This window comes from Lepisma saccharinum, chromosome 7 (assembly GCF_977018435.1).
Source record: "Lepisma saccharinum chromosome 7, izLepSacc3.1, whole genome shotgun sequence".
Classification (NCBI taxonomy): Eukaryota; Metazoa; Arthropoda; class Insecta; order Zygentoma; family Lepismatidae; genus Lepisma; species Lepisma saccharinum.
The window spans coordinates 81529549-81601637 of NC_139235.1; the positions used below are offsets into that span (position 1 = coordinate 81529549).

General features: G+C 37.6%; 1 protein-coding gene across 2 annotated transcripts; it reads right to left on the reverse strand.

The window, feature by feature from the left end:
- Nucleotides 1–10111: 10111 nt before the first annotated feature.
- On the reverse strand, nt 10112–60042 carry LOC145990297 (pickpocket protein 28-like). 2 transcript variants are annotated; one of them, XM_083125987.1, is made up of 11 exons: nt 59911–60042; nt 54276–54514; nt 48496–48732; nt 47714–47810; nt 43038–43192; nt 41141–41357; nt 38281–38551; nt 36134–36196; nt 12884–13067; nt 11096–11187; nt 10112–10731 (listed from the first exon to the last, which is right to left on the reverse strand). In XM_083125987.1, exons 2-11 carry the CDS (start codon nt 54485–54487, stop codon nt 10553–10555), a joined length of 1707 nt encoding a protein of 568 aa, XP_082982113.1. In that variant the 5' UTR covers nt 54488–54514; nt 59911–60042; the 3' UTR covers nt 10112–10552. The 2 variants fall into 2 exon arrangements, with proteins under 2 accessions (XP_082982113.1, XP_082982114.1); XM_083125988.1 differs by lacking the exon at nt 59911–60042 and adding an exon at nt 57547–57673.
- Between the last annotated feature and the right edge of the window lie 12047 nt (nt 60043–72089).

Consider the following 72089-nt stretch of genomic DNA (forward strand, 5'->3'; position numbering starts at 1 on the left):
ACCCAGCTTCAAGAGATTGTGCAACAATACAAAAAACTTATTGTGGACATAAAAATCAAGCCAGGCCATGATGATGATGTTAGGACCATCAATGAGCATCTTGAATCTGTAACAAGCAGATTGCTTACAGCAGAAAAAGAAATAACAGGCATAATTGAGAATCCAAAACATACAGTAATTCTTGAATTGTACAGCATCCCCAACAAAGAATATGATTCTCCATTTACACCAGGTGGCAAAATATATATGCTGTCCCCTGCACAATTTTATTACCAGTTTTTTGTTGGGGGCACATTGAGACCAATCAAGATCAAATATTGGCTACAACCACAGGCACACCACTACCCCACCTTATCAATAACAAATGCTGACAACAAAGTAAAAATCACCAGTGTAGAATTAGAGGATTTTACAGATCCCAATACATTAGAAACATCTTATGCTGAAGATGATGGCTCTCTGGAATTTAAAATACAAATAGGGGACAAATTATATTTAGAAAATCCTGTAGTATCAGCTGCTGAACACCCCATAGTTGCAATATTCTTGTTTTCATATTATGTCTAGACAAATTATTGTTGATGAATTACACAGACAAGCCAGACATAATTTTAAGAGATTGCCCGTAGTTACAAAAGGCATAGATGATTTATGGCAGAGCGACTTGATTGAGTTGGCAAGTGGAGAGCTGAAAAACTTAGACAAAATCAACAAGGGCCACAAGTATCTACTCACTGTAATAGACACATTTTCAAAATTTGCCTGGGCTGTGCCACTCAAATCCAAGACTGGAAAATGTGTTACAGAAGCCATCAGGACAATCATCAATCAGAGTGGAAGATCACCGCGCTATTTGCAAACAGATAATGGCAAAGAATTTTATAATTCTGTGTTCCAACAATTTATTAAAAGCCAGTCAATAAAACATTATTCGAGTTACAGTGATCTCAAAGCCTCAATTGTAGAGAGATTCAACAAAACCCTAAAAAATCTTATGTATAAACAATTCACCCTCCAAGGTAATAATAAATGGATTAATATTCTTCCAGAACTTCTACATAAATATAACAACTCGGTCCATTCCACAATCAACATGAAACCCTCTGAAGTAACTTCATCTGATGAGCAAAAATTGATCAGGACTGTTTATTATCCTAGATACCAGCCAACAACAAGAAAGGCCAAATACAGGGTGGGTGATCAAGTAAGAATCAGCAAATATAGGCACTTATTCAAAAGAGGCTTTACAAGAAACTGGAGCACTGAATTATTTACAGTGGTTCAAGTTAAACCTGGGACCCTTAACACATATATAATAAAAGATCACAGAGGAGAAATTCTCAAAGGCAGGTTCTATGAAGAAGAACTCACCAAAACTAAACAGCCTGACACATATCTCATAGAAAAAATCATCCGCAGAAAAGGCAACAAGTTACTTGTCAAATGGCTAGGACTTCCAGAACACAGCTGGATCGATGCAAACAAAGTGATAATATGAACACCTGGGATGTTATAAAAAGGCTGCCAGAACCTGAACAGCAGAATAAGAGAAATGGAAAATTGCTGCCTGATAATATTAGATGTCTTATTGTTGGGCCATCTGCTTGTGGTAAAACTACACTAATAGTTGATAATTTTTTATTGGCACCCAACTGGTTAGACTGGAAAAACAGGCACTTGTATGTTTTCTCTAAGAGCTTGGAACAATTAAAATATCAGCAGCTGATGAAACTATATGATGGACTGGATATAGCTACTTTTGAATCAGATGTTAAGCCACTCCATGACTGTCTTGATAACTCTGTTGTTGTGTTTGATGACATTATACTGGATAATCAAAACAAGGTTAGAAATTTCTTTACACAGGGTCGACACAAAAACATTGATTGCTTCTACCTGGCACAGACTTTTCAAAAATACCGAAGCAGCTGATCCGAGACAACAGCAATTTTATATGTGTGTTTCATCAAGATCATACCAACCTCAAACACATACATGATGAATATGTAGGTGGGGACTTGAGCTACAATGATTTTTCCAAGTTTTGCAGTAGGTGCTGGAACCAGGACAGTTATGGGTTTGTCACAATTGATATGACAAGAACACCCAATAGTGGCAAATATAGAAATAAAATCAACAATTTTCTAGACATTGAAATATAAATAAATAAACATGAAAAGGCCAATCATTGATGATCTTAAATTAAGAGATTATCTTGTAAAAAGATTTAAGGGATGGAAATCACAGAACCGAGGAATTTATGAACAACACAAACAAACAGAACAGCCTATTATTGATGCTATTAGTGAATTAGGTAAAAATATCAAAACTGTTACAGAGCAAAATCAAAATTTGATCACAGAGCTTGTACCTGTAGCTGCAAGGAACATATTAGATTATCCAATCACCCCACTTTCCAGTATTCATACACATAGTCCTGTTGCTCCTCGAAGAATTGAAGCTACTCAGGATCCTATTGAATTGGGTCTTCTTGCTCAAAAATATTTAAGCACACCTAAAGACAACAAAGATGAGGTCTTTGGCTTATATGCTGACACAGAGCGTGATGGTAGCATCATACATAGAATTGGCAATTTCAGAGTAACATTTATGGGAGATGATATAATTGTTTATTCAGAATCTCATCTTGGACAAAGAGGTGGTTTTGTTAAATATCCCGGCACACCTGGATTGTGGGAACTGATGACTCGGAAAAGGCCTGGCAGCTATACAGATCAAGATTATGAGCACTACAAAGAAATATTAATAAAATCAGATGCTCTATACCAGAACAATGATCCCACACAAAAAAGAGTCAAGTCTAGCAGTGGGGCAAAATACAATAATTTAATCAAGCCCATATGGTCACAGATTAAGACTGGCAGTGGAATCAAACAATACAACACCCTGCCTAAAGAATTTGTGTGGGTTGATGATGTCAGGAAACTTGTAGATAGGTTATTGGTGATAGCTGGGGAGGAAAATGCTGGCAACAACAATTTTTACAATGAAAAGGTTGGAATTATGGACATGATAAGCACAAAATTGTCTAATTTTATAGTGAATGACACTAAGGGGATTGGATATCTTATAAAAATTATTAATACTCTACCACCTAAATTTTGGAATATTTCTGAGGGTCGGGGCCTGGTTAATGACATTATAAACAAGCTGCCATTTGAACTACACATTCCAGGCTATCAGTATTGTGGTCCGGGCACAAAATTGGACCATAGATTAAACAGAGGTGATCCTGGTGTTAATCCCCTAGATGCTGCTTTTAGAGACCATGACATAGCATACAACACACATTCTGATCTTGACAAGAGACATGTTGCAGACAAGAAATTAGAAGAGGCTGCATTTGGTAGATTTGTAAGCAAAGATGCTTCTTTGAGTGAGAGAATAGCAGCATTGGGGACCACCATAGCTATGAACACCAAACAAAAACTGGGGTGGGGGTTGTGAATATGTATATAATAAACCTACAATGAAGGCCAAGGGTGTTATGTATCAAATACCTTATGCAGGTCTTAAATCTCTTAAAACTATTGATAGTCTTTTAACCAAAAAGCAGCGGAAGAAAAAAATTCTTGTATTGCCAAGGGCCATGGTATGAAATTGTTGCTTAGTACCCCCAATTAAAAAAATTACAACAATCCAGAAAAAAATCACATGTGGGGGGTTTCATATTTACTATCCCGGCCATCTTAGCAGCTCTCGGGGCTGTTGGGAGCTTGGCTGTGGGATCAGCTGCCATAGCAAAAACAGTAATAGATGCCAAGAAAAATAGGGCAGAATTAGATGAATTGAATCGCCATAACCTGGCCATGGAGAAAAAAGGCAAAGGTGTTAAGAGAGCCATGAATAAGTTTAAAAAAAACAAGAGCCGCTTACAAACCAAGATATTGAAGCTTTAATCAAGCCACTGGGCATCAAAAATTTTAGAGGTGTGTACATGTCTGATTCTTTACCAGAGCAACCACTCAACAAAGAGTGTGGCATTGTTAATTTGGATAAGTACAAAAATCAGGGCACTCACTGGATTTGTTATCTTAAATATTTAAACAATGAGGCATTTGTGTTTGATTCATTTGGAGGTGTTCCACCTGAAAATTTAATAAAATATCTAAATTCAGATAATCTTTATTACAATAATGCCCGTGTTCAAAATTTCAAAGATGTTAATTGTGGACATTTGTGTTTATCTGTTCTTAGATATATGTCTCAAATAAATAAACCATCAATTGAAAATTTTCAAAAGGCCCTGTGGTATTTAAAACATCATGGGGGTATTCCATCTCACCAGCCAAAATTCAATATTGAAACTCAAATTACATGATGACATAGTGTATCCCAAAACAATAGCTCTCAGAGCATTTTATGGCATGTACTTGATCCCTAATATTACACACCACAACAACAAAATTGCAGTAGGGGATCAAAAAATTGTCATCACTCCAGGGCAATATAATCTATCCACTCTAAATGCTCAATTACCCAGAGGTGTAGTGTTAAGTCAAAATTCTGTCACTCACAGAGTAGAGATTGTATCTGCTACAGAAACAGTGGATCTGGGTACTATAGGAGAGCTGTTAGGCTTTGAGAACAACACAAAACTTGAACCGGCCATCAAACACACTGCTATTAATATACCTAAATTCTTAGCCATAGAGACTCTGAATATTCACTGTAATGTGGCTGAGGGTATGATCACCAAATCAAATGGGATAGGCACTCACAAACAAACTGGCATCATTGCAACATTCAAACCTAATTCTGAATTTATGGAGCCAATCATCTACACTCCATCCCCAACATTATATTTTCCTGTGTGCCATAATAGAATAGATAATATTGAATTGATGGTCACTAATGAAAAAGAAGAATTAGTTGATTTTGCTGGAGCCACAACAACTGCAATCATAGAGATTAATATTTAAATAAAAATATATACAAAAAAAATGGAGAATATTGAGAGTTATGAGCTACAATCATTCCCCCCAAACAGGAGGACATTTGCAAATTTAAATCAACCCAACACAGAGATTGAGGTTGATCTTGATGTAGGGGATGGCTTTATACACCCCCACAGAGCAGATCTATACATCAAATTTGATGTTGTAAAGCTCGATGGAACAGATTATCCGGCAAATTCAAATATAAGATTGGTGGACAATTTTGTGCCCCATCTGTTCTCTGAAATTGAGATCAGAAAGCATGGTGTTGTTATAAACAAAGTGGATTATCCCGGCATTACCTCCACAGCTTTGGCCACACTAAAATTATCCAAAACCGAGGCTTCTTACTACAAAATAGGTGGATTTGAGGCTGGTGATAAAATTATATCTAAGAGCCACACAGTGCTGTTTCCTATGCGCCTGTTGCCAGGATTCTTCTCAGATTACAAAGATATTATGTGGAAGGGTGGTTTAAGAATCACATTTAGAAGAGCTGCAAATGAAAATGCTTTGATGAGGTACAGCACATTAAACTCTACAGGGGAAGCTCTGCCCAATACCCTACCTGATGAAGGCAAATGCATTATTCAGACTATGGAGCTAAGAATCCCAGTTGTTGAATATGAGGCCAGTTATGCTCTTAAATACAAAGCAGATATAATAAAAAATCCACAAGTACCTTTACAATTTTATACATATCAATGTGTACAGAAGCCTGCAACTGGTACTTATTATGAGTTTGATGCTACAAATTCATTCTCCAGTATACAATATGACATGCCGGATTTTGTGGTGGTATTGTTTCAGAATGGAAGACACAATAATCAGGAAAAAAATTCAAGTAGATTTGATAACTGCAACATCAAGAACATATATCTTAAAAATGGCAGAAATGAGGTATTTCCTAGAGAAAATTATAATTTAGACATTTCCAAGGATGATTTCCTTAAATTATATGAAGCATTTACAGCATACAAAAGGTTCACTACTGGCAATACTGACATGTATTACACACCAGATGAATTCAAAACACAGAGACCCATGTTTGTCATCAATGCTTCAAAAAGGAAACAAGTTGTGGTGAATGACAGGACAAACATTAAAATTATCATGAGGCATTACCTGATGACACCATATGTAGTGTTATTCTCATAGGGGAAAAATCATATGTTTATGATGTAAGAAATGAGAGAGTCACAGAACAATTCTAGAGGGCCGATTCAAACACAGAATCCCCTTGATTACAAAGCAATAATACCAACATTTTGCCGTCAGGGAGGCTCAGACACTCTGCCAGGTTTCGAACCTGTGGCCTTTTGATTATAGAACATATAGGCCAAGGAATTATGTCTACACCACATCTGCATATTGCAGAGAAGCTCAAATAACACAGTACTTCTGAATATTCTGCAGAAAAGCTAAAATACAATTCAAAATGGGATTTTGATATGTGCAGTAAATATTCAGAGTCCCTCTCAGGTACATACTAGGTCGTTCAAGTCAATCGGGGACTTTTTTTTAAAAAAAATAGAAGAACAAATTTCAAAGTGTGGTAACTGGATTTATTTTTCCACATAACCTCCTCTTACAGTTATACACTTATCCCAGCGTTTAACTAACGCCTGGAATGCTTCCGCATAGAAGGATTTATCATTACGGCGGAACCATTGTAGGACAGCATTCTTCACTTCATCATCAGTGTTGAAATGTTTTCCTCCAAGGAATTCCTTCAGGGGTCCAAATAGGTGAAAATCACTTGGCGCTAAGTCAGGACTATAGGGGTGTGTGGTAATATCTCCCAGCCGATTTCCTGGAATGTTTGGAATGTGTGTTGAGCGGTATGCGGTCGTGCATTGTCTTGCAAAAAGAGAACACCCTTTGTGATGAAACCCGGACGTTTCTTCCGTAAACTCTTATGCACATCACGCAGAACACGGCAGTAATACTCACTGTTGATAGTGACACCATGGGGTAAAAAATCAACGTGAATAATCCCCTGTTTATCCCAAAAGACACTTGCCATCACTTTACCAGCAGACGCAACTGTTCGAAATTTCTTGGGAGGTGGTGATTCCGTATGCTTCCACTGCATCGATGCTCTTTTGGATTCTGGAGTGAAATGGTGAACCCATGTTTCATCACATGTCATGATGCGATTCAGAAAATCCTGGCCTTCCATGTCATAGCGGTCCTTGAGTTCTCTGCAGACTTCAACTCTTCTGTGTCGGTCAAAAGCGGACAGCTGCTTTGGGACCCACCGTGCACTCACTTTTCGGAACAACAAATGATCATGAATTATTGTGTTCACTGTTCCTAACGACAGATTACACACCCTTGCAATTTCACGACAGTTTATGCGACGATTGTCCAGGATCAGCTGCTCCACGCGCTGAATGTTTCCAGGAATGATTGCCGTGGGCTGTGATCCACCACGACCGGGATCGTCAGTAATAGAGATACGGCCATCTTTGAAGCGCTTATACCATTCAAATGTCTTACTGCGACAGAGTGTCTCATCACCGTACTGAGCCTGAAGTCTTCTGTAAATTTCTGCAGGTTTTCTGTCCTCGTTCACTAAAAACTTCATCACAACACGCTGTTCCATGTAGACATTCACACTGTTGTCCGCCATCTTGAATAACGATCTATGCAGAAACGCGGGAAATGAGCGCCGCCTACCAGTAACAGCACACAGTTGCCAGTTCCTACTGCATACAAAACCTCCAGCCTAGGCGTCTATTTAAACCTGGAAAAAGAAAAAGTCCCCGATTGACTTGAACGGCCCACGTATTAACACAACTGAATTCTTTCAGGCAAACATGCAAGCGGGCAACTAAGAATTCACCTTGGAGTTAATGACACTGATGGAAGGCATGCAAGAGATATAATCTACACTGTGTCCTTTCAGGGAAAATTATATGTCAGCAGATATAATCTCCCAGGCGTGCAATTAATTGCCTGGCCGGGACATGTGACTGATCAAAAGATTAGAAGAACATGCAGGCACCTGCACATGTCTTATTGTATTGATCGGGATGTTTTGCCATGAGAATATAAGTATTTGGCTGAGCTGGTGCTTTTATACCCAGTTCAACAGCAGTAACTTGACCCTGGTGATCCCCAATATAAAATAATTTTGCTTTTTATGCTGTTGTATAACACTTTTTACCAGGTTTTCAGATCTGGGAGCTATCAATTATATATCAACTAACAATAATTATTCTCAAAATCTCACGTGTGGAGATATTATTTTGCCACATGTATTTCAATCTTACACATTTTGTCAGGACTCAAACCCGAGCCTCTTGTTTACAAGGCAACAATATTAACATTTTGCCATCAGGGGAGGCTTCACATTTTATCAGGCCTCAAACCCGAGCCTCTTGTTTACAAGGCAATAAAAACCATGGGGCTATGCGCCATTCTCTACTGGGTCTCAGAACCCAGGAGCTATGAGCTTTATATTAATATACACATGGCAGAATCAATCTGAGGGGGGCCTCACCATTTCTACACTAGAATTCAAAATCCCAGGAATTTTGACAGAAAAACACACTGTAAACAATAAGATCATATGGAACTTAGCATAGTCTTAAGTGTAGGCAAATCTATCTGTTGAGGCTTCTTCCTTTCTACACTAGAATTCAAAATTTTTAAAAATTCAGAGCATATCACACCTGAAGAATTGGGGTATAAGCCCCTCTTGCCATTGTTTTAAGTATAGGCAAATCGGATTGTTCAATCAAATAGCCTCTTCTTTTCTACACTTGTAAGTGGTGCTTGTTATAGCATCAACCCCACTACTGTGCCGGGTTCGAATCCCGGACTGGCCACGGTTTTCTTTGTGAGTGTCCCTTCATCAATTCCATCATATCGTCATTCATTCTCATCTTCGCGATTAGCCAAAAGTGACAGGAAAGCGAAGTAAAGTAAATTAAATCACGCAATCGTTGCCTTGTAATGAAGGAGTCCCGAGTTCGATACTCAGTGGAGCCATGCAGTAGTTCGGATCTCTTTTTAAAGTGTAGGTCCAGTCCCAATGAGCCTTTCTGTACATAAAATGGACTTAAAAACAAACTGAACAGTAGTATTGAATTTATTGCAATAGTATATATAAAGTGAAAGTATATATGGATCTTTTTATGCGAAAGAAAACTAGAAAATCAACAAACAAAAGACAAAACGGTTAACAAATCATCTTCATTCAACTTCTGAATAGAAATAACAACATACTGATTCAATTTCCATCAAAATCGGTCAAGTATTAAAAACCAATATATGAGCAGTTTTGTGATCCAGTGGCCTCCATCTTTGTTGACGTCATAGCGGGAAAATGTTCCTGGTGGCAGATGTCCACCCAAGTCAAAAATACTTCCTTAGACACCAACGAAGCATTGGTGAAAAAAAAATTGTCTATACTCAAACTTTCCTACAATACCATAGCTAGGTCTTGAACTACGTATATAATGGGAGAATTGGAATCCGTGAGGTGGGTAATTAGTGATACAGGGAATGGAACACCATGACGGTGCACACCATTATATAGTTTGTCTTGTTCTCAATCAAAATCTGGACATTGTAGAAAGAGATGTGTGACATCTTGATTAATTTCCGCACATGTGCAGGCTTGTTTTGATGTTATGTGTAAACGTGCTAGGTGATCATTAGTGCGAACAGGGCCCGTTATAAAGATTATAACTGATCTTGGTAAATTATATGAGTAGAACGAAAGTTTAATTTGTGAATGTTCTGCATCCCATTTATATGCATTACCCTGGTATTTACCAGTGAATCCTTGGTGTGAACGCCACTGTATAACTACATCACGGTAGATACCCAATCTCCCTGTACGGCTTAGTTATGGGACTTTCCTGTACGTTATTGCTACACTGAGCATTCTCGGGACGTGCAATCAGAAAAAAATAAGTAGTTTCTTGCCATTGTACAAGTTTAATAAAATCTTTTCACTTTAAACATTCACTGGTAAATAACACAACTATACTTACAAATACAGTCACATTACAAGAAGCTGCGGGTTTTCCTTTAAAAAGAGCGTTTTCGCACAATTCACATTATCTCCTGAATCGAACAACATTTAATCTTCCGACATTTTGTTGTTTTGGCAACGGATTCAATAAAAGATGAGAAAGTTGTACAAATGTCTAGAAACCGGAAATGAATCCCGCTTCCCTTATCACTTTTAATCACGCATAAGTCCGGAAACTATAAATTTGATAACACAATACAGCAAATAAATCAATCAAACAGATTTCTGTGAAATTAACAAATAAATAAAACATGCACACGGTAAAAATAAACAAGGCCTATGAATCCGTGGATTGAAATTGGAACACCAATGTTTATTTTGAAGTTTATTTTTAAATCTTTGGAGTAGGTCCGTATAAGGAAAATAATGGGTATACGTTTTGGTTTAAATTTCAAATAGTGCTTACTTCTTTTAGGAGATTGTGAATACGTCTCCAACGCAAGAATTCACAAATAATACAGAGTGATACACTGGGAAGAATGGATAGACATCTACACATTACTAGAAACGACAATGTTAATCTCACTCGTTTAAGTAAGTCTCATTAAAACTTTGAGGATGCAATAGTCTCCTTAGTGTCAGACTGAACATTAAAATCCTTTCTGCCGGAACACACTTTTCGGATCTCTTTCGTCGCAAGGCGTATCGTCAAGAAGTACAGGATCTCAATTAAGCTTAGGACGCTGAATCCCAAACACAGCCCCAGGATACCACCACAATTGGCTGAAAAGAAACGAGAAATGTTGAGTGAGAGCAGTGCAACTAACGTATGCGTACTGAAGCATATACAAAGAAAGAAATATGGTACGTTCATAAAATAGGAACAGCATACCCACTAGATTACATAGATAAGATATCTTTACATGGGAATAGAGTAAGGAATACATGTGTGAGAAGTGGCTCTCGGGACACAAGTGTTGTGGTTTGAATCCCACATTAAACTGTAGGCCCAATCCTGATTAGTCTTTTTGATCTTAAAATGGACTCAAAACGTTTGATGCACGCACACTCTTCACTGAACAGTTAGGTAAATCTTCAAGAAAAGAAAGTTTGGAATTGACTAATGGAACTTTGTGTACTGTCTTACCTAAGAAATCAGTCCAGCCATAGAGTTCGCTCCTGTGTCGACTAATGAACTGCATATCCTTGAAGAACATGGCCACCCTTGTAACCGAGCGACTGTGAACAGAAATAAGGTACATTTCAAAATGCGAAAATCCTAGACGCACCACTGGCTGCAGATAAAGTTGATATTTGCTATCCTGAAGGAATTTGTCCAAAACAACTTCATTCAGTACGTTTAAAAATTTATAATCAACGAGTAATTAATTTACTTGTTTATGTTTGGTTAGGCAGTAAAAGAAATTCCAACTTGTTTGGTTTCAGTAGTATTCATTACCCAAAACGTTCATCTCAAATTTATATTCAGGGTTGCAGATGTTTGTTGAAACCAATGCTGAATGAAAGAACAACTCGGTTTTTTCCTGACAACGAGAACAGTGAAATTCGGTAACATTCTGAGCTAGGCACAGTTGTTCAAACGTTAAGAAATAACTGTCAGTCAACAATATCTGATTCCTCGTGAAATGAGAGCTATTATACAAATAATTAATGACACGATGTTGATCCAAATATTAAAGTAGGAAGTTTAGTACTAAATTAGCGAAAGCTACCAGAAGATACTATTTATTCTTTTGTATCAGTGCAGTTGGAACGGAAAATGCTTTCTGCACAGACTTAAACTCCAGTTTATCTATACGAAACGAGACATTCGCCTTTCTGTCAATAAAATAATACAATTTGTGATTTACCCAGCCTTAACATTTACAAAATTTGCACAACATCACATGGAGCTATATTTACTTTTACTATATAAAAAATAGAACATGAAGAATATGAAACCTCACTTCTCCCTTAGCAAATGGAACTAGAAGTAATCTGCATAAATATCCATGTGTACAATGGTAGACAGATACATCTTGCTTTACTTTTCTCAGCATGTTGCAACAACCACTAGACCACGGATTCTGTATATCTTTGAATAACATAAGATAAGGAGGACATCAGATAATTGTAATTTCCAGTAGAAGGGGGTTAAAATAGGGACATCACTCCTAGAGGCTTCAATCAATTTTGTCAATTACCGATGTGGTTCCAGTTAAATTATAGTGGTGTGAAAAATTTCACCCCATGTCTAACCAGTACAATTATGATGGTGTAAAAAATATCACCTCTGTGGAAGTAGCGAAAAATATCACCCATGTGAAAGGAGCACAGTTATGGTGCTGTGAAAAATTTCGTCCATTTAGAAGCAGTACAATTATGGTGCTTTTAGAAAATTCATTCATGAGGGAAGAGTACTATTATGGTGGTGTGAAAAGTTACACCTATTGAGAAGCAGTGCAATTATGGTCCTGTGAAAATGCACTAATGTGGAAGCAGTACAATTATGGTAGTGTGAAAAATTACACCCATGTGAAAGCAGTACAATTATAGTGCTGTTAGAAAAGTATGTTAAATCATGTGGAAGCAGTAAGGGGTGCCGTTAAAAAATTCATCCATGAGGAAACTACAATTATAGTGGTGTGAAAATAAATCACCCATGTGGAAACTGCACAATTGTGGAGGTGGGAATAATATTTATTCACTATTTGGCCTGATACAAACTAGAAGTTTGTCACTTCGTTCTTCATAAATTAGTATTTGGTGTTAAATGAGGTATACTTTGGTGATTGGGTACTGAACTTAGGTAACTTAAGATTGAATCTTTTTGGGGCCTAAATATCATGTTACAGTTTTCAAAACATATGTGGAATCCTGCATTTTATGCTTGTATTCTAGAAAATGATGTATATTCTTGAGATTTAATCTTTACCTGTCTCCAAAATAAGAGGACAAGGCCGACATATCAAAGCTTGAGTGCGAGGTTTGGATGTCATATTGGATCTCTGTGCAAGCTGGGAGGCACCTGTTGCATTCATTTAGCTGCGCTATTATGATAGGCGAAAGTTCTTCATCTGATTCGTCCACGTTTTCGAAGAGTCTTCTCATCCTGGAGACTGCAACGAAAGAATAGCCAAGAATAAACTGGCAGGACACCAAAGTTGGGTTAGGTTGAGAACATTTTTTTGTCTGTGGTTTCCGGCAAAAATAAAATGGTGGGACACTTGGTACTATGTAGATGTATTTCGTGTGGATTTATTCCCGATTCAGGATTTTCCAACTCAGGAACTATAGAACTTCCAATGAAAACAGTGCCATTTCAGGAACTGATCTATACCAGTTGGATATTTCAGTGAAATGTCTTTCCAACTAAGGAAGTCCTACTAAACGCCTCGGGGGAGGATGAATTGCCGTTTGAAATAGTTGACCTTACGCACACCTATGCAACTGCTAACCTAACCTACAAGCAAAAGATCTGCAGTATACTCAAAATATATTAGAGGAAAGGAGAAACACAGTACATTTTCTGCAAATGGATCTCGTATATGTACGTTGTATTTCTGGGTAACGTGCAGTAGCGATGGAAACCTCTCAAAAAACGGCCCTTACCTCTTCCACTTTCCTCCCGAGGCAATTAGCAGCGGTTCCTGAGTTAGTCTATGGGCCAAGTGGCCAAAATCAAGAATTCGGTATAATTTGGGGTACTAATTTTCCTTTATACCACAGTTACATGGTTATGAATGGATGCCAAAAAAACATGATTGCCATCTCAAAGTGGTAGTTAAAATGGCGGCCAATCCAAGATGGGGGATGTTGACATTTGAAAAAATGACTATATCTCTGAAACTAACAGCCCAATCTCAACGAACATTTTTTAAATGAAAGCTTGATATATGTTCTATATTTAATGTTATCTTTAGTTTTTCGATAAAAGCAACCGTTAAGTAGTTAATCACGGATTAGTAAAAAAATCGTATTTTTTATTATTAATTTTATATTCATCATTAGTTTATTAATAATCTAGGCATCTGAGAAGAAAATGTTCCACACAACATTGTAGCATAAACGATTATCTTTAATTTGACATATTACACTTGTTGGTTTTCATCTTAGAATTTATATAAAACAAATGAATTTTGTAGTGTGTGCATCGAATTCTTCCAGCAGCATGTGTCCTTAGTCCTACTTAATTACACGTATTGTAACTGGTATTGACAATGAATAGTATATTATTGTTATATACATACAATCACATTTAATAATAATTATAATAATTGATATTAGTATTGTAAATATTATTATTAATAATAATAATAATAATAATAGTTGTTTTTGTTGTAGTATTAACTAGCCATTAATTTTGTTTAATTGTTGCCGATGTTCATGGAAGAATGTTATTGATTGATTGAAATTAAAATTTCGTATGCGTCAGCACTTAGGCTATTTTCACCCGTCATATTGTATGAGACCAAGCCCCTTACAATGTATAAAAAATCACCATGCGTGTCTCTAAAATCATCTTACCCAGGGTAAAAACCGAGGCGGTACTCGAGCACTTAGCAGATATATTCCTATGAACAATACACAGGAGACCATACATGCAACCATACAAAGTTGGCTTAGTGTAACGTCGTCGCCTTGTGATCAAGGGGACCCGGGTTCGATATCCTGTGGAGGCACAAAGTGGTTCGGATCCCACTTTAAACTGTAGGTCCACTCCGGATTTTCCTATCTGTGCATAAAGTGTACTTAAAAAGAAAATCTCAAACAAACAACACTACAAAGGATTGTGCTGGCCGTAGGTTCAGACGCCAGAGTCTCGTTGATCTCCAAGACTGCAGTTGCTGAGGTGAAGGACGTGGAAATGGGGTTAACATTTGGGAGTGTTCAGAAGAACATCATAACATACGTGAATACTCGTTATTAGCTATTACAGCCGAAATGTCTGCTTTCAAGAAAGTAAAAATCTGTAAAAACAGAAAACGGACCAGAGAAGTTCTATATGTGGGGGAAATGCATTCACCAAAAGACATAGACAGTTTTGTACAGTGCTGCCGTGAGCAGAAATTTTGATTGAGAATAAAGATGCATGATTTATCGGCTGAAAAATGTCATCGCATGTGTCGAGCCAATTTGACTAATATCAAGTCCTTGAGAAGACTACAAGCAGATGTTTCATCCTCCCATTTGTTTTCTGAAAGTCGTCCTTGCTCATCAAAGCATGCCGAGAAACGCTTGAAACAGACACTCTAGTAAACTAAAATTGTTGTGTGACTCTCTCATTCTTCACATCTATGTATCATCTATACCTTTGTAAATATGTGCTATCATATTTATTTCTACTCAAAATAATTTCTTAAATATGATATAAACCTCTAAGCTATCATATTTGTTATTACTAAAAATAATTTCTTAGATATAAAACACTGACTACTTGGTTACCAATAAAAAAAATAGATACTACTTTTAATACACCCTATTTTTTCATCCTTATTTGCCACAAGTTATTATATAAAGATAATAGATACTACTTTTAACACACCATGTCTTTCATTCTCATTTGCCATGACTCAACTTTTTTTTTCTTTTTTTTTCGCATGTGTCATTAGTGCAATTCCTTTCTCCAATATGCATGAACATGTAACCTCAGTGGAATGTTTTCTTCTTGTTATTCATGGAAAAGTTTAAGGTTGGATACTGACAGAGTTTGTTAAAATTGTTGGTTTAAGTAAGTTTTTCTTCAGAATATTATACTAGTTATGCACGTTAAACTGGCTTGTTTAATGCATACAAACCTTTAGAAAGCGCGCAGTGGAAATTTCCGCCTTATAGGTCTACTTATTTGCTATGGGGCAGCTATGCTAATAGAAAGTACAGATACAACACCTTTTCCAAAATATGCGAGTTTATTCATATTCACATAATGTGCAAGCACCAGTGGCGGCTGGCCAAGTGCAACAAGTGCAGATGTTTTCACCTAATTTTCAAATTAATATTGACATTTTTCATTTGCTTGTTAAATTAAACTATTTCCCAGCAGAACGCACACGATAATACTCAAATAACACGCCGCTCGGCGCTACGCACGTATTGAGTTCGTCCCAACCCAAGAGCAAACACCGCTAGGTTGCGGAAAACTTAGCCGGTTGTCATGGCAACGGTGACGTCACCTAGCGTTGGCCTTGAACGGGTGTCGCCTTCTAGATGAAGCAGTTCTCTCGTCGGATAAAACATCGCATCCAGTGCTTGTGGCAAAATCTTCGCGTTCTCGCGAGATCTTGTTCCGCGTGTGTGTTTCGCGTTTCCTGCCGTGTGTTGTGTTCATGTGTTGAGCTGTGGTTTCTACAATGAACCCAGTAAATGACTTAGCGTGTAATTTGTTGCAGACACCATTTTCCAGATGGACGGATGAAGACAAAAAAGACGTTTTAAATTGGGGGGGGGGCACTGGCACTTACTATTTGTTTTCATTGTCTATAAATATACTTCTTCACCTGTTATTTTAGGCACGAGCCGCTACTGGCAAGCACCATTAGTCTACATAAAGAAAGATTTTCGATGTTAAACTCGCTGCAATAAACATTTTCGTGTCGTATCCCTTGTGCCAGTTGGGTGGTTATTAATTGAACAAAATAATTAATAATAATGAACTAAATCTATTCCTTTACAGTCAAGTCAATTCTCCACGTACTTTAACGGACGAGAAAGAACAAAATATAATTTCGGTGTGTGAGTGCCAATTCGAAACTTACAGTACTTATCCTTCTCCTCCCATGTCGTGGTTTCTCGGACACCTTCCTAAGGTGTCTGTCTAGAGGAAAAACTACTTCCTCTCCCTGGGCCAGAATCCAAAATGCGCTGCCTGAAGGGCTGCGACTTCGCACCAAGGTTTCCTTGTTACGTCATTGCGTAACCGATGCTATTGCCCTCTGGTGGCAAAATTAAGAAGATTCCATCCATGTGGCACACAAATAAACAAAATGACGGCTCCGCGCGCACTACGGTCCATACACTTCCCCCTCCCCCAGTGTGAAATCAGAAAAACATGGTCTCTGTGCGGGCGAGACCCTCAAACAAAAAAAATATACAAACACTAATGAAAACTTAATAATGGAAGGATAACATTGGAAGTGTAAATCGTTTCTTGCCAGCCCTTATTGTTGATCGCAGACAGATGGTATAATAGATGGTAGGTGTCGACTTTTCCATGTCTGTCGATTTTGGAGTAAGGCTTTATGGCTACGGTCTTCCTTCTTCCATTTCACAATTGGAATCTCCAGGATATATTCCTGAAGGAAACAAAATAAATTACCAGCATCATTTGACATTACAAAATTATAATACCCATTTAATTTTTAATTTGTAATTTCCTCTTCCTTTAATTTCACACAAAAACTTCAATTTGTTTCTTTTCTTTATTTATTCCCTTTTATTCCCTAAGAAGAAGAAATGACAAATGGCATTTTGGATTTCAACTAATTACATTCAATATATGGTTTCAGTTGATCTACATGACAACGTCTTATATTAGTATTATTTTTAGGATCTTCCAGAAGAACACTATTTTCAGTTAGCATTTTAACAATTTTGTATGGGCCTTCGTAAACTAATGACAAAGACTTTGTCTTATTTTCTAGCAAAGAAGACCTTGGATGAGTTTTTACCAAAACGAAATCATGTATTTTATACTTCGGTATTTGAAACTTTCTTTGATATAGCCTGTTTCTCTTATTCCATTCTAATTTCATCTTGTGAATTGCCTTATTCCATTTTTCACTCAGATTAACCTTATCCTGCAAGAGTTCCTGTTCAGTTAAACTCCAATTATTTATGAGAGGATCTAAGGGAGCTCTACCCAGGAATAATTCAAATGGAGTAAGATTAAGGGCTTGATGCCAAATAGTATTAAGTCCAAGTTGAATATAATATAAATATTTGAACCATGAATTGTGATCATCATAGCAAAAACATCTCAAAGAAGTTTTCAGATTCTTGATAATTCTTTCAGCTAAATTTGCACGAGGATTATAAGCACTGATAGTGATATGTCTTATACCATTGCCATATAAAAATCCTGCGAAATATTCTGATGTAAAGTAACTTGCATTATCGGTGGTTATTTCAGCACACCATCCAAATTGCAGAAAATATCTTAACAGATAATCAGCTATGATTCTTGAGGTAAGGTTTCGTATGGGTTGAAACCAAACGAAACGAGTTGCGCAATCTACAACTACGAGAATGTATTTATACCCATGGGATTGAGGCAAAACTCCCACAATATCACAGCAAATACGCTGTAAAGGCTTCTTAATAACTTCCGAAGTTAATATATTTACAGGAGATATGTTAGTGTATTTTGCCTTCTGACAAATTTGACATGACATTACCTTTTGTTTAACATAATTTAACATGTTGTCCCAGGTATAAAATCTATGCAGTTTCTTCAGTGTTTGGGACCAATTACTATGTATTCCGCCTAATGCATTTGTATGATAGAAATCAACCAATGCTTGAATCATTAGCTTTGGAACAAGAACTTTAAATGGCATATTTTTGTTTTTTGTTTTCTTAAAGACTATACCATCTTTCACAATACAATTTGGAACTTGTAATTTTTGAACCTGTATCTTGTGCAATATCTCAGCTATTTCAGGGTCTCCCTTTTGTTCTTGACGAATATTGTCAATTAGTGTACTATTATTCCAAAGTGACAAATATGTTGCAGGAATTTCTTTTTCATATAATTCATCACTCTCAAAGTCACGTTGATCATATAGACGACTTAAAAAGTCACCAACTAAATTGCGACTAGAAGATATATGGATCAAGTCAAATTTAAATTCAGATATAAATTCTGCCCACCTGGCAAATTTGGAGAATTTTTGGGCTTTTCTTAACACATAAAATAATGCCATATTATCTACCCTTAGTACAATTTTTTTGTGTTTCAGATAATATGAAAATTTCTCTAAGCAAAGTACAAGAGATTTTAATTCATGCTCATAAATTGTTCTGTTTTTGAAACTTTCTGGTATCTTTTTAGAGAAAAATGCAACTGGTTGGAGTATCCCATCATCATCTGGTTGCATCAAACATCCGCCATAACTTTTAAGAGACGCATCAGTATCTAATACAAACGTTCTTTCAAAATCTGGAAGGGACAAAATGGCATTTTCCATAAATAACCTTTTAATTTGGTTGAAACTATCTTCGTGAATCGTTTCCCATTGGAACGGTGTTTTTGGCGAACTAAGTTCGTACAGTGGTGTTGCTATTTCAGCGAACCCTGGGAGCCATGTATGAAAAAAATTGAAAAATCCCAGACAACGTCGCAATGCACGTAAATTTTTGGGACGTGGTAAATTCTTAATTATTTCTATCCTTTCAGGATCTATTTCTATTTTGTGATCTTTAATTAAAAAACCAATAAATTTAATTTCTTTAGTCATAAAGGTACTTTTCTTCTTTGAAACTGTCACCCCGAATTTTTTCAAACGTTCAAACACAGTACGTAGGTCACGTAAATGTGTGTCAAAATCCTTACTTATGACAATAATATCGTCAGCATAATATTCTAGGCACTTGCCTCGCAAATCTCCTAATATACATTCCATCATTCTTGCGAGACAAGCTGTACCAATGGTCATACCAAATGGAACCCGACAATATCTTAATTGTTGCGTTGGCGTAAGGAAAGCAGTAAGATCTCTACTTTTTTCATCTAATAAGACCTGGTGAAAAGCCTTTCTGACGTCGAGAACCGAATAGACGTTTCCCCGAGAGAGATACGAAAGAGATTCTTGCATAGGTTGTGTTGGGTATGAATCATACACGATCTTTTTATTCAGTTCAGAATAATCTACTACTAATCGTTTATTGGAACCTTTCCCTTTAACTATAAATGCAAGGCTCGCATAAGGAGAATTACACGGTTCAACGATCTTTGCGTCTAATAATTCTTGAACGGCATCGTCTATTTCTTTTTGTTTCTCCTTCGGTGCATAATAAGGAGGTTTACGCACAGGAATAGTGTCTGTAACATGGATCGTATATTTCCACCCATTGAAACATCCTACATTTTCATTCACTACCGTATTATAAGAATGTAACAACTCACCAAGTTGTTCCTTCCAGTAGTCCTCATCCTGATTTGTTTGGAGTTTGGTGCTGCCTACGTCACATCGTACTCCTGACTCAGTCCCGAAGTTGAAATTTGCCTGCCCAGGTGTTGTAGCTCGATGAAAGCGAAAGTTTGCCCGGTGCATGTTTGGCTGTCTTCTTCTTCTTCCACCACCTGTTCCGTATCATTGCCCCGATGGAATTGACCTTGGAGGCGTAGTACACGGGACTTCCTGCTGCCTGGAATATTGCTGTGGATAAGTTGTCTGTAACGAATTAAAGTCTGTAAACAAACTGTTCAAATGCCATTTTATAGGTATTTTCACTTTCGCGTACGGAACCGTAACGCACTTTTGTTGAAAGTCAAGAAGAAGCTTATTGTTTTTCATAAAGTTTACACCAAGCACTATGTCCACTGGAAGGTTTTCATATAAATATGCCCATATAGGCCAAGTCAATGTTTCAAGCTGTACAGTGAATTGCACTGCCTTTTTAAGGATGACGTTCTGTTCTCCTTGTGTTATTTTTAAATAACAATCTTGAACATTAACTGGACACTTTGAACGTAACAAATTAAATGTTTTATTACTAATTAAGTTTTCTGTGCTTCCGGTATCAAGACATGCTTTAACATTTATCACTTTGTTTAATGTACTATCTACAAAAACTGCAGTGGCTTTTTCACTTTTTTCTGGTGTTGAACACGCAAATTTTGTAGCAAGTTAGCATTATGCGAACCGTAATTACACTTTTGTGAGGCTGTATGTCTTGTACGACACTTATGACAGAATTTGGGGATATTTTCCTTAAAATAAGTTACATTCCTTTCTTCGTCTTTTCCTTTTTGTTGGAAACTTCGGTAAAAGTCACTTTTTACCGTGAGGTGCTTTTGAAGTTTTTCGAGTATTATCTCGAATTGAGCATAAGTTTCCGGAATTTCTAGAAACAATAATCTTTGTGATACATTTGGGAGTAGCCTGTCAATCACAAGCGCAATGAACTGAGATTCTGTCCAATTCACTTGTAGTAACAATGCACACAGCTTTCTATCTAAGAAAAATTGGAGTGGGGATTCCTTCACTGACTGCTTGCATAGCACATATGTCTGGATAATCTCGTCCCTGCCCAATGAGGTCACAAAAACGTCTAATATATCAGTTACTAAATGTTGCCATTGCACACCTTCTCGAAGATGTTGCAACCACTTAGGCACTAAACGTTCGTGTACTTTGTCTAGTAATGACACAAGAACATCGTGTGTATGGAAAATTTTAAGTTCTAGAATTTTCTGAATTTCTAGCAAGAAACCAAATATAGATATAGCATCACAATTAATCAAGCGAGGAATTTTCTGTAAGAGATTATGCATCGAGCTAGATGCTGCCTGAGTTGATATTTTAGATAGTTCTGGTCCCTTGAATATGGTCCCTGTATTCACAACAGACGTGACATTTTCTTGACGAGGAATGGGTTGAAAGTTGATCAAATCTCCCCCACTCGAGTTACCACAGTTTACACACGTGAACTCCAATGCAGATAAAGGACTTATTTCATTATGTAACGCAGATCTTCTAGTTGAAGACATTCCGGCGAAGTGAATTCCTTGTGGAGTATCTAGTACCCCCGTCTCATCTACAGTTACAAAAGGGTTTAACTGGTAGTGCGCCATTTTACAGAAGTTTTAACTGCCCCATGCAATTCGACAGAGAACCACGCTCTGCATCTGTATGCACGTTAAACTGGCTTGTTTAATGCATACAAACCTTTAGAAAGCGCGCAGTGGAAATTTCCGCCTTATAGGTCTACTTATTTGCTATGGGGCAGCTATGTTAATAGAAAGTACAGATACAACACCTTTTCCAAAATATGCGAGTTTATTCATATTCACATAATGTGCAAGCACCATTAGTCTACATAAAGAAAGATTTTCGATGTTAAACTCGCTGCAATAAACATTTTCGTGTCGTATCCCTTGTGCCAGTTGGATGGTTATTAATTGAACAAAATAATTAATAATAATGAACTAAATCTATTCCTTTACAGTCAAGTCAATTCTCCACGTACTTTAACGGACGAGAAAGAACAAAATATAATTTCGGTGTGTGAGTGCCAATTCGAAACTTACAGTACTTATCCTTCTCCTCCCATGTCGTGGTTTCTCGGACACCTTCCTAAGGTGTCTGTCTAGAGGAAAAACTACTTCCTCTCCCTGGGCCAGAATCCAAAATGCGCTGCCTGAAGGGCTGCGACTTCGCACCAAGGTTTCCTTGTTACGTCATTGCGTAACCGATGCTATTGCCCTCTGATGGCAAAATTAAGAAGATTCCATCCATCTGGCACACAAATAAACAAAATGACGGCTCCGCGCGCACTACGGTCCATATAGTATTGTCTAGTAAAGTAGAAGAGTTTCTAAATTTGATTTATTTGCAACACTTCACTGTTTTGAGTGGTCTGGAAATCTATTATATACAATTTTGGTTAATGTAGAGTGTGTTTAGTTTGCTTGAAGAGCTGGTATACAAAGTTTCAGTTACTATAGAAGCTCTAAGGCTCAAATATTACCAAGATTGGTATGTATGGTATTTCTCTATCTCTCTCTCTCTCTCTCTCTCTCTCTCTCTCTCTCTCTCTCTATATATATATATATATATATATATATATATATAAATACTAATACCAAAATATTTGACTATTTTTGATACACTTAAGCATAGACTTGTGTCTCCAGCAAAATCTATATAAAATAACCATTACCCAAAATAATTAACTTTTCTTGATACACTTAAGCAAAGATTAGTTTCTATTCAATTTTTAAAAGTATATGTGCTAAATATATTATCTCCAAATGAGATTGAAATATTGACACCCTCTAAAGTTCTAATATATCCAGAAAAAAATATATATAAATACCAAATAAAAACAATGGTAAATCCTACTTGTAAAACTGAGTGCCATATTTCTGGTAAATTTATATGTAAATCAAATTTGTCAAAACACTTGGCAATATCCACTGGCCAACCTAAAAATCCTGTATTACCAACCCAACCCTGTTCAGATTGGAGAAATGTTATTATCATACCCCATATGAACAGACATAAGAAGATGAGTTGCAAATCTCAACCATGAACCAGCCAGTCTAATCCTAGAAAAAGAGAAGCAGATATAGATCCAACTGATGGTCCTGAACCAAAAACAAAGTAGATTTTTGGCCACACCTATTGCAACAGCTTTTGCTGGTCAACTCAATGATTACTCTTTGAAATCAGAGCCACACTCTGATGTCAACAATTTTGTAAAGAACATAAAATCATTAATAATAGAACTCCTGAGAAATAAACTTAAAAATAAATCTATCAAGGTTAATACTGAATATGAGAGTTTGGTTTGAGTTGCCTTTTTAAGTCCATTTTATGCACAGTAAGGCTAATCGGGACTGGACCTACAGTTTCAAGTGGGATCCGAACAACTTGTGCCTCCACCGGGTATCGAACCTGGGACCCCTCGATTACAAGGCAATGACGCTACCACTGCGCCATGCGGGAGGCCTCTGAATATGAGAAACCTGATGAAACACGTCATACATTTTGCAATTGTTCCAAGAACCAGACTCTACTTTTGAGTGATATAGATAATTTGGAACAAATCTATGCCCAGCTTATGGACACATTAGGCACAAAACATGAGGAATTTGAGCCCGAATGATCTGGTTGGAAATTATGTGGGAGTTCACACAAATTGGAACTGAAAATAAGCCAATTCTCACCTCTTTCTGCTTCTACCTATGTCCCTCTTCCAGTAGATATTCAGAACAAAAAAGCAGTGGTCAATATAAAAAATAAAGATAAGTGTTTTCTGTAGTGTATCTTGGCAAAACTTTACCCAGTTGATAGGAATCCACAGCTAGTTCATCATTATATACAGAGTTTAAGCATGCCATGTCAGGTATACAATATCCTGTTGCTATATCTGATATAACAAACTTTGAAAACCAGGCAAAATAATTTTTCTTGGCAATCAATGTGTATGCTTATACAGAGAATAATTTTTTATATATCCTCTCAGAATAAGCACCAACAATAATAATAATGGTACTGACATTGATTTGTTTCTTATTTCAGATGATAAGAATTTCCATTACTGTATTATTCGTAATATCTCTCGTCTGGTTAGAAGTCAAATAACTAAAAATAAGGGGGAAATTAAGATTTGTCATAGGTGCTTGACCATATTTCATAATCAAGTTCAACAGAACTATGTCAAATTTAATAATCCATAAATTGCTAACCAGAAACTTGGAAAACACAAACTATACTGTGGTGAGAACAAGCCTGTGCGTATGATTATGACCAAACCAAAAGAGGTTGAGAAATTCAAATAACACAAGGCTCTGTTGGAGCATCCAGCTATAATAATAGCAGATTTGGAGGCAATTCTCAAACCAATGAACTATTCAGACCCTGATCCTGAAATATCTTCTACTACACCTTATCAACTCCATGAGGTTTGTAGTTATGGTTATGTAGTTGTGAGGTGCAATTTATTAAAACCTAATGAACCTTATATATACAGACGACCTAATGCTGTCAAACACATTTTCCAAAAAAAACAATAGAAGTGAGGAAAGTGTCAAAACCACGAGTACCATTATCTGCTGCTGAAGAGCAATTATATGATGCTACTTCGATTTGCCCACAGTGCTATTTATATTTTACAAATGAAAATAAAGAAAGTTTATCACTATTTTCATTTGACAGGAAAGAATCTTGGGGTCTAGTTATGATAGAGAGAACATAGAAGTCCTAGCAGAGAATCAACAGTAAAGATTCCTAGTGGTGGCATTATTAAAATGAGATTCCTAGACTCCATGAGATTTCTCTCTGCTGGATTGGATGCTCTTGCCAGGAAACTATCTGATGACAGTTCCAAATTACAACTAATAGTTTTCCTAGTTTGGGCAGAAAACATATTAGACAAAAGTTGGCCTATCCATATGAGTATGTGACTGACCATACTAAGTTTGATGATAAATCTCTTCCTCCTCTCGCCCGACCCTGTGGCCGAGTGGTTAGCACATCGCGCTGCGACGCCAAGGGTCCCGGGTTCGAATCTCGGTCGGGCTTGGTTGTTTGTAATGTCCATTCATCAATTTCATCATTTCATCACTCATCCCCATCTTCGCAAATTAGCCAAGAGGCACAAAACGCGCAGTAAAATAAACTAAATCCATCAATCAATCTTCCTCCTCTCAAGGAGTTTTACAGCCAACTCAGAGAAAAGAATATTACAGTTAAAGATTACCATAATGCACAACTGATGTGGAAGAAATTAGGGTGTAGAACACTGGGAGATTACCATGATGCCTATCTAAAATTGGATGTGACAGTTATTGCTGATGTATTTCAGGCTTTTAGAAAATTGTCTATGAATATCTATAAATTGTACCCAGCACTCTTTTATAGCCTCCCAGGGTTAGCTATGTTGCTTAAAACAAAAAATCAATTGGAGCTGATTTCAGACGTGGACATGTTTCTTTTTATAGACAAAGCTATACTTGGGGGCATGGTACAATGCACACAAACATATCCAAGGGCCAACAACATACATATGAACCTTCTAGTTACATATTCTATGTTGATGTAAATAATTTATATGGTTATTCAATGATGCAGAAACTCCCCTATGGTGGTTTTGAGTGGATAGAACCTACATCAATAGATATACAAAATGTTGAGATACTAAGTATGGTTTCTTTTCGGAGGTGGATCTTGTTTTTCCTCATGAATTACACAATCTGTTTTCTGATTTGCCACCAGCTCCTGAGTTCAAATATCCACCTGAATCAAAACAGAAGAAGCTTCTGATGACTCTTGACCCTAAAGAGAGATATGTCATACACTATAAGAATCTCAAATTTTGAATGGAGAAAAAGGTTCATATAGTGCAATTTCGAAGAGTTCTTAGATTCAAGAATTCAGAGTGGTTGAGGCCTTATATTGAAACTAACACAAGACACAGAACACTTCCTACTTCAGATTTAGATAAGAATTTCTATACCCCGGCCGGTTCAAATCCGGGAACTTTTTTAACGTTGGAAGCGGCCCCGGCGCCCACCCAGCGTCGAATAACATGGGTACCTGGGGGTATAGGCGGTCAGGGTCGTGGTGCTGATCACATCACCCCCACTCACAACCGGATCAAGAAAGTGTGGGGCCTTACCCCTACACCCCTATACGCCTTCATGGCGTGGTGCTAAGCACAGGAGAACACTTTTTTATTTCTATAAATTAATGAATAATGCTGTCTATGGTAAAACCATGGAGAATATTAGGAAGCATGTAGATGTAACACTAGTCTCTGATCCAAAAAAATGTAATAAATTAGTGGCAGTTCCAAAATTTAAATTAAGAACAATATATCATGACGATTTATCACTTTTCGAAATAGAAAAGCTTTGGATTAAAGTTAACAAACCTATCTATGTGGGAGCTGCAGTTCTGGATATGTCTAAGCTACACATGCTAGAACTCCACTATGATAAAATGAAGCCTTTTTATAAAGATGATCTTTCTCTTCTGTATATGAACACAGATAGTTTTATATATCAAAACACCTAATCTCTGTGAAGACATAAAACACCCTAAGTTGTTTAATTCTTTTGATACATCTGCATACCCTCCAAGCTTTGATATTCCTTCCAACAATAAAAGTGCCTGGCAAACTAAAAGATGAAAAAAGTAATGATATTATTAAGGAATTTATTGGATGACGAGCAAAAATGTATGTAATTAGATCAGAAAAATATACTATTAAAAAACCAAGTGAGTGGGTAGAGCTACAGTAGATTATAAACTCTCCTTTGACGATTATTACAACTATCTCAAAACTAAGTCTCCCAAACAGAGGGAGGAAAAAAGAATCCAAAGTGTTGATCTTATATTAAACTACAAATAAAATAAGATTTATTGCCCTGGATTCAGAGGTTGACAAGAGACATATTCTCTCATGTGAGATACACACATTACCATGGGGTCACTATTTCCTGGAAAATGACAACCAATACGATATTTGTCAATAAAATAACCATGAATCTGTTTGGGTTTAGAAAACAAGCTATGGAAGTGCCTGTTCAGGTAGCATATATATTATTGAAGACAACAAGAAAACAAGACAAAATTATTCATAGAACCTTGCTAGAAAGTTTTACTTACCAGCTTAAATGTTCTATAACAAAACTACTATGCTTCTATAAGCAATATGAGAAAACAAGATACATGTTCCTTTGCACCATGCATGTAACTGAAAGCTTGTTTTTGTCCTGTGCTGGAATTTCAATGTTGCATGCTGCCATAATTAGCATTGGGAGTAGAAACGTCATTGCTTGGTCTGCCCGTGGAAAAATCAATATCCCCACATTCCCCTATTTTCTTTACTTGCCGGGAAAAGGAGTTCGTCCAACATAGGACAGGGCAACAGGGTGTGTAATATGTACTTTCTTAAAAAGGCAGCTATAGTCAATGTATTCCCATAAGCAATGGTTGATTTAAGTAGAAACTATTCTTATATCAAGAATGAACTATTTAGGCTATGCTATACCTTAAAAGCAGGATGAGACTACAGGGTGTGTTAAAAGTAATATACACTTTCTCAATAAAGCAGCTATAGTCTATGTATTCCCATAAGCAAGGGGCTATGTTAAGTAGAAATTATTTTTACATATATAGTACTTCAGGAACTAGAATATAAGAGATTTTAATATTGAAGGAACTATATAAGTATGAACTATGTTTATGAATACCTATGTGTGCACATATTTTATACTTAATGAACATGGTCCATCGTAAATTGTATATAATATTAATAGTAATATGGTAGCATATATATATTCCTGCCCAAAACTTTAAGTTAAAATTAAAACAATATTTTTCAATTTTTCAAATTTTAAAGTTGTTCAAAATTTTAAAATTTTTAAAAATTTTCATTTTGAAATTTTTCAACTTTTTTTGTTTTCAAAATTTTCAACTTTTTCATTTTTTCAAATTTTTAAATTTTTTTAAAATTTTTTTAAAATGTTCAAAATTTTCAAATTTTTTAGAAACTAATTTTGTATGTAAGATTGTAACAAACTTATATCTGTTTTTGGATTTGAAAATCACTTATCCTATAATATATAACCATTACCAAAATGCCTAATGATATTTTTGCTCATACAAAACACAATGATCACAGTGATCAGATTCTTGTACTTGATATTAGATTCAAAAAATGAAAGCAATATATAGCATCTTGGGATAATACTACAAATAAATATAAAATACATGAAGATAAACAATTGTCTGTTTTTGATGTTCAAACTGGAACCAATTATTATTTGAAGTCAAACAATTGTATCCTGAGGATAATTCATTTTATGTAATCTTCTCTTACCAGACACAATGTCTAGACAAGATATAGTTAATGAACTACACAGACCAGCTCGTCGTAAGTACAAACGACTATGTGTGGTAACAAAAGGAATTGATGATCTATGACAGGCTGATTTGATTGAAATGAACACAGAAAAATTGAAAAATCTGAATAAGATAAATCATGGTGTTAAGTATTTGCTTACTGTAATAGACACTTTTAGTAAATATGCTTGGGCTGTTCCTTTGAAATCTAAGACAGGGCTTGTGTCACTGAGGCCTTTAAATCTATTTTTGATCAAGGCAGAATACCTCGTCACCTACAGACAGACGGACGAAAATAATTTTACAATTCCACATCCACCAAATTAATGGTCCAGCATGATATTAGACATTATTCTACATACAGTGATTTGAAATCTAGCATAGTTGAACGTTTCAACAAGACACTAAAAAAATCATATGTGGAAACAGTTTGGTTTGCTAGGTACACTATAAGTGGGTAACAATTTTATCTGATCTTGTTCATAATTACAATAAGTCTATACATGGAACCATACGTATGAAGCCTGCTTAAGTGACTAAATCTGACGAAGTACAATTGATTTCTACTGTTTACTGTCCTAAATATCAACATACAACCAAGAAACCTAAGTATAAAATAGGAGATCAAGTGAGAGTAAATTCAAACACTATTTTGAAAAGTGTTTTACTAAAAATTGGAGTACAGAGTTGTTCACTGTGGTTGAAATCTTACCAGGGAACAGGTATACATATATAATGAAAGACAATTGCAATGAAATATTGAAAGGAAGATTTTATGAAGAGGAACTTAGCAAATCTGAATACCCAGATACATATATTTTTGAGAAAGTATTACGTAGAGAAAACAAAAAGTTATTAGTGAAATGACTGGGACTTCCAAAAAAGTTGGATTACCACAGACTAAGTAATTCTATGACAAGAACATGGAATGTATTAAGACGTTTGCCTGATTTACTAGAAACTAGAAAGGAAAATGGTGAGCTGCTCCCTGACAATCTCAGATGCCTTATTGTAGGTCCATCTGGTTGTGGAAAAACTACACTACTTGTAAATAATTTTCTGCTTGCCCCAATTGGTTAGACTGGAAGAACAGACACCTGTATATATTTTCAAAAAGTTTGGAGCAACCCAAATACCAGCAGCAGATGAAACTGTATGAGGGACTGGGCGTAGCTACCTTTAAATCAGAAATAAAACCACTTGATAATTGTCATGAAAACTCTGTTGTAGTCTTTGATGATGTAATTTTTGAAAATCAAAATGAAATTCGTAACTTTGTCACTCAGGGTCGTCACAGAGGAATAGAATGTTTTTATCTGGGTCAGACTTATTCCAAGGTTCCCAAACAGTTACTTCGTGATAATACAAATCTAGTTTGTCTGTTTCGTCAGGACCACACTAATCTTAAACATGTATATAATGACTATGTAGGAGGAGATTTAAACTACAGTCAATTTTCAAAATTCTGCTCTTCCTGTTGGATCAAAGATGATTTTGAATTTGCTACAATTGATATGACTCAAAAACCAAACAATGGAAAATATAGAAACAAAATTAACAATTTTATAAATGTTGAGTCATTATAGGATACGTTGTGACGTTATAAATAACACCTAAACAAAAATGACAAAACATAAAACTGAAGAGAATTTGAATTTACGTGACTATACGCCCAAAAGTTTTAAGGGCTGGAAATCTGAAAATAGAGGATACTATGAACAACAGAAGCGTCAGGATCAACCAATTATTTATGCTATGAGTGGTCTTGGTAGAGAAATTAAGGGTGTTACGGAACAAAATAAGAATCTTATGAATGAGCTAGGACCTCTTTCTGCTAGAAATTATGCAGATTTTCCTCCTACAGCACTATCCAGTATTCATACTCCTCAAGTACTCCAACAACCACTTACAAAGACCAAAGGAGAATCAGAAAAAAATGAGTTAGGTCCCTTGGCAAGAGATTATCTAAGTACTGGGAAAGTTGACAAGGATGAAGTGTTTGGATTGAATCCAACCATGGAGCCTTACGAGGTAGTAGTCTGTAAAATTGGAAAATCTAGAGTTACATTTCAAGGGGATGATGTGAAAGTCAATTTGGGTGGGGCAAATAACTGGTCTAGATATCCTGGTACTGTGGGACTGTGGGAACTCATCATCAAGAAACACCCCAGATATTATACAGATGAAGATTACCAGAGTTACTCAGAAATTTTGATACTGTCTGATGCTCTATACCAAAACAATGATGCTAGTCAGAATAGAGTTAAATCTAACAGTAGGGAGAAATACAAGAGTTTGATTAAAAGTATGTGGAACCAAATTAAAACTGGTAGTGGCATTAAACACTACAATACTCTACCCAAAGAGTGGATGATGTGAGGAAACACATATATAGATTGTTGGTCATAGCAGGAGAAGAAAATGCTGGCAACAATAATTTCCATAATGAAAAAATAGGTATTGTAGATATGATTAGTGCTAAACTAGCCAATTTTATTGTAAATGACAGTAAAGGCATAGGATACTTAATTAAAATTATTAATACTCTACCTCCTAAATTCTGGAAGGGTCAGGGTTTAGTTAATGACATTATTAACAAACTTCCTTTCGAAATTCACTTACCTGGTTACCAATGCTGTGGTCCAGGGACTAGAACAGAGACTGGAGAAAGGAGACAGAGGAATTAATCCTTTGGATACATCTTGTAAATACCATGACGTTGCCTACAATACTCATACTAATCTTAGTGCTCGTCATGAAGCTGATCAAAAATTGGAGCAAGCAGCATTTGGAAGACTAATCAGCAAAGATGCTTCATTAGGTGAAAAAATAGCAGCATTAGGTACAACCATTGTCATGAATACAAAACAAAAATTAGGGTGGGGACTATAATCCTATTATATATATATATATATTCATATATATAATCCTATATATATATAAATACCTATCATTATGAAACCTAAAGGTATTGTATACCAAGTATCTTATTCAGATCTGAAATCTCTAGGATACTTAGACAGTCTCCTCACTAAAAAACAACAGAAGAAGAAAAACAAATCTTGTTTGAGTAGATGTCATGGAATGAAATTAACTCTTAGTACACCTCAGTTAAAAAGATTGCAGAGTTCCAGAAAAAAGAAACATATTCAGTATTCCAGCTATTTTAGCAGCTCTGGGAGCTGTGGGGAGTCTAGCAGCGGGTAGTGCTGCTATAGCAAAAACATTTATTGACGCAAAGAAGAACAAAGCTGAACTTGAGGAGCAGAAACGTCATAATTTGGCAATCGAGAAGAGAGGCAAGGGTATTAATGCTTTGAAAAAATATATAAAAAAATAGAAACACTCTCCAACTTTGATATTGAAAATTTAATTGAATTACTGGGAATTAAACACTTCACAGGTGTCTTCATGTCAGATTCTCTACCTATTAAGGGACGATATAAAAAAGTGTGGTGTAGTCAATTTGGATAGTTTCAAAAATCAAGGCACCCACTGGATCTGTTATTACAAACAATCTAACATAGCTTTTGTTTGTGATTCTTTTGGTGGCATACTTACATCAGGTTTAGTTAGTTATCTCAATACTCCTAATCTCTATTATAGTGACGAGCGTATCCAGGGTTTTGAGGATGTAAATTGTGGCCACCTATGTGTTTCAATGCTGGCCTTCTTATCTCAAATAAATAAACCATCAATTGAAGATTTTCAGAAAGCATTGTGGCACCTGAAGCATCATGGGAGTGTTTAATCTTACTAGTGAGACTTCAGTATTGAAACTCAGCTTACACAATGTTATTATCTATCATAAATCTATAGCTCTACGTGCTTTCTACAGTATGTATCTTATTCCTAATATCACAGAACACAACAATAGGGTTGCAGTAGGAAATGAAAAAATATTATTACTCAGTATAATCTATCAACATTACAAGGTCATCTGCCTTTAGGTGTGTTATTATCACAAAACTCTGGTACACACAGGGTGGAATTAGTTTCTGCAACTGAAACAGTTGATCTGGGCACACTTGGTAAACTACTAGGTTTTGAGAATAATACAAAACTTCAGCCTACCATCAAACACATAGGTGGAAATATTCTTAAATTCTTGGCCATAGAAACTTTGAATATTCATTGTAATGTAGCAGAAGGAATGATTACTAATTCTGATGGCAGCATAGGTAGTCACAAACAAACTGGAATCATAGCAACTTTCAAACCAAGTTCTGAGTTCATGGAACCTATCATCTACACACCCTCTTCACCTGTCTATTTTCCAGTATCCCACAATCGTATAGACCACATAGAGTTAGTAGTAACCAACGAAAAAGATGAAGTAGTAGATTTTGCAGGTGCCTCCACAACAGCAATCATAGAAATTAATATATAAAATAACCATTAACATGGAGCATATTGAAAGTTATGAATTACAATCTTTTCCTCCCAATCGTCGTACATTTGCTAATCTCAATGAACCCAATAGTGAAATTGAATTTGACGTGTACGTGGGTGACAGTTTTGTACATCCTCACAGGGCTGATTTGTATATTAAATTTGAAGTATTAAAAAATGAAAAAAATGAAGCATTTTCCCCTGGTGCAAACATAAAACTAGTAGATAATTTTGTACCACACTTGTTCTCTCAAGCAGAAATTAGAATACACGGTACTGTAATAGATAGAGTAGACTATCCTGGTATTACTTCCACTGCCATAGGAACACTTAAATTTTCCAAAGTAGATGAAACATATTACCAGGCGAGGGGATTTGAATCAGGAACCAAAATTTTGAAAATAAACAACCACACAGTACTGTTCGCCATGCATCTGCTGCCAGGTTTCTTCTCAGACTACAAGGACATCATATGGAAGGGTGGTTTGAGAATCACTTTTCGTAGGGCAGCCAATGATAATAATGCTCTTATGCGTTACAGTACCTTAAATGCAGATGGTACAACACTTCCCAACACCCTACCTGAAGCAGCCAAGTGTATTATCAAGACCATGGAGCTGAGGATACCAGTAGTAGAATACGAAACTAATTATGCTCTCAAATACAAAGCAAATATTCTGAAAAATCCACAAGTTCCTATTGGATTTTACACTTACCAGTGTGTCCAAAAACTAGCCTCTGGTGGACATTACGAATTTGATCCTACTAATGAATTCAGTAGTATACAGTATGAAATGTTAGATTTTGTAATTGTATTGTTCCAGACTGGGAGAGAAAACACACAAGAAAAAGATTCCAGCAAATTTGATAATTGCAAGATTAAAAATATTTATCTTAAAAATGGACGTAATGAGATTTTCCCCCGTGAAAATTATAATCTGGACATAGCACAAGATGACTATCTCAAATTATATGAGGCTTACACTGCTTACAAAATAGTGACTGAGGGAAACATAGATGTATACTATACTCCCAGTGAATTCAAAGCACACAGGCCAATGTTTGTCATCAACACGTCAAAAATAAAACAAGTGGTAGTCAATGATAGAACAAATATCAAAATTGTATGTGAATTCCATGAGCCTCTGCCTGACAACACTTTATGTAGTGTTAGTCTTATTGCAGAGAAGACTTTTGTTTATGACATGAAGAATGAGAGAGAGAGTCACAGAACAATTTTAGTTGCTTAATTTACTAGACTAGTCTAGTCTAGTCTCTCACATAGGATACCTCAAATATTAGTAATCAAAATAATATTTAAGAAACTACCTTAGGTATAAGCAAAGCAGGGTGTTTTAAAAATAACTAGTAATCAAGTAGTCAGTAGTTTTCATATCTAAAAAAAAGTACCTTGGAACCATTTTCAAACAAGACTAACCACCTGGCAGTAGAGTTGATTGGAGCATAAGTTAAGTACACTCTCAACCAATGAACAGAGTATCACATGACTCTGAGGGTAGAATATTCCCAAGCTAGATATTCAAGAATGTTAATCACCCTAGTACGAGGGTTTAGAATTCTTAGCATGGTTAGGCAATTTGCTACACCTAGAAATTAGCTAAATCCACCAGAAGATATGAAAATATAGCTTAATTTTGGCCAAAATAGACCATAGTATCAATTGGCCTTGGACAAGGTTGTTGCCAGAAGCCTCTCGTCTTTTCTACTGACCTGGACTACAAATCTACTGCTTGTTACACATATGGTTCCAACTCACGTGCAAGTAAATGTATTATATTGTAAAATATGCACTGTTATGATGACGTGATGACGTACCACGTAAACAACATTATCATAATTAACTTAGTACCTCTATTACCAGGCAGCTCCTGCTTAACCAACTTAAGCATTTTATTATCTGACGCTATCAACTCTATATCTGAAAACTTTCAACTGGATGTAATATATCTGCATTTTTCGAAAGCTTTTGACTCTATAAACCACAATTTCCTGCTTCATAAATTATCCCACCGTTTCAATATTCATGGAAACTTTCTCTCTCTGCTCAAGCACTACCTCCCAAACAGAAAACAAAAAGTTGTTCTTTCCGGAATGTCTTCTTCTTATCAAGCTGTATCTTCTGGTGTACCTCAAGGCAGTGTTCTTGGACCTCTTCCCTTTATCCTGTACCTTGATGATCTTCCAGAATATCTTTCCGATTCATGCAAAAATCTTCTCTTGTTCGCTGACGATTGCAAAATATATAGTAAAATCTCCAATTTCAGTGACATGACACTTCTGCAAAAGAATTTAGATTCTCTAATAAAGTGGTGTGAATTATAAAAACCAACCCTCAAAAATGTACCATGATGACCTTCTCCTTAAAGAAAAACACATTTAATACTAAATATTTCATAAAAAATAATTGTGTTCAAAGAGTTGCCGTACAAAAGGACCTGGGCGTCATATTTGAGGAGAAACTTTCCTTTTCTGAGCACATCTCTACAGTCACAAGGGGTTCAATGCGTATGCTGGGTCTTCTCTATCGTTTCAAGGAAATAAACAACTTGGCTGTCCTCAGCACCTTTTACAAATATTTTGTGTCACCTAAAATTGAATACTGTTCTCCGATCTGGTCTATGGCATGCCCCTCAAATTCAGATAGACTAAATTCCGTCCTAAATTTCTTCCTGGCCATTGTTCGACACCGAATTCCGTCCACAAAACACTTGCAAAAGTCCATCCTCCTGCAAATGTTAAATATCCAAACTCCTCAAGAGAGACATAGACTGGCTGACCATATATTTCTACATAAAATAGTGAATGGCAACATCAGAAGTGACCGCCTTCTTCAGGAAATTCACTTTCGTGTGCCTGGCCGCTCAAGAAGCACTCAACTTTTTGCTTCTCAGAAGCGCTCTCTGTTCCATAGACTGCCCAGTGAATATAATAATCTAGGAAGCCAAATAGACATTTTTGAAAGTCTGGACCGTTTTAGAAGAAAATTAACTAAAAGTATGTAAGTCTCTTAACCACATGTAATTTTTGTATGTTATTATTTTTGTTGTATTATGTTATAATTTTTGTCATGTCCTATAAAATCGTTCCAATGCAAAATGGTTAACGCTGTATTTGGAATCTTCTATTAAATAAATAAACAACAGAGATAAATTGTTAGTGTTAACTTCTATGTTTTAGAGTGTAATGTCTCACCGTACCTAAAGCAATTCGTTCAACACATTCTGAATGTCTTGGCCCACAAAAGGTTGTGTTCTCACTACCTGCAAATAACAAAGAAATAGCATCAAGTAGTTGTGTTTTCACCACATGAAAATAAAGAAATAGGATATAGCAGTTGTGTTCCTACCACATATCAAACAAAAACGATTAAGTAGTTTTTGGTCTCACCAGCTGGAATTAAGTAACAAGTAGGATAAAGTAGTTTACATGAATATTCATATGGTCAAACCTAATACAATTTATTTTTTGGAGGAGGGGTATATCGCCATCTTCGCAGATGTTTGAGGCGAATATCCGATAGGATCTGAATGAATTTATCCATCTTCCCTTTAAAAACATGGGCACTTTATTGAATGGCACTGTTTCTTGCGTAGCTATATAGTACCTGAAGCTATGTGATAAAGCAGCTACAACAAAGATATTTTATAATCAAATTTAACTTCATACTTCAAATTAAAGCGTATAAAATAATCTATCAAAGTTACTGAACGCGTTTTCTATAAAACTACACAATTTCCAGCAACTGCAGGTAATATTTCTAATTTTATCCTCCAGATTAAGATACAAAGCATAAATATTTAAAAGTGTTATTTAATTAAATCTGTTAGTCTATTGGCGTAAGATCCAACCAGGGACTACCCATCCAACGTTTTTCTCTTTGACTTTTAAATGTTGTTCACGAAGGAAATAATTTATTTATGTGAAATTTTATGATAAACCGTTGGCAATTCGTCCATTGAGAATGCAAATGTTCTATCTCCAAATTGTAAACATACCGAGATATTTTGGCTATGGTCTATTTAGGATGTAATTGTTACATTTAGGTAATCGTCTGATGCCGACATACAACCAATATTGATATATTGAGTCTTTTTGGTTCATGTACAGAATTTGGAAACAACCACGAGAGTGCAAACTTCAACAGCCAAGGAAACCTTACGACAATTTCCTCATCCGAGTATGAGATAAACCACATGCATTCAAAACCTCAGTCACTTGTGGGAGCTGCTTAGCAATAGTAGTGGTCTTCGGTTCTTACTTTTGTTGTTAACAGACAGTAGTTGAATTAGTAGTTGATTGATTTCCCAAAATATGAATTATTCATTTTACTTTGTCACCGAATGAAAAATTTATAATGAAATTGTTTCATCTCCATCTCGTTTCCAGAATGGAGTGTTGTATCTGGTAGATAGAACACTAGCTCTCTCAAATCATAGCTGGTGTTGCGTGCAATGTTCTATCTGAAATTTCAATTATTAATTACAGCATAAATACCAAACCAAACAACTACTTATTTTTAGAGAGGCTTCACGACCGGATCAAGAAAGTGTGGGGCGTTACCCCCATACCCCCTATACGCCTTCATAGCGTGGTGCTAAGCACAGGGGAGCACTTTACATTTTTTCTCTCAATATATTAGCCTTTTTAATGGCACAAACTTTCAGCACAATTGTGACAAAGGTACAATAAATATATATCATGTCAAACTTTAAAGGGCTCTCCTGAAAAAATGAAAAATTGGACAGAGAACATTTACATTCTCAGTGGACGAATTCTTGCTGCGGAACCAAAAATTTGTTAAGGAACACAAACACACTTTCTGGTTATCGACATTTGTGAAATTTAAAATGAATTATGAAGAAACAACTTTCATCATAAAGTAATAAAATATGAAAAGTTACTCTGTCACGTTTCTACATGGAAGTCAATCGAGCTAATAGTAAAAATAAATGCTTGGATTGTTTTGTTAACAATGCAACTAAATTTGTTGAGCAGGTAAATTAGTCACAGATTATGGTCTGGTAGCGATCTGCGATTACAGAGTTGCCCGTCCGTCAAAATAACTAAGAAATGCGATTTTTATTTATTACCCTCCTGAATATTGTGGTTTGACAGTAAATTGCCATAATAGTTTTTACTTTGGTATTTCATGTTAAAACCTTCTGAAGGAGAAACGAATAAACGCCACAACAACAACAAAAATTGCTGTGTTTTCAAAATTTCACCTACAGAATAAGGCCCTTTTTTTGTATTGTTACGTGCCTGATTTGAAATCTACCTCCCTCACCATCGCGGAGTTACATGTGGTTCAGGTGACATTACTTTTCATACACCCTGTACTTACGCGGCATGTAGAACGCGACACATTCACAAAAAATCTGTGTGAGGTTGACTTTGCACTCGTATTCACAGTTGTCCTGCGTGTACGTCTTGAAGAATCTGAGCTTTCTTTCGTCTGAGAAGAAGCAACCCCTCTTCTCCGGGGGGTAAGGTCTCAGGTTCTCGAGGGTGGTGATGATCGACGGGGTAAGTGCGACCACGAATTCCCTGTTGTCTGGCAGCTTCAGGTACTTGTCTGACATGCTGGGCAGTTCAGCAGGATTGTGCAACGCCATCTGGAATCACAGGAAACAACTAAGAATAATAATATCTACTACAGGGTCTGCGAATTTAGACCCTTCGAGAATGATCTGGCAGTTCAGTCTTGAAGCTTTGGACTGGAATTTCGAATTGAACTTCGACCGCAGCGCCAAATACGGTCAGCAGATAAAACTAAGAACACATTGCTTTTCCCACGCCAGGAGCGTATATTCCAGGTTAGCTATGCTATCTGCAAAGCCTAGAAAGTAAAATACTGAAGAGAAATCTCTTAGAAACTGTGTGAATTAAGCTGATTTGAAAAATAAGATAATGATGATTCTGAAGTTGGCAACCTGAATTCTTAGGAGTTGACAACCTGAATTCTTAGGAGTTGGCAACCTGAATTCTTAGGAGTTGGCAACCTAGATTCTTAGGAGTTGGCAACCTGAATTCTTAGGAGTTGGCAAACCTGATACCTTAGGAGTTGGCAACCTGAATTCTTAGGAGTTGGCAACTTGAATTTTTAAAAGTTTGCAACCTGACTACCGTTGGGATGGCAACGTGGCTTCCTTGAAGACGTCAAGATTGAGTCTAGTCTTCTCCCTTCCTCCATAGCCTAGGACCAGGTGTCATAGTGAGATAGCCCAGGTCATACGCCACTGTCCCACGTTATAAACATTTGTCTTTCACAATAGAACTCACATAGCATTTTAAAAATTCTTATACTTACATTTCCACACACTAGAAGTATTTCAATCAACATCTGGCTTACTTTCAACTTCCGTGATTTCAAACAAATGAACGAGTGCACGAATCAAACATTCAAGCCTGCAACGATTCGTGCTTCAAACTAATCAAGGTAGCAGGGCTCACTTCTGACAAGACCGTACTTCAAGTCTGCTCTTTTGACCTGTCGGACAGAGCCACTTTGACTTGAATTAGTGAGGTTGAACGGTAGAGTAGCTTGGAATCACATGGTAGGTGGCTCTAGTCAACGCCTCATCTCATACAGATTTACTGTAAGCAAATTGTCTAATGCATGTACAAAGTACAATGCAACCTATTTTATTCGTGGAACTATAGATTTCGTGGAATATGAGTAAATTGTATATTTTTCAAACGTGCTGTATAGAGAAATGAACTGCCACAGTATACTATAGTGAGATAGTAATCTGTGTACGTGACGTTGACTAGACTCACCTACCAAATCGTTTCAAACTACTCTAAAGTTCACTATTCAGTAGTATCCTGTAAATATCTCACTTTATACGGATATCTGATATTACAAATTCAGTTTAAAGTTACTTCTGAATATTGCTATGAGGAGCTTCGGTTTCACATAAAGTGTACCTTTATTCAATAATAATAACAACCCGTGACGCAACAGCGTGTGACGGCCAGCCTCTGGTGTGAGATCATCCAAACAGTTACGGGGGGGAGTATGGATCCTGTAGTCCGAGTCCAAGGCCTGAAGCCTTAGATAGCACGGCCACGGTGTGGGACAGCGGTTTCTCGAAATGAAAAGAAATTTCGAAAACGACTGGGCCGAGTCGACCAAAGTGGACAATCAAGAGTTACCGGTAACCTCAAACCTAAGCTTCATCTCGCGTATTCTATGAAGTCCCATGTTCATGTGTTTGTGAGCAGCGTGTTTTGCTAAAAGAGCGTTTCAGCACAGATAAACGTATTATAGGCAGATATTGAAGTTAGGTAGCAGACCATCTTCGCTATGAATGAATGTCTGCAAGATGTTCTGCCAGTCACCTCTGAGAGGAGCCACTGGCATGTTTTTCATTTCACTTTATGCACATTAAACTGGCTTGTTTAAGGCATACGAACCTTGAAGTGCGAGCGTAGTGGAAGATTCACGCCTTAAAGTCTACTTAAATTGGTATCAGGCAGTATGCTTTTCGCATGTATAGATACAATACCGCACTCTTCATGCGAATTTATTTACATAGGACTACATAGATATACGTAGTTTATTAGATAAACTTGCTGAAAGAAAAACATTGTCTCTTATCATTTGGTCAGTTTGATGGATATTTATTCATTTTATGAAGTTTATTCAACAGAAGTAATAATGAACTAAATTGGTCTCTTGCCTTTCTAAAGATAATCAAATGAACAATTCACTGTTAAATCACTTCTCCACGTAGTATGGAAGAGAAAGTTCATGAACTAAATATAATATTATATGAGCGAGTGCAAGTTCGGAAATTAAAAAAATTATAGAATGCACTGAGCCTTCTCCATATCGTAGTTGCTCGGACACCTTAACAAAGTGTCTACCTTCAGGATATACCACTTCCTCTCCCTGTGTCAGAATCCTAAATGCGCTGCCTGAAGGGCTGCGAGGTGAGGTTGCACAGAGCCTTCGTTATGACGTCATTGCATAACTGATTTTATTGACCTCTGGTGGCAATAACAAACATGACTCCATCAAACTGCTACAAATGAAAACGAGATAAACAAAATGACCGCACTTTGCGCACTACGGTCCATAACCTCTACATTAAAACGATTTACAAGAGATCTGTCCCTCTGAAGAAAATGACGCTTAAGTCTTCAGATATTCCAATTTGCTGTGTTCGTTGATCTGAATGTTTGCATTAAAATATTACCTTGAACCCCAGTTCGGGGGATCTACATGTTTTGTCCATCTTGTCCATGTTGGCTTCGATGGTGAGTCGGAAGCCGCTTCTAATCCCTGTCCCCATGCTACGGCGGGGGTAAATTAATGACTCCCCTTCCAGGGACACTTTGGAGGCGAACCCCTTCTCCAGCGACCAGTCTTTCAGCTTGTTCCAGGATTCGTACGGATCCAGATCGTATAGAATTCTGGAATGCAGAATGAGATTGTTACGATGTACTCGTATGAAGAGAACTAAAGTTGTTTGTAACGCAATCAAATTAATCAAGTCGTTGAATCGAACGCTTGTTTGTAACACAATCAAACGTATGAAGTCGTTGAATCGAACGCTTGTTTGTAACACAATCAAATGAATCAAGTCGTTGAATCGAACGCTTGTTTGTAACACAATCAAATGAATCAAGTCGTTGAATCGAACGCTTGTTTGTAACACAATCAAAAAAATCAAGTCGTTGAATCGAACGCTTCTTTGTAACACAATTAAATAAATCAAGTCATTGAATTGAACGCTTAAAATGGACAATTGAAAGTCGTTGAAGAGCATTCCTATTATAAATCTTGTATGGTCTGAAATTGCACATACACACGATCAAAGAAACATTCGACAAGTTCATCTTCGACAAGTCGGTCTCGTTCGTGCAGTGGGAACCTCTCGTCATCTAATTCGTGGGTAAAGGCTGGTTTACATTGGTCGCGTAAGCGGGAGCGTTACTGGGACAAGTTACTGGCATGTCTACTCGATTTGAGCATTATGTGCCGAGTAGCTGTTTACACACTTTCTATCAAAGTGGGATATTCGCTGCAGCTGTTTGGTGCTCGTTTGACAATATCAACACATCGACGTCGTTGGCGATTTAAAAAAAAGAGCTCTAAAACAGTTCACACACTTTTTTAACGAGAAATGAATACAATAATGCACGAGAACAAGTTTAGAAAGAATATTAACTTTACCTTCAAGCTTATGGAGCACGAACTCCCATTTTGTGTGAGATGTTGAATTTAGCTATACCTAGAAAAGGACATACAATTATACAGATATCCAAGTTGTGAAATCGATCTTAGCTCGACAGATCAGTTGGTAGACTATGCAATTTACACAGAATACAAATAAACTTGGCACAATTTTTGTAGGTAGTGATTGCTGCTACAACCTTTTCAAGCCTTCCCATTGGCTGGTAGCTTTTTGGGGTAGTAAATAATCTGTAAATTTCCTTTAACATTTTTGCTAACATAAATGCTACGTAAATGCTTCCAAGAATCTTATAACAGATAGTACTTTTACACCAAAGCATTTTATGGAACATTTCGGTTAGCTGCTTCAATTACAATGTACAATACATACAGGAAGAAAGGCATGTCGAGTTACACCGTCAATGCTGTGTGCAAGGTGCTAACAATTGAGAAAGCTAAAATATTGTTCCATACGTGTACAGTAAACGTTGTAAAGTATGTATTTAATCAGCGCCATTCTTCTCTACCTAAAACAATTTAATACGAAGCGATATTCCTCTCGGTTGAAGAGTTATCGTCGTTTAAGTGTGTGAAGTGATACGTTGTTTATATCTCACGCTACCGCAATTACGCTCGTGACCTAGAGGTCGCTTATGATTGGTTATGCTACGAAAAATGCTGCGGAAATAGGACGGATCCTATCCCAGAGAAATGCCATGAAATATGCCATGACATCTGAAATGCCATAACATTTCTCACTTTACACGAAAGCTTGGGTTTGGTTCTCTTAGAAGAAGAAGAAGAAGACGAGAATGGTTGTAGTAGCAATACCGACCTTTTCATTAAGTATCCATGTATTGTTTAGTTTGAAAATAAAGTAATATATAAACAAAAGCCAAGGATAGTTCATAACTTACGTTGTATTTGTATACATATCCTGAGGGCCGAGCATGTTAAACGTACAACATAGTCCTTCTTCTGTTAACAATGGGAATATTAACTCCTCGCAGTCATCTACTGATTCATACTGCCACTGACAAAAGGTGACCAGGTAGTGGCAAGGTAAAGCAACCTGTATATAAAGTAATAAACTTAAATATTACATATTTGAGTACTTATCTTTCGTATTAATCCTAGCAAGTTTAAAAGATAAAATAGTACGTCTATATCTAGCATGTAATTTCGAAACTACGTTTTAAAGCTTGCCAGGAGACTGCTACCACTAGACTCTACAGATCCTATAAACTATGCGAGTTCTGGGTGCGTTTCGGAGCTTACAAAAGTTGTCATTCTCATCTTCAGGGATTGAGACCTGACGTCAACTTTCTTCGGAGATTGCATGAATAACGTCACCCTCTTGTTCGTGGGTCTTGGGGCTGACGTCGCCTTCTTGTTCAGGAATTTTGGGATCTGACGTCACTCTCTTGTTCGGGGATTTTTGGAGCTGACATCACTCTCTTTTTCAGGAATTTTGGGAGCTGGCGGTACTCTCTTGTTCAGGTATTTTGGTAGCTGAAGTCGCCTTCTTGTTTAGGAATTTTGGGATCTGACGTCACTCTCTTGTTCAGGTATTTTGGGAGCTGACGGCGCCTTCTTGTTCAGGAATTTTGGGATCTGATGTCAATCTCTTGTTCAGGTATTTTGGGAGCTGACGTCGCTTTCTTGTTCATGATTTTTTGGAGCTGACGTCACTCTCTTGTTCAGGTATTTTGGGAGCTGAAGTCGCCTTCTTGTTCAGGAATTTGGGGAGCTGACGTCACTTTCTTGTTCAGTGATTTTGGTAGCTGACGTCGCCTTCTTGTTCAGGGATTTGGGGAGCTGACGTCGTTCTCTTGTTCACAGATTCGAAAGCAGACGTCACTTTCTTCTTCTATCTCTGAAGATGAGATTGGCTTAGCTCTCGAAAGTTCGGAAACATTTCTTAAAATCACCTTCGTATGAGTGATTCTCTTCATGTATTTTTAATGTTTATATGTAAGATTTCAAACTGATTGTCCTGTACTCAGAACATTTTCTGGCATTGCTTTTCTTCTGCAGAGGTACCAAAACAGTCTCCGTGAAATCTTGTGGCCAATCCCCTTTCTCATAGATTTCATTGCATAAGTGCAGTATTTCTCTTTTTCCATCTCCCAGGCATTTGATAAGTTCAACAGGAATTTCATCAGTGCCCGTTGCTTTCCCATTCCTCATTTCTTTGAGTGCTTGCTCAAATTCTTCATTCAGGATATAGTATCCTTTCTCATCGTCAGGCACGTCGTCTTCATTTTCTACATTCAGACTGTCTGGGCGATTCTCTTTCTGGTAGAGCTCTTCAACGTACTTTCCCCACACATTCGATATTCCTTTTTTGTCTGTGATTTCACATCCTTCCTCGTCTTCTATCATCCACATTGTTTTCCATTTCTTCTTTTGGAAGCCCAAGCAGTTTACTTCACGATACATCAAGTCATACCTTCCTCTTTTTTCCAGTTCTTCAATTTCTTCACATTTTTGTTTCATCCATTGTTCTTTTGCCCTGTCAGTTTCTCTTCTTAGCTGGTTATTCAGTATCTTGTAATTATGTCTTCCCTCTTCTGTATTTACGTTCTTCCATTTTCTCCGTTCCTCCATTTTTCCAGCATACTTTCAGTAACCCATGGTTTCTTTGCACTTTTCCTTTCCCAGTAGCCTATTGTTTCATCCACTGCCTTCTGTAAGCAGCTTTTTATTCCATCCCACATCTCATCCTTATTGTTACAACTAGCTTTAAACTTATTATAGTTTCCTTGGAAATGTTCTGCAAATTTTTGTCTTTCGTCTTCTTCCCTTAGCTTCTCTAAGTGGGGTTTCTTGCTCACCTGGTTTTGGGTTATCTTCTTCAATGTAAGATTGATTTCTCCTATTAGCAAGATGTGGTCTGAATTAATGTCAGCTCCTGGCAATGTCTTCGCATTTTTCAAACAATTTCGAAATCTTTCTTGTACCAGTATGTAATTTATCTGGTATCTTTTACAATCTCTTGGACATATCCAGGTGTACCTCCTTCTCTTATGTTGTTGGAACAGTGTGTTTCCAACAATTAGGGAGTTTCTTTTACAGAAATTTACCAGGCTTTCCCCTCTCTCATTTCTCTCGCCTAATCCATATCTTCCTACTGTACTTCCATCCTGCATTTCTCCTACTACAGCATTCCAATCACCCATTACGATAATGCACGAACCATTTCTCTCTTTTTCCATCAATTCCTCTATCTTCTCATAGTTTTCCTCCACTTCTTCTTCTGACAACCCACTATGTGGCATATACACTTGAATTAACACTAAGTCTTTCTTCTTTCCTTGAAGTTTCACCATTATAATCCTGTCATCCACATAACGCACTGCTATAACTTTAAGTTTCACACGTGGTCCTAGCACTATTCCCACACCACGGTTTCCTTGTTGATCACCTCCAGAATAAAACATCTTGAACTCATCACTCACTATTTCACCATTTTGTTCCCACCTCACTTCTGATATTCCCATAACATCTACTTTGTTTCTTCTCATTTCTGCCTTTAAGTTTTCTAGCTTTCCCGACTGTAACAGGGTTCTGACATTCCACGTTCCAATCCTTAATCTTACCTTCTGTTTGCTTCTCTTTTCCCCATCAGTGTCCTTTGTCATAACGTGTCCTTCCCAGACATCCCCCTCCCGGACATCCGAATGGGGGGCTAGTTTACGTCCGGAATATTTTGCCTTGGAATGACTCATCATGATTGCAGTTTTTCTAGGGAAAATATATATGCGGTAGCTTCCCGTTGCTTTCCGCACACCACTCTCTCTTTCGCATCTTGAAAGATCCCAGGGGGCCCCAACGAGGAGGTGAGGAGAGTGGATTTGACTAAATGAGCCCTCCGGACTTCACCGAAATTCACTGCACCAAACGTATGGTGTTTGGATATAGGTTGCATATCAGTTCCATCAGGGTTTTTGACTCAAGGTCGAGAAATCCCATTTAAGAATTCTGAACAGACGCCTATACTCGAAGGTCAGTGGCGAGTTAGAGGAAGAACAGTTTGGTTTCAGGAAAGGAAGAGGTACAAGGGATGCAATTGGTTTACTGAGGACCATTGGGGAAAGATATTTAGAGAAAGGAAAGGAGGTGTTTGTAGTATTTGTAGACCTGGAGAAAGCCTTTGATAGAGTGAATTGGGTTAAACTTTTAGAAATTCTGAAGAAAATTGGTGTAGATTGGAAAGAGAGAAGACTTCTAAGCAACTTATACATGAATCAACGAGTTAAAGTGAGAACAGGAGACGAAATGACAGAAGGCTGTGAAATTGGAAGAGGAGTACGACAAGGATGCTGCCTATCGCTTACTTTGTTTAATATTTATTTAGAAGATATAGTGAAAACTTGTTTCCAGGGCACAGGAGGTGTCAAATTGGGAGGAAGAAGAATAAACTGCATAAGATTTGCTGATGACATGGCATTATTCGCTGAGGATGAAATAACCATAAATAGTATGTTAGAAGAGTTAAACAGCAGCTGTGAGCAGTATGGGATGAAGATTAATGTAAAGAAGACAAAGGCAATGGTTATAGGACGGAAACCAAGGAATATTAATGTGAGAGCAAACAGTGAAAGAATCCAGCAAGTGGATAGCTTCAAGTACCTCGGATGCACTATAAGCAGTGACATGAGCTGCAACCAAGAAGTGAAAATGAGAATCGCAATAGCAAAAGAAGCTTTCAATAGAAGAAAAAATGTTTTTTGTGGACCCATGGACATAGGTCTAAGGAAGAGATTAGTGAAATGTTTTGTGTGGAGTGTAGCACTATATGGTGCAGAAACCTGGACGTTGAGAAGAAATTAAGAGAAACGACTCGAAGCTTTTAAAATGTGGACATGGCGAAAATTGGAGCGTGTAAAATGGACGGACAAAGTAAGAAACGAAGCCGTACTGAAAAGAGTTGGTGAAAAAAGATCTATACTGGAGACCATCAAGAAGAGGAAAAGAAACTGGTTAGGGCACTGTCTAAGAAGAAACTGCCTGCTAAGAGATGCCTTGGAGGGAATGGTTGAAGGAAGAAAAGTCCGTGGAAGAAAGAGATATCAGCTTATGGATGATATTAAATTAACTGGGTCGTATGCTATTACGAAGCGCAAGGCAGAGAACAGGGAAAGCTGGAGATTGCAGTGAAAAACCTGCCAATTAGGCAGAAAACAATGAATGAATGAATGAATGTAAGATTTGTTGAAAATCTCAACTTCTATCAAGGATTTTCAAATGAATATATAACTTGAAAATATGTAATGTAGTTATTACAGAGAAAGAACATAAATACATCTAAAAATCGAAATGAAAAACATTATTTATTTATTTTTGATAATTTTCTTGAAATTATGTGGTCTTTGATTCTTGAATAGAATAAAGTAGCCAAATTTGAGAGGACCTCCATACTTTCGGCAGGTTTTGTTTTTTGCTTTAAAATGCTCCTGCAACTATTAACAATAGTTGAGTCGTTACAAAGAGAATATACAGAAGATTCCATATTTATGCCCTCTTTTCCTTAACGTTTGAGCAAAGCTTAAGTTACCGACACTTTATGGCACCATTCACTTGGTCTTACCTGCATGAGAAACTTGATGGTGTCTTCGTTGGTCTCCAGTTCTTCGTCACTCTGAGCAGTGTTGCATATCAGCGACAAATTTGACAATTTCATGTTCCTGGAAATATATTACGTAAGAGACATATAGTTTCTAATTTTAGGAATGGCATCAAGACACCCTCGGTTTATTGAAACGAGAACGTGAACAAGGAAAGCTTTTAAAAGGCTAGACCAGAAGGAGACGAGCCGTCGTCCGTGGGGGAGTGGTTAGCACAGCGCCCTACGACGCAATGGGTTCAGGGTTCGAATCCCAACCTGGACCTGGACCTGGGTGTTCTTTGTGTGTTTCCCTTAATCATTTTTTATCCTCGTCGACGCGATTAGCCAAAAGTGGCAGAAAATCGACGCTAAATAACAAAAATGAAATCAAAATTTTAATTATACCATTATGCAGATGTTCAAAATTAGGGGGGGGGGAGATCACCCCGCTCCCGCATTTTGCGGGTTGATATTTGTCACTAAATGTAACACCATCATTCCTTTTGCTGCTTTCATAAATTTTGTGGGTTGATATTGAGGCTTTCATGCAATTTCCAGGTGGATATTTCCTGATTTCATTCATTTTGCGAGTAGATATTTGAGACTTTCATGCATTTTGCGGTGGATATTTGAGGCTTTCATGCATTTTGCGGATGTATATTCGAGGCTTTCATGCATTTTCCAGATGGATATTAGTATTACTTCCTTAGGTGCATTCATGGGCATTTCAGAGATCTTATGAGCCATTTGTCAATTTCACTTACTCTTCGTCCGTTCTGTTGTTCCACCTCCTCTTCTCGACTTCCGTCAAATTGAATTTTGAGTTGTCCACCTTTAGATTGCTGCAAATGGTGACTGCCGGGAAAGGGACGTCTGAGATCGGCACAGTGTTGCCAGAGAATGTCACCAGGACTGGAGACGTGTCCCATTTCTGCCACAGCTTCTGGATAAGTAACAGACAGGCTGCGAGCGATATAATCAAGAACAGCATCCAGCAAAACCTGAAAAGTCACAGAATGCTGCGTTTTAAAGTCCACAGGGGCAAAGGTCTCCCCTTCCATGAGCGTCGCGAGAGGGGGGTCAGCTGATGGGAATGGGGCTGGTCAGGCAAAGCCAATGGAGTTCATTAGTGGTGACGTCACAAGCAGACGACGAGCTGGAACTGAGTCTACACAGCGAGAAAACGTGTTTTCTTCCTATCCAATTCAATGCTATTTCTCTTCGGAAGAGGTAGCTTTAATTATTGTGACAGCAGTTATGAAACAAAATTATGATGCGTATTGTACATCAGTGTAAAGATGATATTTCGGAGAATACGACTATATATCACACATAACTTACAGAGGATAAGGTAAAGAATAAGGCAGTGTCTGCTGCCACGTTCTTTTTCTGCTGGAACCTCAAAAAAGATGCTCGTGGCAGCAGACTCGGTCTTTGACTTATCGTGATTTCATCATGTTATGCATGCAATTACGTCTGTAACACATACTGTGAAGTTGTAGCGATTACTTTCACGAATTTTCTTTAAGATTATGTTCCTTAGCATTCTTCTAATATAGACAAATGCTCTCGTAGTTAGGCTAGGTTCTGTTAGCATTAAAATAATATCGCTAAATGCTTTCTACAGAAAAAGGGCCTAAATTAACTGTACATTCATTCCCACTAATCATAAACTTGCATTTCTCTCGTCTCAATCTGTTCTTAAGATTTGTAACATCATCTTAGCAGACGAATTACGTGGCAGGAGAAAATTTGACGCTTATTCTTACTGCTGACACGTGCGTGGCAGCAGACTCGGCCAAAGAATAACCGGAGTAAAAAAGTCATGCATTTTTATACAAAAGTTGGACATTCCAGTTCCGAGCACAACCGAAGCCGAGCCGAAGTTCACCCGATCTCAAGTCGGCCACTCTGCCCCTATGGATGATGGGAAACCAGCAGCCTCAGGCGATTGAACCGACGACGCCCATTGGCTGAGATTTCTTATGGAGCATTCGCTTTACTCGATTTCCTACTCCATTTATTCTTTACATTCTCATCTGTAAGGTATATACTATATATAGACGTATTCTCTGAAATCTCATCTTTACATTAATGTACGATGCACATCACAATTTTGTTTCATAACTGCTGTCACAATAATTAAAGCTACCCCTTCCGAAGGAAAATAGCATTGAATTGGATAGGAAGAAAACACGTTTTCTCATTGTGTAGACTCAGTCCCAGCGCGTCGTCTGCTGTGACGTCACACTATTGGACTCCATTATAGATGGCAGCACGATAGTTATGTCCTTGCGCTGCTGGCAGGCAACTGTTCTCCCATTAAAAGGACATGGGGTTTCAAAGCTTGGAATGCCATTATTGTATTAAATTGCAAGTTTGATTTGAACCCTATGACGGAACACAGTAATGCTGTAAAACTAGGATTTTTAAGAAGATGATGGTCAAGAACAGAAGACATATCGGAACTCAAAGAACATTAAGATTTGCATGTATTTCGTTGCGTCACTTGCAATTTTCACAATTTAAGTGTTTTATTGTCATGAGATTGTATGTTAAAGAATAATACACAATAATTCCGTACGACTGTACTTTTATTTTACAGTTCTTGGTAATTGACTCCTTTTATACTTTTCGACATGCTTATTAAAAATGACCTCTTTGTATCGAGAAGAATGGTTGTTAAAAGCATCTTCTCTTTTACGTCCCTCAACATCTAGGGTGTTCGTTTTTATTTACAGGAAGGGGTCACGGATTCTAATCTCGGCTTGAGTATGGTTGTACTTTGTGAGTGTCCCTTCATCAATTTCATCATATCATCACTCATCCTCATCTTCGCGATTAGCGAAAAGTGACAGAAAAGCGAACTCTACAGCCCGTAAGAACTTTGGCCTATCTCCGGACTGCCAGTCTCCCTCCCACAATCCTACGTAGATGTATGGAGATCTTCAACCAGTAATGGGGTGACGTGCGGTCAGCACGTCGAACCCTCAGCCGTTGTAGGAGATATCCGAGACCTGGTTACGCTACTCACTCGTAGCTCCCCAATTTCCTCACGATGGTGGGTTACCACCAGTCCTATACACAGGCCGAGAACTTATGCCGCCCCGCAGTCGGAGCCCAAAGCACAGCGCCTTAGACCGCACAGCCACGGAGAAGGACCAATCAATATCTGCAGGAATTAAAATTTTGCAAGTGTTGTAACAAAAGAGAAGATTGATTGATTCATTGATTTAGTTTATTTTACTTCGCGTATTGTGCCTCTTGGCTAATTTGCGAAGATGGAGGTGAGTGATGAAATGATGAAATTTATGAATGGACATTCAGGGCCAGAAAAGACATGGACGGAACTACAAGGGGGAAAATGTCTACCTAATACAAAGATAATATAGCTGCGTTAACATTAAATTATTGGGGCGTGCTCATGTGATACTTATTATTTTCCCCTAATAGTCAACGATTGTTCTAAGCCCCGCGACAGGTTAAGTTTGCAGCAGGTTGTATATATTAATCCGCGCGAGAACGGCGCTCAGAATCTTCTGTGCCAGTCTTGCCTCAACCGCCGAGCTGTTCATATCACAGACAGTGAGAAAATCGTCAGTATTGCAGCGGAACTATATTCTGCGCGCACGTTTGGGTCTGTATATGCGATAAGTTGCTGCAAACTTAACGTTTCGCGGGGCTTAGTTCGAGATGAAGTAAAAGTTAAAACATAGTACCTTACAGTTGCTAACATGATTTCGATACTGACGACTACCAAGAAAGTTAAATGTTACAAAGTTCTTCAAACTTTGGTACTTTACCTTAAAGAAAGTGAGTTTGCGTTACTTTTTAAACAAAGTTAACTCTATCACTGTTAGAGTTGCTTTTAAAAGAGTAACTCAGTTACCGTTACTTCAAAAAGTAGACAAATTGAAGGTTTTGCAGTTACGTTGTTCAAAGTTATCTCTGCACTTATAAACTATAAACGGGCTGTCATTTGACTGATTACCATCTAAAATTAAACCCATCAATTAAAATAAAACCCATATGTTTTAAATACGAAAACATAAAATTTTTATTTCCATTTCGTCAACAAACCATAATTTTGTCTATTATCGTTTATACTATTTTCGTTATTGGCTATGAAAGAAAATACAGAGTTACGGCTATTTGTTTCAAAAAGTAAGTGTACTCGAAACGTTACAAATAACTGTTTCCAAACGCTGCTAAAAAAAAAAAAAGATTTAGTCATTTTTTACTACATAATTCACACAAATTTATACTTTTCTGGATCTTTAAAAGCCATTAATGAGCTTGTACAAAATTCGAAGTTAATTTAACACATGAGTCTTCGTTTCAGTTGCGTATGTTCTATGTTACAGCGTTTAGAGGCAGTAAACCAACCTTTCTCATATATTTTTTTACATTTAATTGCTCATTATACATTATGCGAACCACAAGGTGAATCAAAAGTCCCTGACCACCCCTTTGTAAAATGAAAGGGAGTGTAGCTTGCAGCAATTGGTCATGGTTAGAGCCCGGAAGTTCAGGCATTTATTTTCGTTAAAATAGGCAGGCAAAAAGGCATTTATAATGTGGAAAATAGGCACTAAAAATGAAAAAAAAGGCAAAATAAACAAAAAAAGGCACATTTGGAAGTCGCTTACTTTTATATATAATTTCTGGCAAAATGTTAAAATCTACATTGGGAAGAGCATTTCAATTTTCACCAAATTCACGCACGTAACCATGTAACTTACCACTTAATGGCACACTAAATTTCAGCATGATGACAAATACACGATCGTTTCCCTCCAAAGTGCAGAACTAAACTAAAGATAGAGAACTTGATTTTGGAATGCATGCAAAGGCCCTTGGGCATTAGTGCTGTTTCTTGTCAATAACGTCCTCACACGGACGCTGGACGTGATGACGTAATTGTGCAGATGTTCTGCAACAGGTTTTCAGCAGTCAATCATGTACAAGGAAATGTTAACCGAAAGCCAATATCCTAACTCAGCATGAAATACTTTTCTCTCACACTTTTCTCCTTCAGCAATATTGAAACATACGTGAGTTCAATATTACTTAAATAAAGCGAAAATTATTCACATAATAAACGGAAGAAAAATAAATGCCAACAACGTTTTTTGGGAGAAAAATAATTTATATACACACATTTTTTTTAAAAAAAATGGTCCAATTTCATTGAAAAAGACAAAAAAAAGGCATTATAATTAAAAATAGGCAGTGGGGTCCCAAATAGGCAAAATAGGCAAAATTAAAAGGCTTCTAAAACATTCGAAACAACATAAAAAACGTATATCCGGAAAAATTTTATCAATATATCCAGTAGATAAAAAGAGGCATTTTGCCAAACTTCCGGGCTCTAGTCATGGTAGTAAAATGTTAGGCCTAAGGGGAAACTTTTTGGTGCATGTCATGACATCGTCCGCCATCTTGGATCCAACTTCATTTCTTTAAATGAGAAAGGGGGGCATGTGGGGTATGGTTTTGGGCTAGAATTTCACCAGGAATTCAGTGGTGAAGTCAGATTTATGAAAATGTTAATGATAAGGAAGTTATAGGCTTATGAAAGATATAATTACGTATCATTTGCAGGTGATATACAAGCTTCTGAAACCAGCATTTAAGTAAACTATTTAAAGAACTTACAGACTGGTTTATGTACACCACTGATCGTTTTCCACCACACCCTTCTGAAGACTGGGTTTCCTCCCTGATTGTAGGCGGGGAGGGCGAGGGAGCCGAATCGAGTGGCTATTTAAAAACACGCGGGGTGGAGCGTCAGTTCTACCGCTGCAAGCAACGTTGGCGGAAGTACACTCCTTGTTGCTCCCTGCTTTCTGTGCCACGGTTGGCAGAGGCAGTGTTTCTACATGAAGGGAAATTCCCTTTGGTGCAGGGAAATCTAAGTCCAAATTCGGTAGAAAGGGAGATTTTATGAAAAATATCGAAATTGGCGGAAAATTTTAAGTTGTATAACACTATAAATTAGTGTTTTATTTCTATTACTATATCTAATTAATATACAGGGTGTTTCGTTCAAACCTCCCACATTTCAAATCATCATTGCTTAAAGGTTATGAAACATAATGGAATGCGAGTATTACTAGACGAAAGAGAAACTCAAAAAAATTTATTGCATGACTTGAAGTTCGCCGTTCTCTCACTATGCAGCGCCACAATCGCATAAAGCACATTGACGACTCCGCAGCAGCGCGCACAATCTGTATTCTGGTATGCAGAGACCAAATCAATCATTACAGTGCAAAGAAATTAACGGAGAGAATATGGAATATGCTTCATGCAATAAAATTCTTTGAGTTTCTCTTTCGTCTAGTACCACTCGCATTCCAGTATGTTTCATAACCTTTCAGCAATGATGAATTGAAATGTGGGAGGTTTGAACGGAACACCCTGTATATTAAATATGTTCAATAAATAAGGTTTTGTTGCGGTAAACCAGATCAAATATTCAGAATACGTCACTGCTTCTTATACTAAATTCAGAACTCGATCAATAATTTGGGAGCCTTACCTTTCGAATGTTGTAGTTTTCTTCTCCCCAAGGTACTGCAATCCGTGAAGACTAGAGTGGTCACAGTATTCCTTGAAGTATTTTGTAATTGGTTTCATGCATTTGAAAGTCTTCTTCACTGTCCTTCCTCGGAATTTTCCATCGTCTGCTGAAATCTTGTCCACAACTGCTTCCGATTTTGTTGGCAAAGGTTCAAAGCGGTTGTCTGACATGGCAAACTATACAATAGATCCGCAAACCTAAAGAACATATTATATAAACATTATTCTACTAAGGAGAGCTTTATCACACTCAATGTAAGGCGCATCAAGTATTTAAATCATAAGTTAATGAGAAAAATGTGCTCAGTTTTATTTGCAAGTTTCTTACGACATGGGGCGCGTCAATATCTGAGTGCTCAGTGAGCAACTTGATCGCTCAGCTACTTGACGGCCAAATAGGTGTTGCTCGGCGAGCACTGCTCCAGTTTTTGTAATTGTATTAACATTAATGTGTTTTTTATTCCAAATAATACATACTAAATATTAATGAATATACACCGTAGTTTTGGAAAGTTGTGCAAGGGTATAAAAATGAAATTTTCGACGGTTTTGTCCACATCGCCAAAAATAAACAGCTTTTCAAACACTGAAATATTGTCTGCTCGACGCAGCCACATTTATCACAGATTATTCAAAGGCACTGATATTTTGAACAATGAGCACACAGCGTCAAGTTAATGATCTGCCTGGTCAACGAGCGAAAATCTTGCTGAGCGAGTATCGCTCAGATAATTGACACGCCCATGGAATCGTCAAAATAGCCGAGTATCGTTCTTGCTAATTGTCCTACAGGTTTACAGTTAACCTTTTCATTCCGCCCGCTTGGACGCTCCTGTGATTTCTGCATTCCCTTCTCCGGTTTTTAAAAGTTAGTTATCCCTTTTCGAATATTTGTTGATTACTTTGTGATCAGAGCTGTAGCTCGGGTTACAATGGGATGCATAAGCATTAACAAGCAAGCATATTGTCCATGTTTTTGCTGTTTGTTTCGGACAGAGCTGCAAGTATTGAAACAAAAAGTCAAACAAGCTGTTGACAACCTCTATATTCCAGTATTCGTAAAAATCAAATCCTTAAACATAGTGGTTCGGATTCCACTTTACACTGTAGGTCCAGTTCCGACAAAGCAGCAGGCAGCCAGGGGGCTGAAGCCACCCCCCCAGAAATCCTACAAATATCTAATTTAAATAGTGGTAACTCATTTTACTTCCTTAGCAGGATAGTATAGTAAGTTGTAATGTAATGAGAAATTCATTTTCAGGACTTCTACCCCCAGGAAAAAATCGGCTGATATCGGTAGATACCACTGGTATCGGCTCAGCCCTAATATACTGTATGCGTACATATATGTAATATAGAGCTGACCCTCTGATTAGGGGGGGAGGGGAACAAAATCCTTGATTAAAGATCAGTAGGGAAAGATAAACCTCATTTTATCTCACTGTTTTAGTTCCATTGCATATATGGTATAATGCAGCAACATATTGATTGACTTGGTGTTTTAAGTCCACTTTATGTACAGTAAAGCTAATCGGGACTGAACCTACAGTTTAAAGTGGGATCGGAACCACTATGTGCCTCGAACCCGGGACCCCCTGATTACAAGGCGACGACGCTACCACTGCGCCATCGGGGAGCCATAATGCAGCAACATAGAGGCACCATAACGTATAAATAAATTGTTCTGCGCTCCTTTTCCTCCAAACAATTGTGTTCATGCATTTAAGACAAAACTGTTTAGCAGCAAGTCTCTGATGAACTTAGCAGTTATAGCATCTTTCTCTGGTAATTTTTAATGAATACAGAAAACAAAAAAAATGCGAGCGAAGCGAGCAAGGAAATTTTAGATCCAAATTTTTGAAAACTGAAAACGATATTGATTTAATATGGCACAAAAGAGTTAATTTAGATCGTTCCGCGCCCAGCGCCAACTCCCGCCGCCCCCTACCTACGGCTCTGAACTTGACAAGACTGTAAGAATAACAAGATATTGCGAGCGAAACGAGCAAGAAAATTTTACGAAATGTATTTTTTTTTTTGTATAACATTTGATATCGATGGGGCAATTTTCCTTCTGTGTCCCCTTGCAGGTGTTTTTGGCCGTCTGGAAGAAATAATACAGGAAAGACGCGAAAACTAATTCCATCTTGAGTATTCTCTTGTCCTGCTACTCTTAGATAATACTAGTCTTGCTTTCTTTTACCTCAATGTTTGCCCTCCTTAGAATTTATTTCCGGTCAAGGTTAGGGAGGGGCAATGCCCATTGCTCCCCTGTGGTTTCGCCACTGCACCCCTGCCCGGTAGTTGCTATGAGCTTTAATCGGCTTGAAAATACTTAATTTTCCCTAAGAGTATAATATCGATTAATAACAGCGATAAGATAAGATAATAATGTAGGAGGGACATGGACGTCTGGAAGAGGGGGGCAAGGATGGCCACACCTCCCCCTTAGAAATCGAATGTCAACCTAAACGTATATATTTCACACTTATAATTTGATTTCAGTCACAGTAATTTACATTAATGCGATAATTTCAAATCCAAGTGGTGTTTTCTGAGGGGGTAACACTATCGGGGTAATATGCCCCTTGGAAAAATACCTTGATTGTCCCTCCGTGAAAAAAAATGCGGACGTCCATGATTAGGGGGCAATTGCACCCCTCCCCCTCGTGCGCACGCCTATGGATAAGGGTATATATCTGTGGTGAGACGAATACCCTGTCTTTGATGAAACCCCACAAAAAGAAGTCACACGGTGTAAAGTTCAGTGATCTTGAGGACCAAAACAAGATTTGATGTGACTGATTTGAGTGTCACCTAGTGGCAGGGATATGAACTCTCAGCTTAACGAAACATGCACGGACAAACAGTTTGCGTTCCTATCGTGTTGCCGGATCAAAAGACGATACCGAAGTAGGTTCTGCATATTTTATATCACGTCCCAGAAATTAATTAGACAATTTAAATTATACCGACGCGTGAATCTTCTCGGCGGAATGTTACGCAATATTGAGCGTGCTCCAAACGTTGTCAAGAGCAGGCGCAGCAGCTTACAAACTTACGATTTTTCCTTATCTTATTTAAAGTGCAGCGTTACAATCCCAAAAAGGGGCAGGAAGTGACCTTCACCTACATCAAGGCACATACCAATCAAAACAAATCCCAAGACTTAGTAGACATCTACGCAAAACAAGTTCGAACACACGAACACGTAACCCCATTACGATTACCTGACACAGACTTGCTCCCTGGAGTAAAAATGAAAATCCAACACGAATGGGGTGAACGGTGTGCACATGAAATCCAAAACACAACCACCTACAAGTGGAACGCGCAAACCGGCAAAAAGCAACCTTGGTATCAATCTTTGAAAATATCTCGTGCAGTGATCACCTTGAGAATGCGCACAGTCACGTTCTCGTGAATCAACATTTGGCAAGAATACACGCGGTACCTACAACTTCTTGTCAATGCGGAGAACCCAGCCAAACAATAACGCATCTGTTTTTTCAATGCACCTTACGACAAGTCCATCGGGAAACGTTATACAAAACCCTACTTTGCCTAGATGTTCCATTTTCGGTGTCAATCCCAACCCTGATAAGTCAGCCTCGAACACCCATCATGTGGGCACTGTATAGCTTCGCACGAAAACACAACATTTCCATGTAAACAAAAACAACAAGGAAGAACAAAGTTTAACATACCCACCAGGATACCCTCCCATGATGAAATTCACGAGTGAAAGTGAAAGTGTATAGTGCAAGTGCCATAAGGAACAATGTGGAAGACAACAAGCAGAAGTAGGATCACATAAAGCAGTACCGATGGCTAGAAACCGCAAAGGATAGGCGGTGTGAGCCAATATAAAGTAACAACAACAACCTATCGTGTTGATGCGTCACCCGTGGCGCATACATTGAACATTTGTTGGTGTTATTAAAAACTGTTTGAGTTCCTCGTTCGTTCTGGACTGGTTTCATTAACGAAAGTTTAATAGTTTACTTGCAATACTTATGTAATTTGCCCGCAGTGATTTTATTGCGCTACTGTCAACTTGTTTCTGGTTTCGCGTGATCGGGAATATAATGTCGAGAAAGCCCACCACTTGATCAGCTTAAGCCTGAGAAATATATGAATTCATATATTATTATCATATCTTAAGATGTGGCCTACCTTGCTGGAAATGACGCTTATTTTAGAGTTTGTGCAAAACGTTCTTGTGACGAGCTACAAGTCATATGTTCTTGTGACAAGTGTGGCGATGTATCAAAAAAGTCTCCAGAAGAAGTCTTTATTGCGTAGTGTAAGTAATGCGGTCTTCAAAGAATTGTTTTACAAGTTTATCATTTTTAGTGTTTTTAGCAGTATTATTGTCAACAACAGTACACAAACTGAAAATTCACAAAAACAAGGAAATAGAATAGAATAATATGATGCACTGTATCCCTTGCGTGCGTTCATGCAATGGAATAATTAAAATACGCGTTTCATACTTATAGATGTCTTCTTTATTGTAATGTGTCTCATTCATGTTGGGAATTATGCAGTAGCGTAACTAACACGCTCGCGTCCCCTCCCCAGCGACTTCCAGTTGTGCGACCCTACTCGTTGAGAAAAAGAAGAAAAAGCTTTTCTTTCTACCGCCTTAATTTATATTAGACATATACAAATATGTAAATACATACATGTAATTTGAATCAATGTAAGAACTGGTACGAAATGTTAATAGAACGAACAGACAACCTGTAAAAAATTATACAGGCTGTCATTTTAATGGTGCCCATGGACCACATAACCGTATAGATGACATCAAAACGGACAACTTCTCTCAGTAACATTCTTATCGTTGGTGCGTCATTTCGGCGCTACAGTCGTTCAAAGAAGTCCGGTTACGCGTCGGTGACGTCATTTTTTTCCTTCTGTGAAACAGTGCACGGCAATATTGCAAGGAACACAGTTTTTATGAGAAAAGTAGAGCAACGGGAAGTGAACCAACGAATCGAAAAATGATAGTAAATCAAGGTATTGAAAAGGAAGTAGTAATATCGGATTTTGTTTTTTAGCCAACATGTCATATTATTTGCAGATCTCGTTGCAATGTTAAAAGTCAGCGTTGCCAGCGCATTTTCTTGCGTGTCGATGACTTGAACTATTCAGCTAATGAAGGTTTTCTTCTAATCTCGTAATTCACTTTTTACTTTTCTAGTGATTAACATTCTCTGTTTGCAGTTGTAGGGACGTAAAAATATAATATATTTGGTTGAACGTGTATTTTAACGCCGAAAGGAAAACTTTTGTGAATTTTCGGTCTTTCTTAATTTATCATTCTTACTGCGCACCGAAGCTCGTGCTCCTCCCCGCACCGCGGGGGTGTTATTTACGCCACTGGAATTTTGGGCATATCATCATCATCATCATCAGTATTCTATCATCAATGGCAATATTTTTGCAGAAGTTAAAAGATTTCAATGGAAACCAAGTTCCCCTTAACGTTTCGTGAAACTTAGCGTGTACCCTCTGAACATTTTGGGACTACAACACGGTCTGTAAATAATTGTAATAATAACAACACTGAATATATCACTACTTACCTCCTTGTCACCAGGCTTTCTGTCAGGGAACACGAATTCTGGCTCTGTGTTGCGACACTCCTAATGTTACACGCCTGCTCACCACACCCATTTGGGAACGTTGCCAGATAAAATGACCCCATAGGAATTGAGCAGAACATGAAAATTACGTTGTAATCGTCGTCTCATTAGCTTAATTACAAAGATAAACAGTATACTCTTCAAGAAGCAAATTTGGCTTTGTGGGTTGCCGGCCTCTGTAGTGGAATGCTTAAGTAACGCGGTACCACAAAGCCAGGGTCCCTTGTTCATGGGCGTAGTTTCATCCGTCCACTTGGGGAGCTAACATTATTCATCCTTTATCCATTGCGAAAATCATCATGGACATTCTCCTTGGAAACAAGTGATTCCCACATGATCATCTACAAAAGAAATGAAATTGTGTTGATGTCGAGTGTTACTTTTATGAAAGAAATAAATATTATATTATATGGTTGGAAGTTATTATAGAACACAGTTCGTCTTTAAAATATAGAAGTGTACTTTTAATATTAATACATCATTATGGGCTATCCTGCGTTCTAATGAACAAATTGTAATGGTGGAAGGCAAAGCTCTGAGGAGCAGTTGTGATTAATTCCGTGGGGGAAAAAACCCTAAGATATTACACAAATAACATAATTGTCTCATCTAAGTGATCTTTTTTGCTTTTCTGTATAAATTCGTGAAGAATTCTTTGCGGTCCACAACAATTTCCCTTTCTATATTCAATTATGTCTTGCCTCATGGTTGACCATTTCATAAAACTTACGACGCGTATGAGCCCAGCATGTTGCTTCTTCTATCTTGGTTGCTGATTTTTCATCATTAATATATAATTGATCATAACCAGACCTTAGCCATATTTTCAGACGTTTCATTGTAGAAGGAAACCGTTCAGCTGTAGCCGAATTCACTGGCATGTGCAACGTTCAACACTTTGTGCAACTGAAAATGAACATCTACCCTGGGTGCGATTTGTGCCCCTCCCCCTTACCCCGCCAAGTTACGCCTATGCTTTAGGATTTAAATAAAATGTATTCTGAAGAAATTAATTAGGGAAAGGAAGAATTCTGGACTATTACAAAATTGAGAACCTCGTATTGAATTATTCACGACAGGTGCGCTATTCTTGGTCTCTAAGGATAAATTCCACCTTTTAAAAAAATAATTATTGTACGCTCCTGAAGAGAAGGTCTGACTTAAACAAAATAAGAAGGACATACTTATATTAAACATATAGAAAGTTCCAAGTTAGGTGATGTATTAACCAATTATCATCTAAAACGACTTTTAAATTAGGATTCTCAATCAAACAACTTTTATAGCTATAATCCTGGTATGGGGCCTTCAAAAGGACGCCAAGTATGACATTCAAAGCAGGTTTTATAAGATCATTTTGCATGTGCATGGTTTAATTTTCTTTCTCAAATTCAATAATCTATGTCTACTCGCTCGATGCCTGACTTTAACTATTATCCAACACTTTAATCAAAAGGAATGATAATTTTGTCATCTGTGACTTAATTTCTCAAACAGTATGAGCAAACATCAAAGAATGATTTTTCAATAATTTCCAATCTCCAAATGAGAAATAAGTTTTTTTTTCTTGTTATCTAACCAGCATAAGCACATGTCCTTCCACGATAATCTTCCTGTGGGTTACTTGAAACGACAAATAAGCTTCTTTTTACATCCAGAAGAATTAATCTATCCTGAGACTCCTCAGCATCATTAAAAGGGACCCAGAAGATTCACTCGTCAGGAGAGTTGAACACAACTTTCAACTGCATCGCCCTCGCACGATGAAATATTCAATGAACTCCCGCGCATCTGCATACATATTCTTGACATGGCGCAACATACACAAGACCAAAAGACTTGGATAGGAGCGATTCCACTAATGAACTGTAAAGATCATTAAATAAAATGATTGCGCGCGATTCAATCTCTTGTACACGATCGCGACACATTTACATTCACACGGTATTCAAATGACGCGTACGCAATGACGCGTACGCAATGCAGATCACGCAGGAACTAACACCACTTTATTTTCTAACATCTTTTCATCAAAACTCTAATTATTCTGTTCAATTCTCTACAATGACGGCTCTATTTTTTTTTCAGAAAAACTCAATTGTAGGAAGTCATCGTTGTAAGACTCCATTTATGGTATGCTAACACTATGTGCCGAAGCCACTTTTGTTTGAAAGTTTACCATGCGATCCAAGGTGCAAATCAAGAGAAAATGATGGTGATGTATTTTCCATACATATGGTCCATAAAATGCACATGGACGTCTATAGCCGTGTTCGGCGCAGGAGAGGACACTACTTCCGGTTTTGAAAAAAAAAAAAAATAACATGGATTTCAAAGGTGTAAGGGGTAATGTATTACAATCATTGCGTGGCTGTTGGTTGCAACATGAGGTCGGGAACGAATATTTTTCTCCAGTATCTATACATTATTTTCCGACAGACCTGATACGGAAAAATCAGTGGATTCAGCAGTGGCGTAAATAGCACGCCCACAACCCCCGCGGTGCGAGGGGGTGGGGGCGCACGAGCTTCGGGAGTGCAATAAGAATGATAAATTAAGACAGACTAACAGTTCACAAAAGTTTTCCTTCCCGCGTTAAAATATATTTTCAACCGAACATATTATATTTCTATGCCCCTACAACTACAAACAGAAAAAATAATCACTAGAAAAGTAGAAAGTGGATTACCAGATTATAAGTAATAGCTGAATAGTTTACGTTGCCGAAGGGTAGACGACAAGCAAGAAAATGAGTTGGCAACGCTGACTTTCACCGCTCCCCATCCCTACTTACAATTTCTACCATGTTATCAAAATCATATCAGTAACTTTCTCAACCCATTGGACTGTTTTAAAGTAAAGATTTTCTACCGTGCTTTAGATATTCTTGTAAATCAAATAAACAATAGATTTCAGGGCATGAAACAAATCAAAGTAAGCCTCACCTTTTTAGTTTTTAAGCCCCATGAAGATGTATCTTGCACTACAGCGACAGAAATTGTTTGTTTTCGGAATGTAATCAAAAGAAGAAACCTGTCGAACATCAGCGAAGTTGCAGAATTGCTCTTAATAGGAAACAAGGTCTTCACCAGCTGAGAAGTCATTTTCCAAGCTAAAATTGATCAAACATTACTTGAGAAGCATAATGACAAGAGTAAGATTGAGTGGACTGTCGCTCTTAAGAATCGAAAACGAGCTAGCTCGAAAATTGGCCTCGACCAAACTAACATAAGAACTTGCTTCCATAAAAAAACACAGAGAACTAGTAATGGGCATTTACTTCTTCTTTTTTCTGACCCTATCAACTGTTAGTGGATTATAGTCATCTTTCTGAGTATTTTGCAAAATATATTTAGTTCACTATGCACTTATTTTTCTCAGAAACTGTACGCAGTGAAACAAAAAGAAAATGTGGGCCTGAAAAAGCAATGTTTGTAGTACATCTCTGCATATCACTTTACTCCCTGTCGTTAATAGTTATATCTGTAAACGTCAAAAAGTAACAATCTGCGTGTGAGCGCAATTGCCTTATTGGTAGGGTAATGGCACTCAGTAATCATCCTAACAGTAAATCAATACAATTTTTGTACTATACAGAAACTATATATTTAAGTACTTATATTTATTGATATGCAGATACAAATTAAATTGAGCACAATTTTGCACAAAAATGCACAAATGGGACGCTTATTATGAGAAACGTGTTTGCACCCTTCATGTTCCCATCACAAACAGCGTGAGCGTCATTACCCGATAGGTTTATCGTCTCATGAAGAACCTCAAATGTTTACTTTATAATAATTAAGAAATAAACAGGAGATACTATTATTATATCTGTAAAATTTTCAAGACTCTAGCTTAAACGTTCCGTCTACTTACCTTGCACTTTTTTCCTTCCCAATTTTATAAGAAAATATGACGAATTCGTTTTTCGCACCCTGCTTCTTAAAAGTCAACTCAACATGTGCCGACTTTTGTTTGGTGCCTCGTAGTACTGGGTTCTAGATGTCAGCACAGGTTACTCTTGAATAACACCCTCCGTAACGACTACAGAGGGGTGAGCGCCATTGCCCGCTGAGCGCCATTCCCCCACCTTCCCCTAGTTTTCGAGATAATCGAATTTCTATTGTTTTTTTTTAAAATGACAATTTTCCACATAAAAAGATGAATTGAGAAAAAAACTGCTCATTGTATGGAACTTATTTCAGCGTTTTCTGATAGCTAACAAATAAGTGGTTCGTTGAAATAAAAGTTTTCCCAAATAACAATCACATGTAAGTAACGGGTTTGTCTAAACTTACAAGTGATGATAAAAAAATGCACTCTTAGTTTACTTGGCAACGTATTAATAACAAAAATGGTATGACACGAAGCGTACACATTCTTGTGTCATCTGCTATCCAACAAGGAACAAATGTTGCTAACATTCACATTTGTGTACATTCATCTTCATGTGAATGGAATCAATGAACAATACAATTAAAGAACATTACACGTCTTGCTCAAAGTGGGCACCTCCGGTACGAATGCAGGCACGCAGGTTTTTACGGATATTTGGTCTCTTAACTCGTGATGTGATGGTGTCCTTGATGTGTTGACCAGCTGTTAAGATCCTCTCCCTTAGCTCTTCTTTAAACATCAATTCTATTCAAAAATATTTTAAAAAAAAATGGTAAAGGTGGCAGGCGTCGAAATTTTAATAGTCACATTTATTTCCTAGAAACCCTGGCCGACCTCCGCACAGCATGCTACGACGCCAGGGATTGCGGGTTCGAATCTCGGCCTGGGCATCGGTGTTCTTTGTGAGTGTTCACTCATCCTTATCTTCGCGATTAGCCAAAAGTAGTACAAATGCGAAGTAAAATAAACCAATCTTAGGAACTCTGAATTTTTGTAGTAAACAAAGCTCCATTAAAATTACCTCTTTCATTAGATTTCTATGACATATGCTAGCGAAAATTTTTCGATTTCTTGATCACGTTCGCACTACCCATCATACTAGCTGCCAGCAGCCACTGATTCAACCCTTCAGTATGCAGATGATTTTTGTTTCTATAACATAACAGATGATGCTACTCAAGGTATTACAGCAATGCAGAATTTAATCTCCACCATAAGAGCATGGTTTTTCAACGAAGGACTATCCATCAGCGAAACAAAATCAAAAATTATTTGTTTTAATAATAAGCGATTGGGTACTTATCCCAACAATATATCACATATTTCTAATATCCTAGTAATAGAAACACATAAATATTTAGGTATACATTTGAACAGGCGATTCACGTGGAATACACACATTACACATTTAATCAATAAAGGCCGTAAAATAATAAATATACTCCGTAGTATGACAACAGTTAAATGCGGTGGCCACCCCAAAATCTTACTTGTATTTTACAGGAATTGTTTTCGATCAAACTTTGAGTATGCAGCCTTTAGTTATGGGGGTGCAAAATTAATTCTTTTAAACAAAATAGACATACTACAGAGAAAAGCTTTGAGGACCTGCTTAGGTCCTGTCCTAATGTCAGTGTATATATGGAAAGCAAAGAAACTAGTCTGACACATAGACGGATCCAATTAACAATAAAATTTCTGCTCAAAACTTGGGAAAATCATACGCATCCATTCAATAAATTTTTCGAAATACAAAAACAATGGACAGAAGCTAAAGTCATAGATCCTAAACATACGTTCTTTTATTTTGCATATTGCCAATACATAGACCCGGAAACCCGTGCAAAGTATTTCACCTTCCAACATCCTTTCATTTATCAATTAGACATACCCTTACATACTCAATGCAACATCCATTTCAGGGATCATAGGATTTCTATGTATAAAGAGAAATGGCCAACACATCTAATCATATATACTGATGGATCCAAAGATCGCCTAGGTGTGGGTTGTGCATATTTTATTCCAGATCAAAATATAAACAAACAAGTCCGTTTACCACCTGATACCTCTATTTTGACTGCAGAAAGTTAAGCAATATGTAAAGCTCTCACATACGCTATCCATAATAAGTACACAAAAATTCTTATCATAACAGATGCTTTAAGGGTATTAATGGCGCTGAGTTCCTCATATCCTCAGATTTGTAAACAGACTTTATTTATCATCCTTATAATCCAACAAACCCAGTATGCTAGTGGAAGAAATATCAACGTTCAGTTTAGTTACGTAAAGGCTCACCAAGTAAATACGGGAAATGAACGTCTGGACGTATATGCCAAAGCTGCCCGATCATCGGAATCTACCTCACTTGCGAGACTTCCATACACGGATATTCTCCCAAGAGTTAAATATAAACTTCAAGATAAATGGAAACAGTGGTGTATGGAACAATTTCAATCCGCGGCCAATACATATAAATGGTATGCAAAACATTCACAAAATAAGCCTTGGTACTACTCATATAATCTTCCAAGATCAGTTATTATTTTTATAATACGTCTACGTACAGGTCATGTTCGCACTAATGATTTAGTACGATTACATATTACAACAAAACAAGCCTGCAGATGTGGAGAAGTTAATCAAGATGCCACACATCTTTTTTTACGATGTCCTAATTTCGACAGAGAACGAGATAAATTATATAATGGTTTGCGTCGCCATGGAGTTCCATTCCCTACATCTCTAATTGCCATGCTCACGAATCCCATTCCTCCCACTATATGGCTTCTTTATGGATATGCAAGAAGATGTAATTTGACGATCTAGCAAACAGTGTATGTATATACAGCGTGTCCACGCTAGAGGGATCGAGAAATAAATGCTCGCCATTTAAAACCAGATAAGGATATTGCTGTATTTTTCATATGACAAAAAAGGGAAACTCTCCGAGATTGTGCAACACTGTTTTCAGACAGCTACACGGTCGCGCATGCGCGTCAATAGCTTTTGTCTCGAAAGGAAGCAGCGATGCCAACCCTAGCATAATGGTGCTAAACCTAGCATAATTTAACCGTCATTGGCACCTAGCACCCTGTGTTTGGCATAACAGCGAAATCTAGCATAATCAACAACCGCTCTGAGTCTGAGCGGTGGAAGTTTAATTCACAGGAAAGAACTTTGAAGAAGTAAGAAAAAAAAAGTACCTCCACATCTCTATTTCAGGAGTGGTCATGTTTCCAACAAAATAGAGTAAACCGGTCCAGATCCCACCACTCTTCAATGAATTACATCTCTTCCACATCTTCTTGTCCTAAAATCGTGGAAGAGGGTGGTTTGTCCTTTCTCAGCACCGACGCAAGGGTTCAGCCATTTGTGGTGCCTTATTTTCCAGAGGAATATTTATGACAGGAAATCTTAGAAAGTTGGATTCGCAAATAAAGCTAATGTTCCGCCTTTCCTTATCGGCGAATTTTGTGACAATGTTTCAAGTCGAATGTTAGCAAATCAATTTGTCTTCTTCTGGTGTTCGATTCGGTCCGCATCTTGCCATTTCGGAAACCGTTCTGTGCCGTTGCCCTTTGAAAAAAAAAGCGTGTAGCTAATATTGTTTGTGTGTTTATTTTTTTAGCATGAGTTTAAGTGTATCTGTGCTTCTTTTTTTCTGATTCTTTTTATTTGTGTTTGTAAATATATTTGGAAGAATTTCTAAACATGAGTACTATCACTCTTTGGTTCGCATTCCTGCCTGGAAAGGAAACAATTTTGGACCAGTGTGAACAAGTCAAGATTTCGTGTACAGTGAGAGTGGCAGTTTTTTGTTTGTTCTTTAATAATAATAGTAATAATAATAATAAAAATAATAATATTAAATGTTCTAGCACCATTGAGTACCATTTTGGCAAAATTTCGATGTACAATCAGCACTTTTCGCAGCTGATAGGTTGGCAACGCTGAAAGGAAGCCAGGCGTCATTCAGTAGTCGATCGCGCAGTGGAAAACATGTGGACACCGCAGCAGAAAGTTCAGTGCGTGTTATGGCTAGCAGAAGAGAAATCTGTTACTCGGGTTCAACGCCGTGTTCGTCGTACGTGGAATGTGGATCCACCTGGTCATAAAGCGATTCTCCAATGGGACAGAACACTCCGAGAAACAGGTTCTTTACTACCGCAAACCGGAAAACATGCGAAAGTGTCTGTGAATGAGGCAACAATCGAACGTGTGAGAACGGCATTTGCAAGGAGCCCAAGGAAGCCTATCCGAAGAGCTAGTTCCGAACTTCAAATTCCTAGATCGACTATTCACAAGGTCTTACACAAGCGACTCCATTTGACTACTTACAAGATCGAGCTTCATCACCACATAAAGCCAAATGATCGTCCGCTTAGGGCACATTATGCAGCTGAAATGCTTGAAATTAAAATCAATGCGAATTGAAAATGACAACTCGTATCTGGACAAGATTGTTTTCTCGGATGAAGCAACCTTTCATTTATGCGGCAAAATATAGGCACAACTGCCGGATATGGGGTTCAGAGATTCCCCATGTTAATCACGAACATGAGAGAGACACGCCTAAAGTGAATGTCTGGTGTGGATTGACGAGGAACTCTGTCATTGGACCATTCTTCTTCTTAGAGGCTACAGTCACAGGACATGTGTATCTGGACATGTTGCAGAACTTCGCCATAGACCAATTTCCCCCAGGATCGATTTTCCAGCAAGATGGAGCACCGGCCCATTATCATCGACAGGTGCGTGACTTCTTGGATGAACGTTTCCCCGATATGTGGATCGGAAGAGAAGGACCCCTTGCCTGGCCACCCAGGTCACCCGACTTGACCCCTTTGGAATTATTTTTCTAGGGATATGTTAAGGACGTTGTTTATCAAGGAGACAGACCAAGAAATTTGCAGGAACTGAGGGGCCGCATCACAAATGCAGTAGCGCTTGTGACTCCCCAAATGCTAGAGAACACTTGGCGGGAAGTTGAATACCGTTTAGATGTGTGCAGAGCCACCAAAGGTGCACATATCGAGTTGCATTGAACATCATCTGAAACTCGGTGAGTTTTGTATCAAGTAAAAGTAAAAGTTTATGTTACCAATACATTCTGTTCACTAGAAATTATCACTTATTTCTCGATCCCTCTAGCGTGGACACCCTGTATATATATACACAGGGTGACTGGTATTTAAAAGTTGTTTAACTTTTAATTTAATATCGTATAGTACCTTGGAAAACGGTGAATGTAATAATGCTCTAATCTTACTCATCTTTACTAACTACCCTTCCTTTCACACACCATCGGACACTTTCACTTCACTAAAAACAAAATCACTGAACAATTAGAGACACCGAGTCGATCACGGTATTCTCGCCTTGCTTTGTTTATAATTTGCAACCCCAGCACAGCAGACGGTACATCAACGATCGGTGTTACTAACATCTGAAATATGATTATCTGCTAAATGAACTGTAGATCTACAATTTTTAGAATTCAATGCAAGAAATTGAATTATATCTCTAAGTGAAATTCTTATACTGATGGATTTTCCGTGTAATTTTTTACAAATATTAAATTAAAAATCCCCTGGTGATGCAATTCCCTTTGATATTTAGGCAACTCTTTTGTACAGAAAATGTCTTCAATATTGTCAACGTCAGTTGCAACACGTGAGTGTCTGTGTGCGTGAGAGCAAGGGATATATCTTTTCTTAAGGAAGAAATCGATAACAATAAAGTCTGGATGGCTCTTTAGACGCATCTATCTAATGGTTATATAAATTTGAGGAAGATATTACGTTCGTTCTTACCAAGTATGCAGGATAGTATCTTTCTCGCGAATTACTTCTCCAACCAGTATTACAAATCGGTCAGGATTAGTCACTTCTCTGTGAAGTTTGCAACTACGTCAACACAATGCGAAAGCTCTCGCGTCGTGCCAGCCGAAAAGGGGCACGGCTGGTTGTCTTATGGTTACCACTGGGATACCAACTCCTCAGTCGTTAACTGCGGAGACTTTTTCATGACTCCGCGCATGCCTCTGCGCACAGGCCAGACTATGCTGGCTCAGGGCAAGTGAGAAAACAGCTGGGGATGCGGCGCAGGAATTGAGGCGGCCGTAAGCTCGAACGCTTACGAGATTCGAATCTCCTCGTTCGTAAATGTATTAATTTAACTATATTTTGGTAAATCAAGTGCTTTTTCTTTTTCTGAGGGTAGAGCCATGAATTGATAATGCATGTATCTCATTCGTATAAATCTTGAATAAGAGAGGGTTTAAAGGTGAGCCTTGAGGTATGTCGAGTAAAGTGCAACGAGAATCGCTTAATTTATCGGAGAACCATTCAAATATAATTCTGTTGGAATATAGATTCCACACAACGTGTAATTTTACTATTTTGAATTGCTGCTGTAAGAGTGGCTATGGCATCTAGACTACTAAGATGTTCGAAATCCAAATTGTGTGGGATGAAAAAAAACTGACGTTCAAATAACCAGGATAGTCTATTTTTCGTTGTGCGCTCAATTTTTTTTTCCAGAAACTGAAATAAGTACTATAGGTCTGTATGAGGTTGCATGGGGCGGAGATTTGTTTGCTTTTAACATTGGAACAGCTACATGATTTTCCACTCTAACGGAACTATGCCCGTTCGATATATATTGTTGTAATGTGAAACAAGAATGTCTACTCCGGTATTCGGTAAATATGTTAGTCAGTGAATATTGCGTATTGTAGCATCACACAGCACGAGCAGAGGCACGAGGTTTGTCTATGAGCACGAGCGCGAAAAACCATAGACATACTACTACGAAAAACCGGGTAGGAATTCTACTTCTGTCGTCTGCAGCGGAAGTACAGCAGCGCCTTGAATCGGAAGGCAGGAAAGGTCACATGGCCCCTAGAACCAATCAGGTCTCCGTACGCCCGCGTATGGCGAGAGCATTTCGCCCGTGCTGTAGAGATCCAAGCGACAAGCTTTCCCTCCTCCTCTCTGCCTCCAGGAAGGCATGGTCCTGTACGCCAAACCTAGCCGGCGTCCGGCAAGCAGAGAAATTAGAGAAATGCTACAACGAGAGCTGTTAGTGGAGCGTTGTAGACGGATTGAGAAATTAGCTTTTATAATGCCATAATGCTCAAACATGTATATAATTAGTCACGTTTTACTTTATATTTACAGCATTTACGCATTTTTAAAATTTTAAATCAGGGAAAGGCGGAGCGTATGGGCGTACTAGGACGCTACGCTACTGATTGTCTCTAATAATGAGGTGTAAATCTTGTGAATATTTTCAGATGGATGATAAGAGCATGATTGTTCTAAGTTTTTATCTGTTGAATTAGCATGCTTTATCCTTGAGGAGCTAGAATTAGAATAAGCATTTTGCACTAGGCCTATATTTAAAGAGGACTTGGGTTCTGACTCAGTAGAAGAAGTGTCTGTAATTGTCGATGTGGATGGGTTGGAGTGAGTATGTATCCTTGGCTTCCTAGAATGTTTGCTTTTTTGTTTTGATGTCACTGATATTTTTATGTACTTCTATCGACTCCCCTGATTTGTGTGGAAGAGGTTGATGAATCGTTGAGCAACTGGAGTTAGATTTGACCCAACAGAATGTTCTTGCCATATATAAATGCTAGGGCTGTGGTTTGCAATTGTGATGGGTTTAGATGTGAGGGTGGGTTGTGCATTATGATTTAGAATTTTTGAGACACTGGGTGAAGCATTTGGTCGGGCACGAAACTGAATAGGAGGAAAATCTGTTTTGTTTACAATGGGATTCAGAATTTCCTCTGTAGATGGCGGTTGTATATACGGGGGCATTTAACAGCATCGTAATTTTTGTAGTAACAGTGTACTGTCATATGTAATTACAAAATCTAATTTTTTTAGTTTGTCTGTTGTCATAACCTTTCGTACCAGTTTTTACATTGATTCAAATTCATGTATGTATTTTCATATTTGTATACCTATTAACAGCCTAAATGTAGGCGTGAATTAATATTTTAGAAGAGAAATATTTTTTTTACGAGTAGGGGCGCACAACTGAATGTTGCGGGGGGGGGATTCAGACAGATTCTTAAAAGACTGGGAACCAACACGAGGGAGTCGGCACTTCATCGTCGGTAAATAAACGCAACGTAATATTTTACGTGTTTCAAAATTAACGCGAGTATGTTGGTGTAACAAATATAAAAGATGTAACTCTTA

Coding starts and splice junctions, on each gene's coding strand:
- LOC145990297 (XM_083125987.1), bottom strand. CDS start 54,487: ATGTCAGACAACCGCTTTGAACCTTTGCCAACAAAATCGGAAGCAGTT. Junction 47,811..48,495: donor AACAACAGAACGGACGAAGA/GTAAGTGAAATT, acceptor ATATATTTCCAG/GAACATGAAATTGTCAAATT. Junction 11,188..12,883: donor TCCTCTTATTTTGGAGACAG/GTAAAGATTAAA, acceptor TTCTGTTCACAG/TCGCTCGGTTACAAGGGTGG.